The 70,277-nt window shown below is 42.8% G+C and overlaps 5 protein-coding genes across 6 annotated transcripts; 3 read left to right on the forward strand and 2 right to left on the reverse strand.

Moving 5' to 3' along the window:
- Positions 1-14,607: 14,607 nt before the first annotated feature.
- On the reverse strand, positions 14,608-23,140 carry LOC148838713 (F-box only protein 44-like). Its single transcript, XM_088911100.1, has 7 exons — positions 23,044-23,140; positions 20,265-20,604; positions 18,909-19,017; positions 16,298-16,393; positions 15,796-15,934; positions 15,263-15,433; positions 14,608-14,934 (listed from the first exon to the last, which is right to left on the reverse strand). Exons 1-6 carry the CDS (start codon positions 23,065-23,067, stop codon positions 15,284-15,286), a joined length of 858 nt encoding a protein of 285 aa, XP_088767226.1. The 5' UTR covers positions 23,068-23,140; the 3' UTR covers positions 14,608-14,934; positions 15,263-15,283.
- A 1,520-nt stretch (positions 23,141-24,660) lies between these two features.
- Positions 24,661-34,179, forward strand: nkpd1 (NTPase, KAP family P-loop domain containing 1). 2 transcript variants are annotated; one of them, XM_088910065.1, is made up of 5 exons: positions 24,661-24,679; positions 25,257-25,358; positions 26,116-26,244; positions 26,984-28,767; positions 29,688-34,179. In XM_088910065.1, the coding sequence occupies exons 2-5, from the start codon at positions 25,346-25,348 to the stop codon at positions 29,991-29,993; spliced, it is 2,232 nt and encodes a 743-aa protein (XP_088766191.1). In that variant the 5' UTR covers positions 24,661-24,679; positions 25,257-25,345; the 3' UTR covers positions 29,994-34,179. The 2 variants fall into 2 exon arrangements, with proteins under 2 accessions (XP_088766191.1, XP_088766192.1); XM_088910066.1 differs by lacking the exon at positions 26,116-26,244.
- Positions 32,412-34,162, reverse strand: bloc1s3 (biogenesis of lysosomal organelles complex 1 subunit 3). Its single transcript, XM_088910069.1, has one exon. The coding sequence runs from the start codon at positions 34,160-34,162 to the stop codon at positions 33,569-33,571; it is 594 nt and encodes a 197-aa protein (XP_088766195.1). The 3' UTR covers positions 32,412-33,568.
- Positions 34,180-34,960: 781 nt separating the features above from the next.
- On the forward strand, positions 34,961-41,061 carry LOC148838716 (uncharacterized). Its single transcript, XM_088910067.1, has 4 exons — positions 34,961-35,074; positions 36,618-37,137; positions 38,163-38,420; positions 39,137-41,061. The coding sequence occupies exons 2-4, from the start codon at positions 36,729-36,731 to the stop codon at positions 39,655-39,657; spliced, it is 1,188 nt and encodes a 395-aa protein (XP_088766193.1). The 5' UTR covers positions 34,961-35,074; positions 36,618-36,728; the 3' UTR covers positions 39,658-41,061.
- Positions 41,062-41,996: 935 nt separating this feature from the next.
- Positions 41,997-50,764, forward strand: trappc6bl (trafficking protein particle complex subunit 6B, like). The gene is made up of 8 exons (XM_088910070.1): positions 41,997-42,565; positions 43,262-43,300; positions 43,677-43,774; positions 44,166-44,233; positions 45,293-45,410; positions 45,938-46,021; positions 46,682-46,775; positions 47,642-50,764. Exons 3-8 carry the CDS (start codon positions 43,685-43,687, stop codon positions 47,671-47,673), a joined length of 486 nt encoding a protein of 161 aa, XP_088766196.1. The 5' UTR covers positions 41,997-42,565; positions 43,262-43,300; positions 43,677-43,684; the 3' UTR covers positions 47,674-50,764.
- Positions 50,765-70,277: the final 19,513 nt, after the last annotated feature.

Here is a 70,277-nt window from a genome sequence, read left to right on the forward strand (position 1 = left end):
TATTGATTCTTTCCCCCCACCCTCGTCCTTCTCCGTTAGAAAAAAGACACCCCTGGCAATCTTTCAAACAGTCATGTTTCTGGAGCTCCAGCACGCCGCTGGAGAGAAGACTGGGTGAGGCCACTCACCCTTAAAACTCGATTTCACTCGATTTCTCCATTGAGGAAAGAGAAGATCCTCACCAGGATGTGCTCACGTGGCTGTTCACTTTTCTCAGCTCGATGTGTTTGAAAATCATTAGAACTGTCTGACTGTCTGAAACTGAGCATTACTGAAGACTAAATCCAGAGCTAAAGCAAAGCATGCAGGTTAATGCTCATTAAGGTTTCATTCAATAAGAGAGCAGTGAAGCACAATTCCAAATGGCAGAACAGTGCTGAAACACAAGTAGACAGCGAGACACCATAGCAAAGAGAAAGAAGAGCATGATACTGCAGCATGCAAGCTCACCGGACTGATCTTCCCTCGAGGAAATCACTGTACTGTAGTGCTGTGTTTCACTACAACACAGCATGGCTGGGTATCACTCACTCAGTCAGGGAAAGCGATTTCATAATGAGAGAAACAGTGTTCTGACAAACTAAAGATCTCAAACAGAATGATTCAGAAACTGGAAATGATTTATTTGCCTCAGTCATGGTGAAAAACACCTTTCCTATTTATGTCCTGAACTACTGGACCAAACACAACACCAAACACAAAATGGAGTGGGCTGAAACACTTGTTTATCTGGTACCCTGGCTTTAAGTACCACACAAAAGAATGATTTTTATTAAGTAATGTTAGAAAGGTGGACAATGGTGTTGTTTCAGAGGCTGCTAATGTCAAGGCAGCATGGGTCTGTAAAGTAGATTCACTCGGTATTCTGTGCAAACTGTGCAAGACGTTGTTGGCTTTGTGTTCATCAATGATAATCTGTAGAATTTACTCAAAACGCAACATACTAATATACAGGTACCAAAGAACTGTTTGTGTAAACGTACTCAGAGCCATACTTTGATTGTTCGAGATGGGAAATTTGCTTTGCAGGCAAGTAAAAGGTAAGGTAAACCCATTAACAAATAAGAAACATACATGTAAGGTTATAAACAAAAAAGAAAATATCTAAATGAAGTAAAATATTGTTGCAGACTATGGTACTGTAAGTGACTCTTAGTGTGTCTCGAAGAATCTAGAGACAAAGGGTACCAACACTTCTTAGAGGTTCAGACCAAGGGATGTTTTCTTAGTTGTGCTGGGTACGAGGCACACTGATCAAAAGAATCTTATGGCTTAGTTTAGTTAATTAAGTTCTGGGAAAGTAATTAAGTGTGTCAAAAGTGTAGGATAAAAGACAGAAGGGACTGAAGAGGAGAAGACAAAGAGAGAGGGGAGACAAAAGGACAGAACATAAAGCATGTGCTGGATAAGAGGACCTTGTCCAGATCATCCATAAAGACCAGATTGGAGCTAAGCATTTCAACCTTGCTAAAAGAGTTTGCTATTCTGTGTTTTTAGGAACTCGGATTTCCTGAGTAAAGAATCCCTCGGTTAAAAACGACATCTCCCTATTAGGGCTGCATTTTAGAACAGAGAGATAGATTCCTGTTTATTGTGCAGAGAGGAAGTTTACTGTAGGTTGTATTCTATTTAGTTTAGAAGGCAGCTTGTTTCTTATTCTGGCCTTTGTAGGCGTTAAGAGTTGAATACTTGGTCTGAGATTTTTCTGTGTGGTCTAGACACAGGCCTCTGTGACACCTTGTCTGTAAACTTGTACTGTACATAGGGAAACTTGTGTGTTATATGTTTGTTTTGTGTAATGTAGTGTGTGTATGGTCATTGTTAATAAATATTTGTTTAACCAAGGGTGCCTGAATTAATGCTCTTTTCACCATAACTGTGCCAGAGAACAAAGAATTCATGTGCCTCTAACTATACCAACTGCTCAGGTATATTCTTGGAAAAATCATCTCGGCCAGTAACTGATATTTGTCATTTTTCTAACCCACCATTTGTGACGATATACAATTGTCCATATTACACAGGTTAATAGCCATGGGAATAAAAGATAATTCAGCTCTGTTGCATTTGGCTTACATCCATTATTGTCCATTCCATTAGAACACGCACATATTTAATGAAAACCCCTCTGAATAAATGTCAAAAAGTCATTTTGATTGCATAATTTGGGATACTTTTTTATACTTAAACACAAACCTAGCTCAGAAAATGTTTCTTCCTGATTTGCAGTAAGGAATGTGATCTTTGTCTTTTTTTTTATCCCAGGATTCTTCAGTCCTGGTCCAGGAGGCCTATCTGTAAGCCTCCTAAATCTCTTCAAACCAGCAGGACCTGCTGGGCTCAGAGAATGTGTTCAATTACTCCAATTAAGTCAATAATGAGCTAATTTAAATCATTAACCGAGGCGCTGAGCTGAAAACCAGCCAACACCCAGCCTCTCCAGAACCAGCATTAGACACCCCAGTGTGAAAGGATTTATCCAGCAGTACTTACAGACATGAAACACTACATCATGCTCTTTGGAAAGACTAAAAAACTACATAAAAACAGAGCTGGCGGTGTGTTCAGCTCTGATGATGTTCAGTGGGATAGCTGAGAAAAATGGGAGTTCCGTGCTAACTGCCTTAGCGGAGAGCGACACCAACTAACACACTCAGAATGAATGAGACCATACGTTTTGCTCGCCTTGCACAGATCAATCCTGTGGAAAATCTTGGGAGCTATCTATTTAACCAAAACATGACATCTTATGGAGATAGTTGGAGAGGCTATTAATATCTGAAACGAAAATGCATCCCGATCGAGTGTCAAGCATACTACATAGATCATTCGTTCCTATCTGCCAAGGCTTGGGTAGCTGGAGAGTGAGCAGTGCCATCGCCTTTTCTCCGCTGATGGATGTCTGTCTGGTGTTAAGGGTCTTGTAAGGAGTAAGTGGCAGCACATCCATCGTATCTGAGCACCATCAGACAAGAGAGGGATTGCCTCTAGACTGTTTCTGTTGGAAAAGAAATGAAAACACCAGTTATCCTTTCTGTTTCCAGCCCCTACCAAGTGGATTTGCCAATCAGATCAGCTCATCACTGCGACCAGCAAATTCTAGGCAAACTCCATGTGCCTTCCTGCAAAACATGCTGTGCCCATGGCAGATTGGTCACCGGCTGAAGCAGTGCCAATGTCAAGCTACAGGGGTGGCAGCTACACGGTAGGCCAAGTGCTCCCAGGGTCCCACTTGTGCTCAGCTAATGGTATGCTGTTGCTTGAGGAATCCGGCAGCAATTAGGAATTAGGAATTGGCAGTCTGGTAATTGCTAATAAAACTTCAGGACTGGAACTAGCAACATCCAGACTCCAGTGCAGGGCTCCAGTGCATATAGTAGACAAGTCCTGTTTTCAGCTGCACTGCTGCCTTCTACAGCTACAAGCCAAAGACTAGACTTTGACATTGCTAATTGCTAATGACATTGCTAATTACATCTGCTTCTGATCGCTGCCAAAAGCTTTGTTTTTTAATATAAATTTCTATGCGTAATTAATGCCATTCTTGTAATTTTCCCATGAATATTTTTGTCCTGCAAAAGCCAGTACAGAAAACCTTTTATGCTGTTTCCACTTCCGTTGGTAACCTGGGTAAGAAAAAGGGTGAAAGAGTTCAGCATCATCAATATATCATGATGGATAGCGATTGTGGAAGATCCACAGTAGAACATTTTGAGGGATTTTGCATCTATATTTCTAAGTGTAAACCCAATTGTAATGTGTGAACCCCAGCTATTTGCGTTCTGGTGAACAGACAGGGATACAGTAGATAGTATACACGATACACAGACAGTGACTTCCCAATGGAATAACAGTGGAATTGCTCTCTGTCTCTTAATGGGAGAAATACTGTTGTGCTTCTTAAGAATTGCTTATGCAAGAGCAAGGGGTTTACAGTCTTTACATTTCTTCTGTAGTTTGTTAAAATACACTATTCATGAAGGTCAATTCCAGACTTCTGCTTTCTCGTTTCTTCTTTCTACTCTTCAGCATGGAATTAGTCTTTACATATTCCTTCAGAGCTCACACCGACGCTGCTTACCACACATGCCTTGTTATTAAACTACACCGAGAGCCTTTATAAAGGCTGGAAATGCTGTTGGTTCCAGAACTCATTGATTTTATACCTCTTGCTGTATCTGGGAGTAGTTTTTGTGTTAATGAAGTCTAGCCAGAAGTCTCTTATAGACACGCACATGTCCAGATCTCAATTCTGCAAGGCAGCTTGGCTCTTCAGTTGTTCTTTTTTCTGTCTTTGCAAATAACTACAGTTCGTCCTGCTCCTTTTCCAGCTTGTCTGCAATTTCAAAGACTTCCAGTAACAAATTAAACCTACACGGGATAACAGAAACAGGATTTGTTGGAGATCGTGCAAGGTTGCATCTTTTAACAAGACCCCGAGCGCTTCCTGATACATTACAGATGGGTCCATGGAAACACAGCTTCCTTTTTGTCTGACTTCAAGATCCAGACTTGTTTCAGCTAATGACCTCACATAACCCCCCCCCTTCCCTTGGCTAAGTTTACAGTGTCAGCTTTCTTTTGCTGGAGTGGGTGTTAGTCGTGCATGTCAATGAACACATGATCAGTATTGTGATGACTTTTGATACACTTGATGCAACTATGCAGAGCAGTTGCTTAGGTAAAACATGAGTGAATGCCTACCTTGAAGTCTTTAGTATTACAGTCCCTGAGAAAAGAGAGCACCTCACAGTGCTATACGTGGTCACAGTGCTATACTGTTGCTTGTCTAAACAGTACCTTTATGAAACTTCACCACAGTTGGTTTTGCATGGTATTTTCACATTGCTTTCCAGAGTTGGTCCTGGTCTGCACCACATGCTTGCTTCATATATTTATCATATTTTTCTTTCTACCATTTCCCTCTGCAAGCCTTACCATGGTTTTACTGAGCTTCACTACAGTTTTCTCTCCTTCTACATTTTTTACAGCAACATTTAGCTGTTTTAAGCACTAAAAATGCCTGTTCTCTAAATACCACGGTAGCATTTTTTCAACAATGAATAAAACTGAAGTCATTCTGATTTTAAGCCAAGGCTGCAGCAAATTCTGTTTTACACAGAAAATTTTTACAAAATTTTCCTCTTTGTGTTTCTTCTATCGCTTTGCTCCCAGGGTGCTTTGTGGATCATGGTCTCAAACCATCTTCCATTATTTATTCTTCCTCAGATTTTCATTGGCCCAGCAAGTAATTCTTTACTCCAAGGACGTTTTATATTAAAAAAAAAGAAAATCATAATATTATGTAAGCCTCTTGGATTACCACAATGGATGGGGTCTCTGTGTTATGCTATTAATATGTTATTAATTGAAACCACAGACAGACGTTAGGGGTTCCATTAACTAGGCAGGGCAACAGAATCTCAATGATTAAAGGGGATATACAATGCTGTTGCCCCTTAGAGATGTTTAATCCCTCAGCTGATACATTTGTTTTTGTTTTGTTTCTTAACGGCCTTGAAAATAAAGAAGAGAATTTTGTCGCCTCGCCTCTCCCTTTCAGAATTAATTTACAGCTTTTTGAAGAGGTTAGCAACTCCTTGTTAACAAACAGATTAAGAGAATTGTCTTGATCTAACAGAGTTAGAGGGCGGCCTGGCTTTGCGAAGCTGAGCCCTTCTCTGCGAGTCAACGCTCAGAAATCACACATGACACAATTCGATTCGGAGAAACAATGTATGGCACAGTCTGCCTCTAACCCCGCATCGCCTCCAAGGGCCTGCAGCAAACACACACCTCATCACAGGACGCCACGAGAAAGACGTCTCGACACGTCAACCAAAAGAAGAATAAAGAAAAAAAGAAAAAACGTCCCTTTATTGGTTAAGTACAAAACGCAGTGAAAATTTTAGCTTCTCTGAAAAACCCTTATGAGATAGATGGAGAGAGCCAGCTGACATGGGAATATGATGAACATACAGGACAGGCCTAGCAGAACCTTGCAGCCCTTTGTTTTGCGATAATGTTATGTTATTGTTTTATTTATTCTTCCTTGTCTTACCAGCCAAGCAGGGGACCTGGAGAGCACCCTGGGGTGGTATTTCAGCTTCATGCTACACATACAGCCGTCTCCTTTTCCACGCTGTCCTTCGGCCTTCCCTGGTTTGCTGAACTGTTATGCGAGTCTGCCTAAGGATAATGTAAGGCAGTGTTTGGTTAATAAGATGTCATTGCGTGCATGCAGGAGAAAACTCATTTCACAGCTAACAGGTTTCTCAGTCTGAAAGTTCTCCCCTCCCCTCAGCAGCAATCTAGTACAAATGAGAGAAAGGGAAGCAATAAAAAATGTTTCATAGCCAGTCCCATTTTTTTAGACCACTTTGAGGGTTTTGGTGCCCTGCCTTTAATGAGCATTTTAATTTAATACACACTTTGGCTATGATTGGAAATATTATGTTTCTTGTTCAATGTCAGGACGTTTAAAATGAATTTGCATGCAAGAGATGCAATACCAAGTTAAGGGAGGACTAAATTGCGACTGAAGTCTGGAGTGTGAGAATTGGAAATGAATGAGAAAGAATAGCTACAGTAATTGTAGTAACTTCTCTCTTCTTCAACTATGTTTCTTTCTAATGACAGCACAATTCCGAAGAGGCAAGAAGACAGTTTTAAAACCCTGGACAAAAACGGAGAACACATTTCTGTCCCCATCAGTTGTCACGTGTGAAGCACCTAGTTAATCTTATCCTTTAAAAAATAGTTTAATCGGGTCAATCTATGCTTTCTGATTGATGAATCCGACAATCCTCTGTAATTGACTGCAGTAAAGAGCTCTCAATCTTGGAAGGGGGACTGAAGGGCAAGATTGATTGCTTGTGACCCCTGTATTAACAAGGGCATAATTCATTTTAAAAGATCCTGTCTGCAGCACCGGAAGACGGATTCACTGCCACTGTAGTTTATTGTATTTTCTTTACCTGTAATCATTTCCCACTTGAAGTATTTTTGTTTAAACAATTCAGCTTTGCAGGTACAGAAACGCTGGAAGTATAAAAAAGGATGTTTTGTATCAGCGCTGTCAAAAAATAGGTCAGTGTAACTGGGGGACAATCTCGCTCAGTGTGTCTTTTCATTGTGCTAAAATGGTGCCGTGGTGAGGCCACATTCGTCCCCGTGTCACGGCAGAATGCTTTTGCTGTTGTTTCTTTCTGAGATGGTACACACCCTGCAGCTGCAAGTTGCACTGCAGAACAGCAAGGGATAGAAAATAAAATACTGTACAATGGCAAGAATGCTTTAAACAAATCTCAGAAATTAGTTTCAAAATAAGATGAGAATTTCAGTTACTATCGGTCTCATTTTTTATTATAACTGACCTCTCCACAAACAAAGAACGATTGCCTTTTTTTTTCCCCCTCCATGCACATTATTTTCTGGTCCCTTTTTTTGTTTTCGTTAGCGGGCAGCATGAACAGGGAAGCAGAGCTCACACCTCGCCCAGCTGCCTTGTGCTCTTCATCAGCAGATGTCACCCAAGCCCCGGAGCCCAGGCGGCCTGAGGTCAGTGAGGGTGATTCTGTCAGGCCCCAGCAGGGGCTGGGAGCTGGCACAGAGCAGCAGACCAGCTCGCTCTTCCCAGGGCAATTTGTTTCTGCAGCAGCTATAGTTGTGCTTGATTAATAACACCAGATTAGTATATTAATGAGCACACAGCAGTGCTGGCTGTAGTCACAAGGTGAGAATCTCAGATCAGCAGAGCATTGGTATAGCTTTGTCGTTTACATGTGGTGTAGTTGTTGTGGTACAAATTATAGCACCTTTACTATACCATGTTCTTTTCACCAGCTGTGGTCTTGTTCCTAATTGATTTGTTTCAACAGAAATAGTGAATGTTTACCGTTTCTGATTACTGAGTCGTTAAAACCCTGTTGTGTTTTCAGGTGGTTTCCTGGACTTTTGGAGAGGGTGCTGCATGAAAGCTCATCAGAGACATGACGGCGTCTAGCATGCCGCACAGCAGGCAGTGCCCTAGGTGATCTGGGTGCGTCCCGGAGAGCCCTGTCCTCAGGGCAGCATCGGGTCGCCTGCCTGATTTTTATCAGGCTCCCTGCTTGTCACAGCGTGCTGGTCTGTAGACAAAAATCCCCGTGCCATTGTCCAGAGAGGTGCCAGGATCCACGAGTCACACAAAGGGCAGGTGAAACGTCTCTCCCTTCCCTTCGCCAGCTGGCCAGGAACCTAGCAGCCTGACTGATCACTTTCCCTTCTCTCAGGCTGGTCAGAGCTGCTAAAAGGAATACTTTGTTCACCCCCCCCAAAGAAAAACAAACAAAAAAGACATCCTTAATTGGCTACAAAAGAAGAACCTCTTCTGAACATATCAGCATTTATCTCATATGCTTTTCACCGAGGCTGTTTAAAAAAATCTTTAGTGCTAATGGGAATAGCATTGATTTACATCAGTCAGTGACCTTTAGGGGTACCAATAAAAGTATGTGCTGACACTGATATTGTAAAGGATGCAACTTTGTATTCCCACCCTGCATTTCAAGGAAGCTACTGTTGCAGGTCAGTGAGATGGCTGGCACAGTGTTCAGCAGGCAGGGGCTGCATGTCTGGAGTGCCCTCTGCTGGAAGACAATAGGAGTTACAGGTCGAGATCAAATCTGGCCACTGGGTCTGGTCAGCGTGTGAAGTGGAAGCGTGCTCGTGTGAACTTGTTGTTGGCAGAATACCCAAGTTCCCCTATGCCAGGAAGTGTCGACTTTACTCCTCGTGGTCGGGATTCATGCTGGTTTTTCAATAAGCAGTGGTTTAGAACCCATAAAGTCAGATGTTTTTCTTCTAATGATTAGTTCAATTAGTTAAGATCCAGTCCACTGAAGGACTTGAGTTGGCCCATTCCTGGTCTCCGCACATTTATTCCATAACACTGGAAACAGCGCTCAAATCCCAGCTCTTCGAGCTCCTTATAGCCATGCCATTGTCTGCAGATTCTCAGGGAACCATACCTAACCTTTAAAGCTCCGTGCAAAATTCCACAATTCGCTTCACTCCTGAATTTGGCTGCAAGGATACAATAAAAGTGAAAAAGATAAACTCTTGACAGCTGTGAATGCCCTCGATCTTCGCCACCAGGATAGCTATGGCCTACATAAACTGACATGTTTGCAAAACAGCTTCATTTCCAATTATTTATTATCATGTGTCTGGGTTGCAAAAGAAAAAAAATAGATGGGGATTTTAAATTAATTTTCTGCTGTGTAGGGGAATGTGTGCTGTATCACCATTAATAAAAATGCATTCTTATCTGTATACCTGACTGTTTGTCAGTATCACCAGAAGAGACCAACAAATTTAAATTCAAAGCATATTTAAAATACAGAACTTGAGTGTTCTGTCTTCTTAGCTGAACTGGGAGTCTATATTACTTTACCTGGGCTGGTGCTGTAAATATGCTAGTTACCCAGAAGACTATGCTCTGAGTGAACGACCAAATTCATCATTTTACTAAATCAAGGTGTTTTTTCCCCCTTCTGCATCCGGGAGGGATAAGGAAAATACAGGAAGCTGTGTGACTATGTAGAGCAACAGCTCCCCCTGCTGGAGTGGGGTTGAAACGTCCTGTGTATTCTCTGGAAATGAGTCCCCAGAGCTAGAGCTTGACCCAGCTGGTCAGTGGTTTTCAGGTGAGAGTTGCACAGACCACACAGGGAACATCTAATGGGTTTACAATGTACGATGCACTGCTGCAATCCCTGGTAGCCCGGGCAGAATTAATTTTTATCACTTTTACATGTTCTCCTCCGGGAAAGACAAGCCAGATACCCGTTATTAAAAGAGCGATAATGATCATAAAAAAAGGGCCGGCTTTTTAAGCAGAAGGTGTGATTTCTCGCTGTCAAGACGAGTCAATAATTCATACAGAACACTCACTTTATCTGCTACCTACCACTCTGCCACGTCCACTTCACATCAGAGTGGGGCAGTGATGTTTGAAAAGGGCAAGGTCGAATTTTCTTTTTTCCAGATGTATCCAAGCCAGTTTTTTTTTTCCTGTGGAACAGCAAAATGCCTGTTCGGATTTAATTCAATACCACACGAAACAGACCTTTCAGGATTACTCTTGCGGAAGACGTGCACGTGTACAGATCAAGTAGTGTACTCAGAGGACAAACCGAATCCTTTGGTTTTCAGCTGTTTTTTTGTTGTTCTTTTCAATTAAGGAGGAAACAAGTACTACATTCTTCAGTATGCAAAGAAAAAACAGCCCTGACCTTAATATAAAGATGCTGGCAACGCAACACCAAGCATAAATCAGAGCAGCCACAAACACTGCAGGGGGCCTGTGCATCTCACATGGGTGGTGATTGCAGAAGGCTGGGGTTCACGTCACGGGCTCTACATTAATACCAAGGGCTGAAAGAATCACAAAAAAGTGTTAGACGCTGGTAATTGCATTTCTTTCTCTCAGGTGGTTTATGGTTCAGTCACAATGCAAAATGGAAGGTGATTTCCGTGGGCAGTAACCAGCTGTTTAGTGGTACTAATTGGGTCGAGGCTCAGCGCTACACAGAAACATTGATCAGGAAACAGCAAGATGAGTGACAGGTTTTAGAATTGGGAACTTGCAAGATCAAACTAGATCAGAACTCGAGATACGGTGCCTTTCACAGCAATATAATTTTTGCCGTGGTTGGCAGGCTAAGATGAAATCCATAAATTTAATCTTGGGAATGTGTTTTATCACTACTACATACCTAATTTAAGAAACCCTCACTTTCATCTTTATCAAGGATAGTAAAAAAAAGTTTTGAAAAAAAAATCTAGGGCCTTTTTTAGTATGTGTTGATGCAGGGATGCGCTGTGTGGCAGCGGTGCACTTAGTTGCATTTTGTTACAAGTAATTTAGCAGAATTAAGTGTCACTGTAGTTCTGCCACAGAATATCTGTACTGCTGTGCCTGTAGGTAGGTGCCTTTATACACTTAAACATATAAAACACTTTCTTAGATTTGTTATCATTTCATAATTTTTACAAACAAGATTTTACAAATCCATCACATATTAGGATGTTTTGTTTTCTGAATAGGAGTTGCTATGATTGACACCAGTATAATTAAAATTAGTCCAGTATAACTGCAAATGATGTTGCACCGTGGTTTAACAAAATCTTACCGCAATTCTAGTTATGATTTCAATTACGAGAGTTTCTGTCATTTTAGCCGTCATTGTAATTAGAACTGACCCCCGGGTCATCATCATTTTCAACTAAACAAGAGTATGAATTTGCAGGCTTTGAGGCTCCCTAGCTTGAAATGAACGACATCTCATTATGTTGACTAGTGAAGTATCATTTGTGACCTTGTCCTCGGATTCTGTCCTTGGAGTACCTGGAAAGGAATTGGAGTTGACGTAAGTCTGCAAGGTATTAATTGGTTCCCTACTGGGGGCTTCATATGCCACGCAGGAGTTTTAATTGTGCTTAACCAGATCAGAGAGCTTTTTATCTCGAGTTCCCGACACAGTTACATGTCTTGCACATAATTGAAGTTTCTTATGAGCTATCTAGAGCCATTGTCCTTACTATCTGTGCGAAACCACTTGAGTGTGTTTCATTAAATTCATTTGAACACAGGATGGCTAAAATGATCAAAACTGAGAAGAGATCATTCGGTCTCTCTTGTTCATTTGGTATCTGTAAGCTTATCAACCTGAAGATCTCATTCAGGGTATCGGCTTCAAAATCACAACTGGGCAAGTATTGAGGATAAGAGGTGGCCAGCCATGATCCAGTCTAGCAAGCTTAATGAATCACCCTTGAAGGGGGACTGCAGTCCCAATTTCACAGACTGGTTATTAACTCTCGGTAACAAAATCAATTAATTGACGGGGTATTGACAGCGAAACTTGACAAATTCCGAAGTAAGTGCAAAATCGCAAACTTTGTGAAAGTAATTTTGTCAGCATTTTGTCGCAAAGCACAGGTCTCGCTATGGGCAGGTGTGAGTTTGCACACATTGCAATATGCTAAATAGCGGTCTTTCCTGCTCACGAATGTGATATACGAACAAATGAGTATAGGTTGTGCATCAGACATTTCACCACAGAAATGTTCCAACGTGATCTGCATGCAGAGTTAACAAGTTTGTATTTGTCGGCAAAACCATCATGAAATCGAGAATAGTATTTATAATGCATTCAAAGAGATGTATTCACAAGCCTGCTTGTTTGCAATATGATAAGGCTGCTTCACATCACCGGAAGTTTTGTTGCCTTGTTCTGAAATGCATAATATGGCGCTGCGCATAACTGGAAATGTCGGCTATTTTGTGATGTGAATTGGAGGTTTTACAGGTTACTGTGTACATTTTGCTTGCATTGTGGTTTGGAATGCACTCATCAATGCTGATTCTTTCCAACCCTGAAATATAAAAATACCATTGCAGTGTATTATTATTAAATAATCATATTCTATGCACTTGGACCAACTTGATTTTGACCACTGATTTTTCCCTATTATGCAGAGTAAGAGGGCAGTAGGTAGAGACGATATGTGTCCCAGAAAGCTGTGGGGCACGACCTGCCATCTTCACTCACCTGACCACCTGCTGGAAGGCCATTGGTCAGGTGACATTTACAAAAACAGAAAGCAGAGCCACCCAGTTGCCTGTCAACCTCTGTTCTCCTGGGAGGGAAAGAGGGAGCAAGGAAGTGACTGAAGAACATGACCTTTAGGATTTTTTTGGAAAAGTGTGGAGATTTCTGCTTCGAAACCTGGTGAGTATCTTAGCTGTCCTTCTATCTATCTTTCTAGGGAGGGTGTGAAGACATTGAGCTAGAGACCGTCTTACAGAAGGCCGTCTTAAGAGTAGTGGGCCATGGAGATGAGTCAAGTGTTGGTGCCGATTTCTCACCCTGAAAATGGTGCCATGAACAAGGCCGTGCCCTGTTCTGATTGGGCAGGGTATGGCATGAAGTTAGAGAAGCTCTGGTCTAGTGAGAAGCAAGGAACATGAGTGTTTTTTGCAGTGTGATATCCCCTGCGTCAAGGGGATTCTATTTCTTATTCTCCTGCAAAGACCATGTCATGAAATTTCAATGAGATTCCTGGGTAGTAAACTGTAATTTAACTGCAATGAATGCACCCCTGGAACGTAGCGCTTCCAGACTAAGAGAGCATGGAGCGCAATGCATGGATTGAAAAAGACAGTGCTACTACTATGTGGCACCCGGGACCTACTGGTGCCTAAATTTAATTGATCAGCAAAGACATTGGTCAGTGATACCAGGGCTCTGGCATGTTTGTTTTGAAATGTTAACGACAAGCCCAATTGCTTTTTTTGTTGCATGTATTGGTTTTTAAAATTCGAATTAAGTCGCTCCCAAAAACAGTTGCAGATTTCTTTGGCAGAACCTTATACAGACTCTTGCTCTTGCCGTGAAGCCTATTCCCTGTGTCTTGTGATTGCGAGGGTGAGGAGAGGTGAGGGCTCTCTTGGCTGTGAGTCCACACCTGCGCAGCTTGGTTAACGCCTCTCTCCGCACGGGGGTCTGGAACACCCCATCCAGTGGCCGGTGGTCTGCTCTTTACACAAGCTAGCTAAGCCAACACTTAAATGACTCAAGAAGCATCCTCAAATATCTTCAAAACATAGGTGTTGTACACCTTGTGAATATCTAAATGAGTAAGTCTTGGACTACGTCAGATTGGATAGAATAGGATCACACAAGCTGATGGGAACAGCAAAGTGAAGAAAAAAACAAAAGTAGAACATATTTTAAGAATTCTTGGTTTTTAAAGTAGAAGTTATTTGTTGTTTTTGTTGGATCTCTCCCAATTAGGGTTTATGAAAGTCCAACTGATTTCTGTTCAGAAAGAAATGTCTCCTCTTTTGTTTCGTTGTCAGTTGGGAGATTTCTCAACAACCGCGTTTCATGATTTTCACAGTCAGGTCAGTCCATATCTGCATCACCCCCTCTGCAGTCTTCATTTGAAAGTGTTTTCTAAACAAAATAAGGTTTTACCTCTATTTCCTCAGTGGTTGTTTCCAATCTATTAAATATACTTCTGTCATGTAGCATGACATGAAAAGCCTCCACTCTAAGTGACCTGACTTTTTGGCTCTTATCCTCAGAGATGTATCACTTCTCTGGGCTTTTTTAGCCTGATGGTGACCAAGCTTTTCATGACCCATGCTCCACAATGAGCCTACCAGTACAAGACCTCTACTCCCATGTGCACGAACCGCATGCACTGGCATATAGATGCAGAAAACGTGTGTGATAGGAGGGGAAGAAGCAATTAGCCAGTACAGTGACATTCAACTCACTCGACAGGGAACCGCTTCATGTGATAGATACAGAGATCAGTGCACCCTCATGCATTAGAAGAGTGTTGATGATAAAGTGGAAATATTATAACCTCTTATAATATATTAGTCTGCCCTTTACTTGTGAAAAGAACAGAACCAATCTTGTCATCTGGAAGATGTTTGCTTTCCCCCATGGCAGTTTGTAAGTATTCAGCTTTTTTCCACTGTAAATAAGTGCCTTGCTTAGTTTTATCAACGTACTGCAGATGTAAGGCATTTATTTTGCTGTCTTGTTCAATAAAAAAATGTAAAGTATTTTTTTATTTTAGAGGCACTCAAATTTAAATACACGTATATTGCACAGATATGTTTTTAGATGCAATAAAAACAAAACCCTTACTGGTTGACAAAATGAAGGAATCCTACAGCTGACACTGTCGAAAGAAAATCAAGTATCCCTTCCAATGTCCTGGAATGAGAACAAGTTACTGTATTGTCCAGCTGCACTGGAAGGACAGGAATGAAGTCAAGCCAAGGATGCTGGGATAGCGGTGTCCTGGCCTGCTGGCCTGCTCTGGAGCACAAAGGAGCAGCCGATGAATGATGGGAGGACTGGATTTCTGTGTCGAAAGGGAAACATGCAGAAATGGACTATTAGAACAAATGTCACTCTCCTGAAGTCAGGAATATCTCCTGTGTGTTGTAAAAGTTTCTATTTATTGCTTATATCTACAGAGTTTCTGTTGTAATTATTGCAGTTTCAGAGGTCTACGAAACAGCAGTTCATAGCACAGCTGCATTCAGGATTTAAAGTACAACATACAGTGAACTGACTGGCATCTAAGAAGAGTTACCTTGCTGCTGATGCTGAAACATTTAAAAAGTGTACCCAGTATACTGCAAATGTGTAAGACTGTGGGCTCCGAAACTGGCAGCAGAGAAACTTACTTGAAAGTGGCTGTTGAAGAGTCACTTCTCTGGACTTTCTAGCCTGATGGTGACCGAAGTGTTCGTGACCCAAGCTCCATAGTGACCTTTCCAAAACAAGATATCTTTCCCAATATGTTTGAACTTCACATATCGCACTCCGGGTCCGTAGTTTCGGAAAACGTAGGTGATCTGCCAAAACAACAGCGGGCATAAAACGACGGATTACTCTGAGTGCTGATGATAAAATAGAAGTATAATAATTCCCTTAATTTATGGGTCTGCCCTTTACTTTCTGCAAGAGTAGAACCAAACCCATCAGTCATGTGGAAGGTGTTCTACAGATATGGTATAGCTCAATATATTTTAAACATGACTGATGTGATGGTAAGTGTACTATATTGTGATCTGCACTTCCTTTAACACTGCTTTAGAAACTATTAAATGTTCTGCTCACTGACAATCTGTTTGAACCAGAGGTGCAGAAAAATCAGGGTGATCCTTATCTGCCTACTAGTGTTTCCAACATAAAAATAAGACTCTTGTCAGCGCACCTGGTCCCACTGTTGAAAAGGCAGAACAGGTATAGTTCTGAGGTCTGTAGTGTATTCCTTGATGATCTTGTGCTTGTTGGCTCCCAGGAGTTGAACAAACATCTGGTACTCCCCTCCACAGTCTCTGTGTGCTGAAAACCTTTTAACAGACAAAGGAAAGCAGGATGTGAACTCAGCTCAGTTCTTTATAAAAAGACTGGCAGCCCAGAGTGCAAAGCAGCACAAAGAGGCTCTTTGATTCAGTACAAGATGCAAATCATGAGCCCTTCAGGTCAAAGCGATGGATCTGTTAAAAAAAAGATACATCATCTCCCACAGACAATGACGGGGAAACTTGTTTTAATTAAAAGAAAAGGCAGCATCCTGCTGACACTACTGCGGTCTCCAACACTCCTTAAAGGTCAAGAAATTAACAAATTGCAGTTCTCGAACTGGTAACACCCATGACTACTACCAAAGTCCAGAGCACTACTTCCAAGTGTCATTATCATTAAGAACTCACCAGTCATTCACTGTAATCTCGGGCTGGTATTCATCCAGAATCTTCTCCCAAAACCCTTCTTTTAGCAGGTCAATGGTCTGGGATTTTTCACACCAGCTGCAATGAGACATGTCATTTTTAAATTCACAGGTCTGCAGGGTCTTCATGAGAGAACTAAACACACTTGGACGCTCATAATGATCCACCATAATTGCACTGTGTTAACCACAATAAAGGTTTTGGAGGTCTATTTATAGTCCCAATCACATTCCAGCTTCCCCTAGATTACTGTGTGCTGCCAATCAAATGTAAGCTTTTAGGGAGACAAGGTGTGGATTCCACAGATATTTACTAACTACACTGGTCAAATGCTTGATATTTCTCTTTTAGATCACCTTTTATCATAACTGGGTGATAAGCCTGCGAAAGCTAAAATACAGATTCCACGGATTAATACAGTACCACAGAGAAGAAATGGAGGGAGAGCTTTATAGTGATTTGAAAAATCATTGGGATTATTGGGTTTCTGATCCAATAGGGCCACGAATGTGGAATGAAAAAGGCTTTTACATCTTGCCAAATGATATCAAGCAGTTCATGTTACAGACACAACCAGACTAACTGTAATGAATGAGATTTTCATTTTGGAAAGTTATTTTAGTGCCCTCATTGGGTGATGAGGAGGTGGCGCACCTGGGTAGTGCTCGCACCGCAGGGCAGGCTGGGAGTTATAGCCAGGAGATGGGGCGTGAGAGTGCATCCCCTGGCTTTATAGGTAAATAATCCCAATCACATCTGTGTAAACAGCAGTTTAGTGTTTACCTGTTATTGTCTGTTATTATCCCTTAATATGCAACCACCCTGAGTCTGTGTACGTGTCCCGATTACCTCCCTAGTGTACTGTATGTGTCAACCCTGAGTACGAGTTTGTCTGTGTTGCTCATAGCTGGCTGACAGAAGCTTAATAAAAAGTGCTTGTGTGCCAAACAAGAGCGTTGTCTGGTTTCTTTTTCCGCGCAAACCCAAATTTGCTACAATTGGTGTCAGCAGTGGGATGGGACTGCCCTTTGCCGAGGACGGCGAATTAAGCGAGGGAGAGTGTAACGAATATGCCCCCGCACATAACAGGGATCTTGGCCGCCAGGGCTGAGGAAGGTCTTCTTTAGCTCAGCCGGCAAGACCTCTGTTGAGTGACGCCGGGAACCTGGGCTCACACCCATGCGGTGAGGGACGAACTGGGGTGGGGAGCAGCAAGGGCACAAGCCCGAGAACCTGAATCTGATACATTATATTTAGCCAGCAGCTATTTCACCCCACAACTCACAGCTGGCAGCCCACTGAAGCTCAGCAGGTGTGACCCTGGCCAGTACCTGCATCGGTAAAGCTCAGGTTGCTGCTGGTAGAGGTGTTAGTGTGGCCAGTAGGGGGTGCTCTCCCTGCAGTCTGTGTGGGTCCTAATGTTCCAGTATAGTGACACCATACTGGAAAAAGGCGCCGTCCTTTGAATGAGAACTAAAACCAAGGTTCTCACTCATTAAAAATCCAACGGCATTTCTTTAAAAGAGTAGGGGTGTAGGCCAAATTTCCCCCAGACTCTTCACCCATCATGGCCTCCTAATAATCCCCCTCTCTGAACTGGCTTCAGCACTCTGTTCTCCTCCCCACTGAGAGCTGGTGTGTGGGGAGCGTACTGGCGCATCGTGCAGATGGGGCTACACATTGGTGGTGGTGGAGGGGAGTCCCCATTACCTGTAAAACACTTTGAGTGAAATGTCCAGAAAAGCACTATATGAGCTTTTATTATTATTATTACTACATGGAAAATTGACTTCTAATAATCACTTTACAATTCTTGTGTAACTACACAAGCTCTGTAGATGTTGGGTTGCTCAGATGGATCCTGTTTGATTTCTTCTGCTGTGAGATGGGCTCAGCTTTGATAGAGCAGTAAGTAAAAAGATTGTAACTCTGCGGAACCTTGCCTCTCTCAATACACCTACAGTATGGAGTCAACATAGGATCTATTTCTCAGGCGTCCTGGTGTTCAATGTATTTTACTGTCCAAGTTGAAAAGCTACCCAGTTACCCAAATTACTTACTAGATGCAGTATCCAGAGCACTGGAACCTGACAGTGACAGATTCCTTCTTCACTGCTGGATTTGGCCATCATTCGTGTTTTCTAGAACCGCTAAACAGAATTCATGCCAGCGGCTGCAGAGAGCTGGTGATGAATGTCTGTTTAATCAATAGTGCTTAGAATGGACCTCACGTGGGTGCATAATTCCTCACAGCTAACTGTATGTCTATTATTAAAATCAGATGGAATTTATAAAAAAAAATAGATCTATTAATATTCTATAAATCCCACGTTGCGTGTGCAGCTCCGGAGATGTTAGCTGCCGTTTTAATTAATTTCCACCTTGCAAGGCGATTGTATTTGCCGTGGAAATACAGCCTCCTGAGACGCAAACTCAGTCCCTGGCCGATTCCCCTGCAGTGTAACGGAATAAACAGAGGAATGCCTAGGGATAGTTGGTTTTGGGTTTTTGTTGTTGTTGTTTTTTTGGGGGGGTTTGGGTGGGGGTTGTTTTTTTAGTGGGTCATAAAAAGGAAGAATGCAGAGACGCTCACTAGTACGAAGACACGAATGTGGACTTGATTCCCGTCAGGTCCTCGTGGTCGAAGGTTCTCACGATCCAGCCGTCTCCCCCGTTATGAATGTTCCAGTGCTGCAGGCGCTCTGCGCGGAGATCGAAAGAGTCAGGGTTAGTGGAGCACAGCCAAGCGGCCAAGGAAACCAACCAGTTCGGGACATAACGTGGACGCAACCCTGAACGTCGGGGCAGGAGGAATTGCGAGGAGGGTGCTATACAAAGAGAAACCCATTTAAAAGCCCTTTACTAACCGCCCTTTTCTCCCTGTGCGAATAAACACTTAAGAGTTTACAACCCGGGAGAACTCCGGGACCTGTCCGGCCTGCAGCCTCTGTCGCGGCGATCTTTGAAGTGTAAATCACACCGTCTGAAATTCAATTCTGCGAGCGACTTCAGTCTTGTCCCGCACTGCCCTCCCGCGAGCGTCGTCTGGAATAATTTCTGCTGCGACTTTGCGGCCTCACTCGTTTTCCCTGCTGTCTGAAAAGCTTTCAAAGCCAAGTGAAACATTATGCCAAGGCCTGGAATTAAGGTACGCGTACTTCTGTGCTACATGAATGCTTCTTGATTTAAAGTTGTATTAATCATGTTTAATTGTAATAATATTGTGTTACTGCATGGAATCTTAATACTTTTATTAACATACTTCAATCAATCATCTGTCCCTTTCATGCCCCACTGAATCCCTATGAAAGACAGTAATGGTTTTACAGAGCTAGGGATGACTGTTAGGAATAATTTCAACACTGCTTCTTCTACCTTATGAGTTATTGATGAATGAAACAGGGTTGCAGGCTTGTAAAATTCACTGTGGAAACATTACTTACACAGCAGCAGCCATTGTGGACAAACGACTTTTGAGCTTAAAGTTTAAAGTGCCATAATAATAATTCTTTACACCATAAGTGCAACATTAACAAACAGAGAGATCATAAGGCTGTTATTATCATTAATAATACAGGGCTGAAGGGATTTATTTAGTGCACCCTGCCCCAGTCCACCCAGCGGTAAATTAGCGGGGGGGGGGGGGGGGGTAACTGGTGGTGAACCGCTGTAGCTTCCCATCAAGAGGGAGTCATGTGCACTCTGTCCACCTGCTGCTACAGAAGCATGGGAGCAGCAATGGATTTCTGAAGCAGTTTGACTTTTTAATACACAAAACAAGACCAGGGCTGCAGGGTCAGCCCAAGCATGCCTCTCACCGAGATTAAATTCATGAGTGAGCGCTGGTTGGCTCACCCTGGTTTTAAGCTCAGTATGTTGTGTACGGGGATGCCCTAGTTTGAGGACCCTCCAAGCTCTCAGCCTGTTTCTTTTCCCCCCCGAAACTCACCTGTGCCGCAGGGGTTGCGGATGAGGTTCCTGTTGAACGGCTGTTTCAGGTAGAAACGCCTCCAGTCGAAGTTGGGCGGGAGGTATCTGCTGTAGTAGATGATGGTGCTCCTTTCCCCCTGGCACTTGAACCTCCAGAAGGCCTGGCTCTGAACGATGGCCCGCCACCGCCTGCACACGTGCTGGCAGTTGCTCAGCAGGGTCTTTGCCGGCAGGTGGCTGAGAATCAGCACCAGGATTTCTTCCGGGGCCACGGACAAGTCCATTCCTGTCTCGGGGTCAAAGGTGTCCAGTCCTTCATGCCGCTTGTGCTGAATTTGACCCATTCGCCTTTTTTCCCCCTGAAAGGAGCAGTGTGGGAAAACAAATTCCATTTTTTTTTTTAAGAAACAAGCACAATACTGATGGCTGTTATTTATAAAGCGCTTTTCCAGAACCCAAGGATGTTGTACATAGAGAATAAAGAAAAAAAAGACAATAAAAAGTTTTAAAAAATAAAGAAAACAAATCCGGGGCGCAGACCAGGGTCCAGGTACCGGGAGAACCATCCAAGACAGACAAAGGCTAAAATCCGGAACAGGATCCGGAACAGGAACAAGGAGTAAAAACAGGGTAACGAGGCCAGGCGCTCTGAGCCCCGGACTCAGACAGTCAGGACGCCGTGAGGAAGCCTATGCCGAGGGTCTCTCCTGGACCCGCTGGTAGGTGAGTTTCCAATGCTGAGCCAGGAATAGCGGGAGCTCCAGGCTTAAATAATAAACGACAAAGCAAGGGACAGGTGCACGTAATCGACTAAAATCCGAAAGGGTCGGAGCGCCTTTAAGAGGAGGGATGACGATCGTGACAGCTTCCAAGTCAATGATTTTTATCTGAACATTCTGCAATATATATTTTTTCTTGATACCTAATGACACAGGATTAAACAGTCCATACTCTAGCTTCATGAACTGCCGATACCTTACCATCAAACAATGATATTCACACCATCCGCTGTTGCGATAAAGCCCAATCCATCACTCAGGATACCTCAGTACGTACTGTGCTGCCCCATGTGCTCTGGCAAGAGGTAGCACACTATTAAAGCAGGGACCACTAGGCTTAAGAACAGCTTCTACCCTACGGCACCCTTCTACCCTTAAGAACAGCTACCTGTGCAATGCCTCAGAATTCAATGCACCTCTGCACGTCTGACTTAGCTACCACGTATTGATTGTTCTGTTTCTTTACTGTCTGTACATACTGTCACTGTTTATTATTTACTGTTCTGTAATGTACTCTCAACATTGTGTGGTGTTGTCCTGAGAGAACGGCGCGAATAAGATTCCCACTGTACTGTATACTGTATGTACATACAGTATGGCTAATGAACTCCTCTATCTCGATCTCTTGCAGCAGACCCCAAATATTTCCTTTATATGAACTTGAACTTGAACTTGAACTTTATTGCCATATGTAACCGGTACTGGTACAATGGAATTCTTACTTACAGAAAGTTTCTCGATTGTAAAACAAGTGTAAAAAACAAGACAAAGTGCAAACAGTGCATCAAGACAATGTACAAACAAACAATAGACAATGTGCAAGTAAACATGTAGACAGTTTGAATGTAAACAATACAGACGTGTAAACAATGACTGGAGAATATACAGTCCATATACAGACTGTACAGTATATGGGGACATATATATACTTATATACAGAAGGGGACCCACTTCAGGCACCTTAATGTGCAGCACCCAACCTAAGCTGTATGCATTTCATTACTGAAGCCATCGAGTCGGGCTCTGGAGAAATGAAAAAGGTTAAGTCTGTGATCTAATTCATCACTTCGCGTGATGCTTGGAGAGGCAAGACTGTCTCCTCCCTCAAAAGATATCGAGAGTTCAAGCACATATGCTGCTGTTTATTACACTCCAGGAACTAAATTCACAACCTGATTTTAATGAGCTTTTGTAATTTTTTGTTGCTATTTTTAGAATTGTACTACTTTGTTAAAACCGGTTGAGCAACGATCTCTGGACTACTGTAATTTACAGTGAAGCGGTAAAAGTTTCCATATAGCCTTTAAGCAGCTGGCTTGCTTCAGACCCCGGTTTTCTGTGTTTTTAATCCAAGATTTTAGTTGTACCTGTGTTTTAAAGAGCACGTTAATAGTTATGGCTGGCCTTAACTGCGTCATGACATTTTTGGATGGAAGTTACTATCTTGGGAATTTTTACACAGTCCCTTCAGATTGTCAGCTACACATTCACTGTTTATAGTACAGTTTATAGTCTATTTTCCGTTCAGATTCCTCCTAGCTATAGTGGCCCCAACTGTTTTGTATATGTTGTAATTTCTGCTTTTGACAAAAACCTACTTTAACACTGTGCTGTGTTCGACGTTATCACCGCGAACTATTTCTGTGTTGTCTTTTTTAAAATTAAAAATACTTTTTTAGGGAGTGTGAAAATGCACTTAAAGTGTTTTAAAAATGAAACTACAGCTGCTATGCCGAACTGCGCGTAGCGCGTCATTTAAAGGAAAAGACTTAATAATTATCGAGTTTATTCCACTCCATCCGTTATTACATACTTTTAAACTATATATCTATATGTTAGAAAACGTTATTCATTTGTTCGCAACCGATAAGCTCCTTAAATATAAAACATGTTGGGGGTTTTTATCAAACCAATTTGAAAGTAAGAACTGCGATATACGGGCTACTTATTTTTTTTAAAAAAGTGACGTAAATAGGCGGTGTTTTCCTTCGTTTATGCCCTCTCTGGGCTACGTCTTACCTGGCTTTTTTTAGACTTTTTCATTAGTATGGCGAGATGAGGGAGTCCATGATCAGAATCACCAGAGACCACCTTCGAATGCCGAGACCAGCTGACTTCCTGGATTCTGAGGAAAGAGCGCAGCTGTTAGGGACCGAGTCGAAATCGTTAGCGAGCTTTCAGAAACCTGACCTTGTTTTTTTATTTAAGAAGCTTGTGTGTCGAGGTGGACATATACTTCAGTGTTCTGTCTCTCTCTCCCCTCTAGACGTAAAACACCCATTTCCTTTTCACAGATCCCTGAAATCCCAGCATATGATGGGGCGATGCATGGTGTCTGTAAGCTGGATATGTTGACTCCATCTGAATGGTCAAGTCAGCCACCCACTGCACAATGTCCCACCACCCCTTAGCCCCCAAATAAAAATATATTACCACTAACCCATGCTCCTTAACCCCTCTGTGTGATCCCAGTTATAATATTGTAACACTTCGGGGTTCACATGGGCGCCCTCACCACTACCACATCAGGTCAGCCCCCCACCATCAGGGACTCAAACCTGGGCCTCTAGCATCACTCAGCAGGGACCCAGCCTCTTGAGCCAAAGGGAAATCTCCCTTCAGCCTGGCGGCTGCAGTCCCTACTATCCACAGGGAAGGGCTGTGACGTCACCACTCTGGTAAGCCGGCTCTCACAAGCAATGGAGGCCGTATGCGTTACAATATGCATCAGTGACAATGTATACTGGGAAGCACAGTGGGGCAGCGAACAGTGCAGCCTCACATGACACTGTGCCCGGATTTCCTCCCGCACTCCAAAGACATGCTAGAAGGTTAAATGGGAAAATTGTCCCATGTATGAGTGTGTGTGTGTCAGTGTGTGCCCTGCAATGGACTGGCGACCTGTCCAGGGTGAACTTCACTTTGTGCCCACTGCTTGACGAGATAGGCTACGGCTGCCCCGCGACCCCGATGACGAGGCTGGGAAAACGGATGGATGGACAATGTATTCCATATTTGGATCCGCTGTCACTCGGATTGGGTAAGTGGTCATACTTAAGCAGGATCTGTAGCTGAGAGATACAATTAGAAAGCGCTAGTAAATGGTCTAGCGCAGCTGGCAAGTTCACCATACTGTACAAAAAGCCATGTCATTTGGACACTGACCAGGTGGCAACCCTCCATGCACTGGAACTGGGGTTTCTGTACATTTGTAAGCTCTTGTGAGAGGCTGCACTCTTAGTAAATGGATATAATCCAGCCTAAAAGCTTGTTTCCTTTATCCCAGGACAAGGATGCCCCAGACTGTGCCAGCTTTTTAATTCACCCATCGCCATCTTGCATGTTGTATTATTTCTGATTCAACTAGAATATTCCCAATGTTGTTCAAATGCGGTGGCAGCACTTAAATGTGGGTGCATCTATCATAAAAGGGTCATAAAAGAAGTATATTAGATTATTCAGTAGTCATTTCCCGGTTTGCCATTATTGGTGGGATACAGAAAGTTTATGACTGTTTGGTCTCTTTATTGCAGCGCCACACCTGCTTGTCCAAAGTTCTGTGAATAAAGCCTGTTGAGCTCAGGGTTGTTTCAGATCACTCGGGCCTTGGTTTTCCTCCACTGAAACGTGGCTCCTGTTTCCTGCGGTACTTCAGGTAATTCTGAACTCAGAGCAGCCCGAAAAACGTAAGAGATTTTTGGGTGCATGTCATAGTCTTTAGGAAGGGAGCACTTTAGAAGGGAATTCCATCATCGTCTACATGTTTTTCTTCCAGAAAACAAAATGATCTGCCTAGACTTCATTCCTTTCTTTCGCCTCATGTTGCTGAATCCCAGCAGATCTTGAGGAGAGAATCAATTCAAAATTGATCCCGGATATAAAAATGAATTTGTTTGAGTAGGGAGCTGCGTCAGCATGCGTAGGCTACAGATAAACATTTATTCTCTCCGGAAAGGAAAAGAAAAGAGACACAGTGTTTCAGCTATGGAGTCTTCTTCAGGTGTAAGTAAGACTCATACCTGAAGAGGCTATACAGCCGATTTGTAGTGTTTCTTTTATTTTCTTTACCTTTCGATATGGAATGAAACTTTAGATGGTGCATAAAAGTACGTTAGTACATTTTTACCTTTACCATAGGTTGTCTTGCAGGGTGTGGCATATATTCCTTTGTTTCATTCAATATAATGTGATAATTTTTCTATGTGCATTCTTGTAAGTGTCAGTACTTCTAGCTGTAACAGGGGTGTGAAGTGTACGTGCTTCGCAGGACTTCGACGGAGAAACTGGGACACTGTAAACCAGTCGCACGACTGCCCTGAGAATGAATACTAAAGGTATCATCTTGCATTATTCCATCTTGTAACACTTTGCGAGCACACACTAGGCACAGATGGTGAATACCTATTGCTACTGTACTTAGGTCATAAAAAGAGTGTATTAGCTATTGTGTTAATTAGTTTTCCTAGCTACAAGCCTGGAAATGAAATTTTGCCTACCTTTCTTACAAGTCTCTTGCAAGTCAGAAAATTGTGCTTCTTTCACTTTCCTTTTTCTGAAACATTTCTTGATACCTCTGAAGAGGCTGAAGTGTTGTAGTAACTGCATCTACCTGCAGTGTTTGAATACTGGCACACCTGTCCCCGATTGGATCGCTGTGATGTTATGTTGTGTGTGTGTTTTTTTTTAAATAACTAGTTTTCAACAACCAGTAGTAGTTTTCTGGTTAACAATCTGTGGGACAATCCCAGGTATTAAGAAGGTGCTCTTCTCTGTGATTATTATAGACATGGAATGCACGTTTTTTGTATTTAGTTTGTGTGCGTAAGGCGGTTATTCCCCTAATACATTTGTGAACAAAAAGAATCTAAGATTTAAAGTGGAGTTATTCTGTGTGTAACTGGCCATAATCTTTGTCTGTAGCTGGTGATGGATCAAATTAATCTTTAAAAAGCGCCCATTCTGGCACTGCACGATCTGGATTTGACCCCCTGTTTTAAATGTTGCACTCATCGTCGGCGCAGTGCAGCAGATGGTTATATTCTCCATACAGTTTCAGGAGGCTGTGTTCTCATTGCTGTCTTGTACCCGCAGGTCAGCTTTCAGACGCCGTCTATGCCTACAGTCTCTCCCAGGCCCTGACAAAGGTGGCACCCCCTGCAACTATAGGCCTGTACTCGTCCTGTCGAACCCGCCTCCGCCTGCTCAGGAGAAGTATTGAAAGTGCGTCCCCTCGTTAACCAGGCCCTTCCTGTTCCATCAGGCTTCTCAGTTAAGGATGTGCGGGACCACTCCAGACTCCTAACTGGCACTTTCTGACTCAGCTCTCGGTTACTTTTATAATTTAATTGCTAATGCTCTAATGCTCAGCTATGTTCAATTAAAAAGGTCTAATTAAATTATTTCGATTTAGAGCTAAAAACCTAACAGGAATGATTTGGTTACTGTTTTACATTTTTAAGCACAAAGACCCAGACCTGTTACAGTCACTACAAGCCAAAACATGTTAACCTGGATCATCCTTGTTTGCATTGTCAAGTTCCTTGTAAAATTGTAAATGAATTTTCTTTAAAATCTCAAAATGAGTGGCAGACAATAAGTCGTCAAAACTTCCACCTCATGTCCTTCTGCATGCTTGTGCATCACCTGCTTTCTTAATAGAAACTCTGCTTTTGTCTTCTGCTTAAAAAAATATTTCTCTGATACTGGAAAGTACTGTATCCCTGAAGACCTCAAGTTATAATTAATCAATCTTAGGCAGTGGAAGAGCTCTAGTTACTGTTGCCTGCTGCATTGTCAGAGCTGTGCAGATTCATGCTGCCAATAAACTGAATTGCTGCTGTTCTGGAGTTGGCATGGCAAGTCATAAATGGGACTGGTGTCCAATGAGATAGAACAAAGCCTTTGCTTGATGTCTGCTAATGCACCTCAAATAATGATATGGCTTTTATCTTCCGCGTAGCTCACATGAACAAAGAAGCCAAGGAGAGAGAGCAGGACTATAGGGGACAACCCCCACCGAGATCGCATCAGCCCTCCATCCAAAGTCTGCTGAACGTTTTGGCGAAGATGATTTTCTATTGGCCTGTGTGGACGACGGCGCACCAGCAGAGGAAGAATGTCCGTTATATCTTTGTGGAGTTCAGCGCCTGGCACTTTGCAGGGAGTGACCTGCTGTGGGCAGGGCTGGCAATCAGACTCTGTGAAGCATTCCAGGAGAGCTTTGGGAGGCTGTTCCTCAGCGTGTATCGTGTAGCTCAACACACAGAAAATGTAAGAAGGAAGGTCATTCAGGAGAGTGTGGGAGAGTGGAGAGCTAAAAGGGTCTGCTGCGTTCCTCTCTGGTTGGTTTGCCTTGCTGTGCTCTCTGGGGTCATCGCGTTTCTTTGTCTCATGTTAGTGGTCGGGTTGCCAGCTGGGAAACCAGGGGGAGACGGTATAGCCGCGGTAGAGTCCCTCGCCATCGCCACACTGGGGCTCCCAGCCGCGGGCGCCATCCGCTTCACCATTCTGCTGGGGAAGAACCTCATGTTTAACCAGGACATCAACATCAAGAAGGCGATGGACAGCTCCAAAATGAGCAGCCAGCTGGGCTTCATGAACAAAGTGAAGAAGGAGATGGAGGTCCTCTCCTGCTTCATCCGTTTCATGGAAGTCTATGAGAGGAGGAAGATCCGCGTGGTCCTGCAGATCACCAACCTGGAGCGGTGCACTCCGGAGAAAATCGTGGGGGTCTTAGACGCCCTAAACATCTTGCTTTCCGATGAGGAAAGCCCATTCGTTTCCCTGCTGGCTGTCAATCCTCGGATCATTGTGAAGTGTGTGGAAAGTGCCGGCTGCTATCACAGTTCAGAGGAGAATGGCTACGCGTTCCTAAATCGAATTGTGACTTTGCCCTTCACCGTGCCTGAACTGTGCGACACTTCCAAACTGAAAGTTTTTAAAAATCTCGTCAGGGGCCAGTCGGACAACCCGGAAGATTGCATTCCGGACGAGAATGAAAGAATGGAAATTAGTATAGCAGAAACTTCATGGCCCAAGGATGACTCGTCTGTAGAAAGTGGCTCGCAAAATGAACTCCAGAATCTTTTGAACAGTAGCGTTTCGCAACGTGACAACTACCAAATGGATGCTGACAGGTTGGAGATGGTGGAAAGTGTCTTTGAGAAAGCTATGAATGCCATCTGCAATAAGAGAAGCCTTTGTGAATGCATTGGGGATAACAGCATAAGCATGAGGAGAATAATCAACTCAATTAGGGTGTCAGCCACCATTATGGTGGCAGTAGAATCCGAGCTGTCTTCTCCAGACACCATTGCAGCCTGGGTGGTCCTGGCTAACCAGTGGCCGTGTCGCCTGAGCTGGATCTTGCAGTGCGTGGAGGATGACGAGCAGAGAGCAGAGATCGACCAGGGCGGGGGCATCGACGACGGTAAGACGCTGTGGGAGGTCTTCAGCGAGTCACGGATCGAGCTTCACATGATCCGAAAGGAGATTGCCAGCCTCCTGGAGCAGGACGGAGACCCCGAGCTGTTTGAGAGGTTTCTCAAGGTCGACTTCCCCCTCACCGTCAGGGTCGCTAACAAGTTTAGGCGTTTCACCGTCAACCTCGACCATTCCATCAGGAAGGAGCTGGCCATCTATCGAGGGAGCGCCAGCCTGAAGGATACCATGAAGAAGACGGGCCATGCCCCTCTGCCGCTGCGATCGGTGCTGAAGATGGACGTGGACGACGTGTGCAAAGAGGTAAATAGCAAAACGTCTCACAGACACAGCCAACATAGAGGGGACAAACTATGGACGTATAACACCATTCGCTTTTTATCCAAACAGTAATTTGTGAATCCTTAGTTCTGATAACAGTGTTCATTCTAAAACTCCTTCGAGTCTTATTAGTTGATCCGAATGATTAAGGTTGGGATTCCGATATTCATGCACAGAAACTATGAATAAGGCATTTCACATTTAGCCTGTGTAAAGGGGTGATTAAATGCAGAATTTATTGCTGTAGATGACAACCCTACATGTGTAACAGGTCCAATAAGACATGAAGATTCTGTAACAGTGACATCACCCTGTGTGATTTTCAAGAACATCTGAGACCCCTGTGGCAGGAGTCTGGCCTTTTGACGGAGTGTGTACCACCCTAGTCCGGGCTATGCAGGTTGGATGGTGGAAGGTGCCTGGTACAGTAATTTCAAACAGGAGTCTGACTGTACATACTGCACATATCATTTAAACCAAATGCAGACCTGTGTCAGAATATAATCATGACACTTTGTACAAAGATAAGGCGAATACAACATTGTATTGTGGCCTGATGCAGGCTTGAGTCAATCATAAGTGAGGTTTTGCTTTTACATTTGGGGCCCAATGTGAGTATGTGACATAAAGGGTCATTCCTTATTTATCAGCTGTCCGTGTAACTTAAATTTACAGATGACGTGAAATCAAATAGTTATTTACCTGGTATTTTTTGCTGCTGTTAATTATGTATTTAAACAGTTAATAACAAAAAAGCATTTAGGAAGGGTAGACCGAATGGATTAATTTAATCTAACTACACAGTTTGAATTTTTCAGATCCATGCACTGATACTCCATTCGAAGGTGGCAGAAACTGCATATTAGGGTCATGATGAATGTATTTCTGCTTTTTTTTTCCAGATAATTAAACTAAACCTCCCTGCTTCCTATGCTGAGACCATCAAGCAGAATAAGTTGGACGGCGAGGCGCTGATCTACAGCAACAATAGCGAGATCAAGGAAGTGTTGCATATGTCTCTGGGAGACTGGACTGTTTTCAGTATTCACTTCTTGGGTGTAAAACCACCGCCTGTTTCCGCAGCTACCGACAGTGTCACACCGCTGGGCCATCAACCTAAATTCCTGGTTCGTTCCAAGGAGAATCTGCTTGGGAAATACAGCGCAAGCACACTGAAACTGCATTCGTCCACCGGCAGCATCTGTTAATAAACCGCTCCGTGTACCAGCAGGTCTCAGCAGTAAAAGCCCAGGACTGAGTGTGAGGTGACATTGTTATAGGAGAGATATTGCAGTATAAGAGGTAAACGACACCAAAATGAAATAATGAATGTGCAAGCAAATGAGATTGAAATTGTGCAAAGCAACAGATGTTATACACAGGTGGTAAATACGGACAAACACAATTTAATAAATACAAGCATTGTCTCTTAGATTTATATTTTAAATCCAAGCACGCCCAAAATTGAAATGTGGTTTTTTTTGAGGGGGGACAGGGTTGACATACAAATGGTCAATCTGAGGCCTCCCAATTTAATACGCAGGAGTTTAAACTGTATAGTTTCGGTCCTTCCCCCTGACCTCGCCTGCCAGTGTCTTGGAGATTGGCACTCATCCATTTGATTGATTTCATGAGAATCAGCCATAAAATTATCGATCGCTGTGTCTCACCACAGATGAAATTTGATTAATGGTTTGAACTGCCATTTTTTTTTATTTAAAGAGAGAAAAAAAGCTCAGTGCTTGTGTGCTCACACAAACTGCAGTCCACATCACACTCAGTTGGGTCTCTTGAAAATTGTTTTTCTGTCAAAATCACATGAAACATTGCGACGGTGCAAAGCATTTACAGGCTGTATTACTTGGTGTTGTCCTGGGCAAATTGTTGAGCTGCAATATGCTTATATTGAATGCAACATTTCACTCCATAAAATTTTGAACCTGAACTTAACTAAGCTTTTTTTAATAAAAAATTGTTGTTTTCAGTCTTCCAGTATACTCACAAGCTCCAGTTTACATTTTTTCATGCTCCCTTGTTATTCTGACCATATGCCTCTCCATTAATCATTTCTGTAGTTTCTCGGTTTTGCACCTGGGCTTCAGTCTTATGTGGCAGTACTTATATATACATACTCCTAAAAATTACTAATAAACAAATTTACTAGTAATTGCAGATGAGTCTACCTTCAGTGGCAATTACATTTGTATGTCAAGGTGTCGATTCCAATAAGTGTTTGCAGGTGTCTGCAGAGATATGGTACCTCTCTGCCACAGGAGGATGGTACTGTACCTCTCTGCCCACAGTAGCTGCCAAAATCCTGCATGTGATCTGATTGATAGCGAGCTGCATCCAATACAGTTCTGGAATGTCTCACATGTGCCCAGCGGTGGCGGAGCTCCAGCGGTGTCTGCAGTAACACAGTCTGTATTAGCCAGGTCTGCTGTTGCCTTCAGCAATGCACCGGAGGTCTTCTTTCCCATCTCACAGCACACTGAGGAAAAGGCCTGGTCTGCTATACCTTTACAGTTTACAGTCCTCTGGAAACATGAGTCATGCCCACTGCAAAAGTGGCAGCAGCTTGCAGGAACAGATGGCAACTCAATCACTGCCAGATTTCGAAGCCTCATCTGAGCACGGTAACAAAGCAGTCTGTTCACAAGCTTCACCTGTGCGCATTACACTCTCAAGGATTACTTAGCAATTCAATGTCATCTATGAGTTCAGACAGTATTAGGTACTCTCAAAAATGTTACACTGCCTGATTTAGTCAATCTGGGGGTTTGGGGTACTTTGGGTACAATTCGGGGTACTGTTTTGGAAAAAAAAAACTTTGGTGCACTCTGAAAAATATTCACAGACTGAAACTGATTTCATGCTCTGGGAGACAATAGAACTGAAGAGAAAAATAAAGATGAGTATTTCTTAAAACATGCATACAAAACAAGACCAAACTAAAATTTTTAAAGATGAAATGATTTCATTTCTGCTTGCTGGGACAGGCTCCAGCTCCCCCCTGACCCTGAACTGGATGAAGCCGTTAGAAAATGGCTGGATGGACGCTGTATTTCCAATGATCCCCAGCACAAACACATCCTGTTCCTCGGAACTGTACGCTGCCACTGCCGAGGAAAGCCCCTCCCCCCGTCCTGTGCTCTTCTCCGCACGACGAAGCCTCAGGAAGCTGGACTTGAATAAAACCTGTTTACTGCAAACAGAAGGAGGTGAAGCTTGAAGGCTGACTAACTGAGGTCATTTTGTTGGCATGTCCCAGAGTGCTGGTGAAAACATTTGAGAAAATCAATTATGAATAAGCCTTCCCTTCCTCTGACTCCATTCAGAATGGGCTTTAGTCTTCCAATCTCCTTTTATCCAGCTATTCTGGGGAAAGGCTACGCCTGTCATCACGAATGTGTTCCTCTGGCTGCTGGCGACTGCTGTGGGCACATACAGCACAGCACATATGGCCGACCTGACTGGTTTGTCCCGTCAGCCAGTTGCATGATGTGTGGAAAACCTGTCGTCTTCACACTGGGTCCATCTGGCTGGTAGTGTGCTGGGGACAGGAGTGAAAAGAATTCCCCAAATGCACTCTTTAGAACGGGAGTGGGGGTATTTATTTCAAGTTCTAACCAGTAGTGAGTCTTTTATTGCCAAATACTCATTTACTCACAAAAACATCTCGACAGCAGAAGCACAGTTTGCAATCATGAAAACAACAGCAACCGAAATCCACTGCAGACCTCACAGCTTCCTACACCACCTGGCAGTCAGAGCAGCGTCGGCCCCGTCAGAACACGATCAGAGCACACCCATCTTTTCTGACCAGGTAGGAACATGGCTTTTTTATAGGAAAATATTCATCGTATAACATAAAGCTCTTAGGCCTCAGCTTAACTGTCATTCTGTTTAGCTCCTCTTGGAAAAGACTGCCACCACCTTCACAAAAAACACACCTCCTTATACCACCCTCCTGGTCTTTCACTTAACTGCCTCTTTGCGTCTTCTACTGTTCTCAAGACCCTTGTTTCTAATAACTGTTATCTCCTATCATTGTTTTTCTTACTGTAAAGCACTTCGAGATGCTACTTTAAAAGGCGCTATATAAAAGTTTTTTACTATTATTATATTATAAGCAGGGCTCCCTGTGATCCTTGGGAAGAACAGTGTGAAGGTGATGTCCTTGCACACTTTGCCATGGAAATCATTGGAAAGGTGTGTTCGTGTGTCATTTTACTCTGTCACTACTGTTGAGCTAACTGGTTGACAGCCCAAATCACAGTAACATCACAATCCAAAGCAGAGGAAGGTGTGATCTAATATGACTTATCCCTCTTTCTCCCTGCATAAGGGTGGGATTTAAGTAGTTGTGTGACAAAGAGAAAAACACTATCTTAACTCTTTGTGGTTTTCTGAGGCATTGACACAGGGCTTCCAGCACAGACATACCAAAGTGACTGCAGACTGGGTCATACAAAGACACGTCTGGAACAAGGTAGCCTTTCTCCCACTATCCTGGATAATTTATACTGGAATTTAGATCATTGTAAATTGTGCAGAGGAAAGTACAACTAAGCCCGCAGAGCTGAAGTGCTTTTACTAATACAAACTCTAGATGACTGTGCAATATCTTTTAGTCACTTTCTCATTTCAAGTTCTATTCACAGCATGATCCTGCAAAGCACGACAATGCTGTCCGTTCTGCAATACCGTCACGGGAAGAGGGAGCCGGGGACCGGTGTGCGGCGTGTGCGTGTGGCTCGCTGCAGCGTTAATGGCACTGAAGTCAGCACTCCTTAAGTCCGATCTGGGGAGTGCTTATTCTGATGTCGGGTAGCAGGTTACAGCTCGTGATGATGTCGATCTTTTCGGACACGGACTTCAGGTCCTCCAGGAGCAGGCGGATGCTGTGCGAGGCGCCGATAATGCCGCTCTGGGAATTGTTCAGGTGAGCGGTGGCCAGACGAATCTCCTTGGTGGCGTTCTGGTACACCTGCCTCACCGTCTGGGTCACGTCGCCGCACAGGCGGGCGTTGCTCTCCTGCAGTTTCTGCTGCAGTAACGTGCTGTAGCGCCCGCCCTGCCGCAGCCTGAGCACCGGTTTCTCCTCCGCGACCGAAACCGGACTGTCGGGGGGGTCTCTGATCACTATCAGCGGGGGCAGGTCCTTCTGCACGTCCTCGGTGGCCGCCCGCTCCTCGATGGGTCTCGTCGCGCCCCCGGCCTCGTCCTCGCTGTCCGTTTCCGAAGCCTCGCCGAGCACTTTAACCCCGGCCGCGACGGGGTAGGAGGAAGACAGGGAGGTAATGTAAGCCTCTTCGTCCGAGTCCGTCTCAGACGCCTCGCCCTGCACGACAGTCTGGTATTTGTTACTGGCCATTACCTCTGCCGGCACCTGGTAGTATGCAAACATACAGGATATAAACAGCGTCGAGAGGTTCACACAGAACTGTCACCAGAGCAGAAAGAAGCTGCAATGCCACAGCGCGCGGTGTTCCAGCCGAGTGGCCCGTTACTGTATCATTCTGTCTGTTTTAACTAGCAGCCAGTGGTGATGGCCGTGTTCCCTCACCAAAATAATGTATTTGCATAGAAACACTAGTGACAAGCAAGAGGAGGTAGCGGAATCCGAGCTCTGTTGTCTGATGCATAATACAAAAAGACAATGTCGGTTTACGTTTTATGCACCGGCCCTTCCTCTGGAAATAAACAGAATGCCTTCAATCAATATCCTAAAACAGCTACATGCTAGCTGTGGGCGCCAATTAAAAGAGACTTTCAAAGATGCAATTCTTCTGGAGATTCGCATTTGCAAACGCTACGTTTGTGTTTCCAGTATGTGCGCTTAGTGCAAATGCGAAGCACCTTTTAAAAGTTTGATTTCAGCTGCAAGCCTGCTGTATAGTCACCAACCGCTAACTTTAAAAATGCTTTATTTCAGATCTAGCGGTAGGGGCTATTTAAGAAGGCTGAGAGAATCCAAGCTTACAAAATATCGAATACATAACTAAAGCAAGCTTAAAATATAAAAAAATGTATCTGTAGGTACTATACCTTTTGCTTCAGATCTACAGCTGAGCGGAATCACATGAAATGGGAGCCACCCACGTGACGTCACATGGTCACAGCGGCGCCTCAGTGGCCAATCAAAGGGCGTAGGGGGGAGCACGTGAGGGAGGTGTAAACAAACTCCTGTCATATGATCAGAGCGTGAACATGAAGCTACCTTGACGCAGACGAAACCTAGACGCTGCGTAAGTTCCAGTGAAGGGATGAAGTATTATTTATAACTGTAAGCGTTTTCACTTTCTTAACCACTAAAAAGCAAAACGGAGAGAGGAGGCCCTTTAATGCTGTGTTTTGTGCATGTATTTTTTTTTCCATGGCTACGTTATAAACACCTATTCTATATTTATCTAATACGGTCACTGGAGCGTTTTACGTCTTGACAGTTCAGTTAAATATAACATTAGGAAAAAATGATCATGTATCGAGAGTTTGTATTTGTATGGAAACCAAAACTGTAATGTGTTTTATGATGAAGAATGCCCACATCTAGCGAAGAGATAATCTTAGGAAGGTTGTGTGCGGGGTCAGTTTTTTTCTATGCGTGATTTTATCGCCATAACTGGAATATGGGAAATATTTAATTGGCCTGACATTATTAGTGTATTGCCATCTGAATGATTGAGGTCTAACTTTCCGGAAGGGTAACCAAGCACTAAATTAGGCAGCATAAGGAACAGAGTGTTTTTGTAATTGCACGGTCGTGCCTGCCTGTACACTATGCAGGTGAGCGTATTTCTAAAATTTGATATTAATTCTAAATCCTTAAACATAACGATAGGGTAAGTATGGACATTTCTGAATCAACGTACAGGTCATAAGCATTACCTTTAATTGAGCTGACTAGATATGTATCTGGATAAACTGTAGAAATGTTGCTTCAAGCTCATAATTATTCTTTGTTCACTGCATACACGTAATTCAGCAGTGCTGCAATTAACATAGCCTGCTCTGCTGTGTGGTATCTATGTAGTATTGCTGATGTGTGCACAAGGACTCAGCCTGCAACTCTGTGTGACTTTACTCCTGCACAGTCTCCTTTACCGAATCTTGTTGTTCTCTACACTAGAAACGGCTTTAGGTTCTAGAGCTGTTTTGCTGCTTATTTCTGTTTTGAGAAGGCTTATTGTGTGTAAAAACTGTGGCGTGTGAGATGTCTCTTTTGATGTCGGCAACGCATGCAGTAACTCAGACAAACTGTGCTGTTAAATGATCTGACGAAACCCCTAGAGTTCGGACGCCTTGTGCCGATAACGCTATAAATAATGAAAGCGCCTTCACGTCCTGTAACTCTGCCTGCCTTCTGTCTTACCTCTCAAATTGCACAGAAGCGTCAGAAGCCTCTTGTTCGTTACTCGCAGGACAGTGGGCTTAGCCTTTCGTTTGGAAGAGACTTGGGGAAATCCACTTGCCCCGCAGTAGTTCCCCTGCGCTTTTGGGGAAGCGCTACCACTCGGCCTTGTCTGTTTGTCTGCCTTGTGAAAATAAAAGCAGCAGGCGTTAAACGCATTGCACTGCAGTTGCAGGTTAATTAAAAAAAAGGGCAGGATTGGTCCTCCGCCTGTTCACACGATCACTTCAGCCAGCATCACATCAGGAGAAGGTGAAAGTAGCCCAGTGTTCTCTGCTGTTGTGAACGTGGTGGGAAGAGGTGTGAGGTCTGCTCTGCAGATGTAGTGGAGTGCAGGTAGTTGACCCTGGAGCTCAGTGCAGATGGCAGGCAGAGAGCAAGGCGCACCTCACCAGGCCTGTTTCTGTTTGCGTTGAAGCCCACCCGGCCCCCGCTGCCCAGAGGGCTTGCTTGCGGAGGCAACGACCGGAGGAGGAGGAGGAGGAGGAGAAGGAGGGTGGGCAGGCTGGCGGGCGGGAGAGTGGAGACCATGGACCTGAGCGAGAGGAGGCCCAACAAGTGGTGGACCGAGACGGACACCTTCACCATGCTGGCCCTCATCGAGGAGCTGGACCTCGTGCGCGAGCTGGACAAGAAGCGCCAGCGCAACGACTCGCACTTCCGCCGCCTGCGCCACAGCCTGGCCAAGCGCAACATCCACTTCACCGTCAACCAGATCCGCAACCGCTGGAAGAGCCTCAAGCACAAGTACCGCAAGATCAAGACGGCCGGCTACCGCAGCGCCGCCGCCAGGCTCTCGGCCATCGAGTCCTTCCGCTACTTCAAGAAGCTGGACCGCATGCTGGCCAGGAGGCCCAAGGGGCCCGGCCAGCTGGACGGAGTGGGGGACGGAAATCTGGTGGTGCTGTCTACGTCCGAGCTGGAGGATCACACCGACAGTACTGCCGCCTCTTCCTCTTCTGACCAACCCCACCCCCCTCTGGCCGTCCAAAATTCGCAACACCGGTCCCCGCCTTCCACTGTGAGCTAACTGCTCCCCCACTCAGAAAGGGGCAGTTCGTTCAGACTGGACAGAGTGTCCCATAATTCCGTGCCAGGGGCGTCCACATGTGGTCTTTAAGAGCGGGGGTCCTCCAGATTTAAGCAGGCTGGGGTAAACCCTCCATGATTTAAGACCTGGAAAAGGTGTTGCGATTTTGGCAGATCAAATAAATGGCTAATTAAAATATTGCAATTCTGGACTACTCTTTCATCCTTAAAATAGAATTTTTAACATCACAATTCAATATTACCATGTTCAATTCTCCTTTTCCTTCTAAATGATGTATTAAAGATTGGGAAGATCTTTCCCTCTTCTGTGTTCTTTGCTGCTGCTGCATCATCTGGGATTCCCCTTTTGCTCCCAGGTTTACTGCGCTGTACTAAAGTTACTCATAAGATACTCATGAGTCAGAAATAGAGAGACTCAAAACAATATCTCAGAACCTCGACTCAGAAGCTGTGGAGTCAGGCAGTGTTGTTCTGACCCCTGCACTTCGTCCAAGTGTGTGGGCCTAAATAACGTACAGTACCTACCTCATTACCATGCAACTGGAATCTGAGAAGCACTTTTTGTTGAGTACTCCTTTAGCATTGATTACCTGCTTACTTTTTCCAGCAAAACGTTCATCCACCTGCTTCTCCTTTTGCCCATCCAAAACTAAGCCTTGCAAAATGAAGATTTTAATATATTGACCAACTTTGAAAGCAACCTTTGTAGTTTTTGAGAATTAGTCTAGAAAGACCTTATTTTGGGAAAGCAGGTCACATTGATCTTTAATTCTACAGTTGAAAGGATAGAGTTGAAATCCATGCATCCCTCTAAATGTTGCAGAACTGTATTCTTGAAGTCTCTAATCCCGTGCCATGCTCAGGGCAGGGTTTCCCGATGAAGCTGTGTCTTTGGTTATCTCTGTTCTCCCAGGTGATGTTCCTCACCCCTGCTCTGCAGTCGCCTGGGAAAACTTTACCAGCAGGATGGAGGGGGACAGCGAGGATAGCAAGGAGCATCGGGGAGAGCCCGCGGACTTTGCCCCTGCCCCCTGGGACACGGGAGAGGAGGTGGTGACCTTGGGGCTGTCGGGGGAGTACCTGTATCCAGTGAAAACCGAACCGCACCCACTGCCTTCTGTGCATAGCCGAGATCCCACCGGAGACCCTGCCTGTCCCAGAGCCTCTCCGGGTGAGTTCCAGGCCGGCTTCATGGAGATGCGCCGCCAGCCCTTGGACATTTTGTGTGCTGTGTGATTCAGTGTGGTGAATTTCGGAGAAGCATCTAAAAAAATACAGGTTCAATTGTAAGTGTCGGGTCACCTGCATTGCTCCCATGTGGACGTGCTGATGGGGAATTTGCAGTCTTGAGGCAAACAGACTTCCAAGATGCCCATATGCTCCTGCCTGTGTTTTTGTGGAAGAATGAGATTGAATTTGTAGATAGTCTAAGTCACAAATACAAAAGTTTGAACAAATGCCAGGTGTCTGTATCGTGTAAAGCTGGACAGTTTAATGAATGGAGCTGTTTGTTTCTGATTCAGTAGTCACAGCAGGAGGGACTTCCATATTTGCTATGAAACGCCACAGGAAATTCAGTGTGCTTTGTATCATGGGTACTTGAACTGGATTGCTCCTACCTTGTTGATCTGAAAATCTCCCCTAACTGTTCCTTTAATATGTTTTTCATGCTCTAGAGTGTATTTCAGAAAGATCTTTATGATGAAATAAGTAGAAGGGTACTACAAAGACAGTAGGTTTCACCACACGTTCCTCTAGGCTTCACAGCATTCTGCATTACTTCCTAAGCAAAACTGAAAGCTGAGTACTTAGGCTGCTCTTCTAAAGTAACACTAAGACTGAGGGCTTCACTGCTCCCTGCTCCTGTCTCTGTCGGTATCCCTGCAGGGACCTGTGAGGACATCAGCACTCTGATTCTGCAGCAGCTCACCATTCTCAACCACCGGCTGGGGGAGCAGCTGGCTGAGCAGAGGGCCTTTCACTGCAGCATGCTGGGGCTGATGGACCGCCAGATCGAGGTCCTGCAGCAGCTCTCCAACGCCACCCGGCCCTCCGCCAAGGAGGGAGAGAGGGAGAGGGACTCCTCCACCAGCCAGCAGGTCCACGACGCCCTGGTGCACATCCTGCGGGGCGTGGAGCAGGCCCGGGCCCAGGGCCTGGTGCCCAGCCCCTCCAAAACCCCAGAGCCCGAGTCCGCCCTCCCCTCCTGGACGGTCTCCCTCCTCGAGGTGCACCAGGGCTTGCCCCCTGCCAGCGAGAACTCGGCCGGTGCTGCGGCTCCGGCGCCGCAGCCCCAGCATGAGGGCCGGCCAGACCCGCCTGGGGCCCCCCTCCCTGAGCAGCCGCCACCTTCCCCCCGCCGCGGGGTGCTGCTTAAGGGACTCTCCATCAGCTGCCAGAACAAGTGAGCCGGCGGTCAGAGCCGGCCAGCCAGCCAGCCAGCCACACTGGGAATTCCCAGAAGCAACGCGGAGAAGAAGAAAAGCTTTCAATTGGGAAAGGGGAGGAAATTGATGCTTTTTTTGATTGTTGGGGAAAATAACGTTAGTATCCAGAAATTCCTGGCCAACCTCTGTTCATTAGTCATTCAAAAGGCTTCTCCTACTGTGGCTGCTGCCAGGCTTGGCTCGTAGGGCACTCCGAGTTTGACCTTTCCCATTCACCACCAGCACACCACAGCACGCTATGCTGACTTCAGTATCCACCTCTGCAGGATGTGATCTTCACTGGTGCTCCTGAGAGCTGGCAGACCTAGGGGGGGGGGGGGGTGTCACAGTTCTTGGCCTTTCGCCACTGAACAGCCTGTAAGGAAGGACCACATTTAACATGTTTTTTGTACGCTTCATCATCAGAACCGCAGATTCAGATAGTTCCTTCCTAGTTTTTGCTTTTGAAAATGGAGAAGAAGGGGTCTGAGACGTCAAAGAACTAAATCACTATGGCACAGGGGGACCCGAACTCTTCAGAAAGATATACAGATATATCTCTTAAACTGAGAGAGTGTTGTTTTGGGCAAGAAAGAATCTGCAGACTCCTACTGAGCACCAGCACACAGACTCCCTCAGAGCCTAATGGATTGTGCACACTGTAAGTAACTCTACAGTGAAGTAACTGTCTTTCCAATCAACCCAAGCCAACAGCAAGCTGAGAGGAGGCTGTTTGTGTTAATGATGGAAACACACACTCCTCTACCAACCAGGGAACACTGAACTCGAGTCGGCTGCTTCGCAGGTCAAGTCTGTCGTTCTGTTAAAGCCGGATTGGATCTCTTCAGGACATATATAGCATGGCTCAACGGCGCTGCCTTGCGGAACAGAGTTGAATTTTGCTCGCAGCACAAGACCCGGGCTCATTGTACTCGGCCCAGCCCAGTGGAATTCTCCGTCTGGCCGTGCGACTTCTAAGCTTGAATCCCAGAGCAAGCCGAGCTAATTCACCATGTCGGGAAACCTGTTTGACCACCTTTACAGCTAATAGTTTTTCCACTTGTTTGTGTTTTTTGCGCAACAAAGATGTTCAAGTGTTTCTTGCTCATTTTCAGTCATTATGCTGATATTTAGTTATGTTTTCTGCTGTAGGGGTACCGTGGACACTACTCTGCTTTCAGCCACAGGACTGAGTTTTCTATAGTCATGAAAGGAAGTAACATCCTTAGATCCTTCCAGTGAGTGTCTTTGGCATTTCAAGAATTTCAGCACATAGTATCAAAAGCAAAAAACATGGATATTCTGTGAGCAAAGGAGAATGGAATATTAATTTAATTTGTGATGCGTTGCACCTTCCAAGTTTTTTTAATTAAAAGCATAAGTAGCTTTCGCGTTTCCTTGTTTTTATTATTTCTTTTTTTTTTCTTTGTGTAGCGTTGAGGATAACAGGAATTCTAGTGTGGCAAACCGATGGTTTTCAGAGCCTTTCAGGTTAATTGTGAAATGCATCTCTTTCTCAGAGAGATCCGCTTTTGTTTCAAAACAAATGTGTGTGTGTGTTCGCTTCCCATCAGTGTGGTTCTGGGTACAGCTGTTCAGCTCCTTTAAGAAATACAGTTTGAGTTAGTTGGGTTTTATTTGGCATTGAAATTCAGTGGCTTTCCACGGTTTAATATACATGCGTGAAATTACCCAGGTTGTGTTGCTTCAGTGACATCAGAATAATGAGATGCAGCACCAGCTTATGCCTCTGTTTACAGCACAAACACCGGACACCCTTAATTTTTTTCCTTTTGTTCAGTGACAGAATAAAGCAGTCAGAGGACGCTTAAATAATCCTTGTGTGGCCATATTCCAAAACTTGTAGCTCAGCAGGGTTTGTAGGTATGTTTTAGTTACCACTCGCTTTAAAACCTGGAAATGGCATTTAATTTGTTCACCTTGATCATTAACTGATACAGTGCAGTGAGGTATAGTAAGTTAACCCCTCTTGCTTCTCTTCCTGTCTTCGAGAGAGAAGTGTGCTGTGCTGTGTGAGAACATGTAGCCATAAATCAAATTATTTTTCTGTTGCTGACAGTGTCTCTTGATCTGAACTTCAGGATCTGTCTGCTGGGAGGTGCAGGAATGGGCAAACACCTTGGCCTGGTTAATTATTAATTATTAGACCTGGTTAATTACTGTAGGAAGCAACAGTATACCAAGAGAATTGCAATTTGGTCTGTTACACCTTTACTGCTGCTTAACTTTAACTGTTTCTGTCAAGTATATTTTTAAATCAACAGAAACTGCAATATGACAATTTTGAAATGAAGAGTATTGAATTGCTAAGAATATAGTAAGCGTGATATTTGTCTGACGTAACTGGTGCTATGGTAAGTTAGAAACACTACTGTGCCCTCAGAAAACGTAAAACCTTAGTTCTGGAACCAAGTTCTGTCTGCCTCATCTACACCCTTTTCTGATAATATAGGTCTTGTAGCAGGAGTTTCGGACAGAAGATTATAAAGATAGACTAGTGGCCTACTGTATGTTGACCGGATTCAGTGATCCTGAAGCTGTACACGTCGCAATCATACGATTAAAAAATGACGTAACGACACAACGTCAAGAAACAAACCCTTGTAATGTTGGGAAATAGCTGGGCTTTCGTTTTTATCTTCATTTTATTTCTTTTAGAAATGGAGTGGACATGGGCAAATTTGTTTTTTTACGTTTTGTGATTATAGAATACTGATGCCGAATTTGCGGCGAGCGCATTGCAGCCGTCGGTGGTCGCTACGTGAGGTTTGGCCCTCTGCGGTGTCCGTAAACGGGAAGTTAGCGTTGTGGTCGACTGAGGAGGTGACGGTTTGTTTTTGTTTTTCGGAAGTTACTTGTTTCGATACAGGTAAAAAAAAAAGATAAAACATATTTTTAAACAAAACAACTTTGACTTCCTCTTTTGATTTTAATTTGATATCCAGTGTTATTAAATCGATCTAAGGTTTTACGAAAGATTTGTGAATTTAACGTGTTGCGCGGTTAAGTTTTGCTGCTTCTTTCGAGTTTTTATTAAGTTACTTTAAAGAGTATTCTAGTTTGGACGTTTACTAAGCTCATATATGGCGTTTAGAAAAAAATCTCTAAACTTCAAAAATTCTGAAAATTGTATGTAGTATCTACGGAAGCTTATTAGCGCCACACAGAGAAAAATATATATTTTTTGGCGTTTAAACGATATACGCGATACGTATTGCGTTTATACGAGATAATCTTGTTCGTGGCGCTAATAAGCTTCCTAAGTATTAGTATGTTTAATAGTCATTTTCATTTAATTTCTGAAACTAGAGATCGTGAGATAAATATGAATACGCTTCGGTTGTTTTCGTATTGTGTGTTTTAATCACTTGTCCATTTTTTGTATCTTTTTTAAATCTACATATGTATAAAGCGTTACGAAGTGAAAATAAATCTCTGAAAGTGTCATTTTAGTTTTTCGTAATTCCGACATGAATTGTGCTTTTTAACCATTACACACAGGAAGGCTTTCAATAATTCTGCTGCGAGTAAAAATGACAGTAGTGCAAATAATTATGTCTTCCAGTATTCCGAGGGAAGTGTTGCTAGAAACGTAGAAAGACAGGTTTGTAATAATTTATTTTCCTTGATGCTGCCCCATCACTGAAGTTGAATTAATTAGTTGCATGTTTTCTGTACATCAGTTTCGATTTCAAGGAATGTCAAAGTGCTTCCCATATAGGAGACTCCACTTTACCCACTTCTGAAGTGTAGCCCCACAACACAGCCTAGCAGGTCATGGAGGTGCAATTACACTGACTTCCCCAACTTCTGAATAATTACAGATGGCTAACTTTAGTGGGGTGATACAGATGTACCGTACATTTGCATTTTTTATGTTATTACAGCTTTGTAAGGTACTCCTGCACTGTCTGTAGATTGTTTTAAAGAAGTGATGTTACAGTAATAATGTTCACAATGCCAATGAAAATGTTTTGCAGTTTCAACTATGGAGGATGAAGCCCTTTTTGAATTCCTCCATATGGAGATGGTGGCCCATGTGTACAAAAAACACACATCCAGGGAGGAGACAGAGCAGGTACTGTAATCAAAGCACAGGACCGTTCAAGTCCTTAGTAGTGATGTGATCGGACTGACCCTTGTAAACGTTGTGCTGAAAATTAGTCTACAATTGAACTGTTTCGTGCCTAGTTTCTGTAACAGTAAAGGGGTGAGATTGAATTTCCCCCTGGATGTGACACTTGTCCATCACAGTTTTACCCTTGACCGTGCAGGTTATGTAGATGGGTGGACTGGACAATACAGTTAAGTACCTAGCTGCAGAGTACGACAGCACCATACAGAGCAAATCTGAAACCTCACCTACTAATTAGAAGTCTGGAAACCATATTCCTACTCTCTTCAGAGAGATGTTGTAATTCATGAGCTCATTGCTTTATGCTGTTTTTGTTGTTGTCATTTTTCTGCAGGAAAGGGGAAAGTGCATCTCCGTTTTGGAAAGGATGGGATTCAGGGTCGGACAGGGACTTATTGAAAGGTATTAGTGACTTTGGTGAAAAAGCGCAGGCCTTAAGTACACAGGTGATGTTTGATGATTTTTAGGCAGAAGGAAAAGTGATTTTGTCCTGATACAATTTGATGTTGCTTCAAGACGGCCAACTTGCAGAATACTGGCCTCATTATACACTAGTCACTTTAGAAAAATTTACTCAGATTCCATTTGATTTTTTTGATAACCGATAAAAAATGTCAGGATGTCACAGTATCATACTGATTGGAATGATACTCTTTGATTGGAATTGTAGATCAATTTCTCTTGCTTGTGGTATGAGAGAGAGAAGGCTGAGTGAGACCACACATGAGCTGTGTTCACTCCTGCCATTCATCACTGGACATTAGCTTGAGAGATGTTGTCCAGTTCTGTAATTAGTTTGACACTGTTCCTGTTGCATAGACATTACACATTGGTGAAAGAAGCACATTACCATCATAGGACTTGCATTAGGCTGTAGTTTTAGCCTCAAAGTATATACATAGGGTACTGTGTTGTTTTTCAGTTTTATCGATTTTGTCTGTTTAAGGCATGATGGTGATGTAAATGTACAGATGGTCTAGCTAAAGGGCACTCATGTGCCATGTGAATTGCCTGAATGGACTCTAGAAAGTCCCCAATACAGGTCCTTCTGAGTCCAGAGAGTCAGAGGGAAATTAGGTGTAACATTCCAGCAGCAATACTGAAGCCATATGAAAGAGAATTAAACATAGAGGCAAGAAAAAGCACATCATAGCACTATGAAATATTAATCAAAATGTTTGACATCTTCTGTCATATGTGCAGTTATCTTTCAAATGTTTTGCTGTTTTATGAAAAACAACAATGCTATAATAAGGTAAACAGGTTGGTTTCATTTACAAAATTCTGCACTGGATATACTTTTCTAAAAACATTTCAACTATACTGTATATAGATTTTACTTAGCCAGTCCTCTCTGGAATATGCTTTTATGAAAAAGTGAGAACATTTTATTTAAGAAAGATAATTGAGGACCTTTCCTCTTGGCTCTTTAATGTTTGATGTTATTTTACTGTCTTTAAGGTTTACCAAGGATACCCCTTCTTTCAAAGATGACCTGGACCTTATGAAGTTTCTCTGCAAAGATTTCTGGATATATGTTTTCCGGAAACAGATTGATAATCTGAGGACTAACCATCAGGTACAGTAATGGGGATTTTGTGACAATTTTTATATTGGGATCTCAATTAACTATTTCTTGGAAATTAAACTATTGTGGTAGTTGCACTGATAGTTTAGTGCTTACCAGATTAACAGTAGATTAGGTGACATCAGTGTGACTCCTGTGTGCTAACACCTGGACCTCTGTAGCTTTTATTGACAGGGTGTTTTCTAGATCAGGTTGCATCTGTGTTCTTTTGCCTTGAAAGAAGCTGCGATTTGAGCAACCTAAGTCTTTTCCATATAGTTTTAACAGAAAATAAATGTGATGTGTCAGTTGCCAGTGGAATATAGACATATAGTCAGTGTTTGTTATAGAAGTGCTGGGGGAGCTTGTAACTACTGAAATGAATTAGAGTGGATATATGCTGTTGCTGGTAATCCTACATGGGAACAGCAATTACTGGAGCAGAGCTCCCCCCATCCATCCCTGCTGTCTCACAGGAGCACAGAGCAGCCGCTTTGCTGAATCTCATGGTATAAGCTGTGCTTTTATTGCTCTAACAGGGGACATATGTCCTACAAGACAACAAATTTCGCCTTCTGACACAGCTCTCCAATGGCAAGCAGTATTTGGAGGAGGCCCCTAAGGTAGGTGTTTGATTGATTTCACACACAGACACTTACGAAACAGAATTAAAACTATTTCTAATCTAAAACCTGCAGCCTTATAACAGTGCCATTTAGGGAGACAGGAACTAGAAACACACAGACATCAAAATGTTTTATTTGCATACAATCAAATGTTAAGATTAGTAATTTGGTCAAATTGTTTGCTGTGTAATCATTTTCAATAATTGGGATATTAATCAGCCACCTAATGTTTCTGCATTACCTTCAGTTTACTGGATTTTCAAATTTAATATACTCATCTCATTTCTGTATTTGTTCCTTTGATATATATCATTTATGTAATAGCTCCTGTCTAAACCTCTGATTTTCAGGAGCACCTCCATCATACATCCTTAGCTCCGCCATGGATTCTGAAAATAAGCAAAGTGCACATTCTGAAAGATCCGTGTGTTGTCTTGTTTTTCGCTCTGCACCACACTGATAGTAATGTGCGGTATGCTTCAGAAATTGTGTAGTTCGTATTTTCAAATAAAGCAGTAAAAATGAAATTTGTAATAGAGGAGATAGGATTGTTTTGCTGTTCGAAAACCAGCAAGTACCTTAATGCCTGTGTCTTAGTGCAGTGGGTCCAACAGGGCCTAGTTGTTCTGTGTGGTTATTTGTTGTTTCTCTGTACAGTACCTGGCCTACACCTGCGGAATGGTGAGGGGAGCCCTGTCCAACCTTGGGGTCGAGAGCGTGGTGACAGCAGAGGTCTCCTCTCTGCCATCCTGTGAGTTTCCCCTGATCTAACATTTTACGTTAAAAACTCCATATATGCCACAGTGAGGCCATTCATGGTTTATTATTGCTCACACTGTTTTATGCTGTCACCAGTCTCCAGATAAAATGAAGATGATGTAAACAGGTTTTAAAGTAATGCATGTATAACAGGCAAGGTAGAAAGCGAGGGAAGGGCATTCAGTTCATGTAGCTTGTGTGGCTGCTATTAGCTAATCGATCTGAGATATCATCTAGCTGACCAGGTGCAAAACGCAGGTAGCAGTGGAAAAGAACTTTCAAATTGAATCCACTGGGGAGCCTACTGGTAACTGTGTATTGAACATTGCACTCTTCAAGGATATTTGTATGTTTTTCTATTAAAATCAGAACCACCTGTATTCTTCCTTGTATTACTACTCAATTTGGAATTAGCACTATTTGGCTATAGTTCCTGTCCCCACACAGGGAGAAAGCAATCCTGCAGGTATACTTGTGACATGACTTGCAATCAGAGCTATTCTTTGACACTTTGCAAGCTCCAATGTATCTTAAAAGGGAGTTGGCACCAACTGGATGACCAGGGTGTCTTTAACTGCAAGCATTCAGACATCCACTAAGTTTCAGGAGACACAGTTGTGCCAAACGTTAAGAGGCCTCAGGCTGATTAATGCCCAGCCTAGCCAGGTGTCCCTTCAGCAGTTGCAAAAAAGCCACTTGAGAAATCCTATCCACAGCTGGCTAGAAACAGTGATTCTGATTATCGGAATATGTTGAGACCAAACCTTTACTTTGAGCAACCGCCTTTACTTGCTGAGCCAACCAGAAGGCTGGAAGATCTAATCTTTTTAAAACCATTTTCTGCTTGTTTTCTGGCAGGTAAATTTCAGGTTGTGATCCAGAAGACTTAGAGAAGACATGCTGTTCGAGTGGCACTGGAGTTGTCTTAACGAAGCAGAATGTGTGGGAAGTCTTTTGCAACCCAAAAGCAGAAACACAAATCATGGAAGAATGTCTGAGAGAAGGGCTTTCTGAATAAGAGGTACATGCAAGTAACCACTGTAGGTGTATGCAGATTTGTGTCTTGAGCAGACACAGACACAGTTAAACCCATTTGACAATGAACCTGCATGCAGATGCCTGGACAGAGATCTGAGCTAAGGACAGTACCAGTTGTTATTTTTGTCCTCCATATCAAATACACATCTGCTGCTGTTTTTTAGGTTTTTGTATGTCAAAATTAAAATCTAGGAAGAGGTGTATTATTTATTTTACATATTCACATTTTTTTTTCAGGACTTTGATAAAAAGTGGGACTTTGGGAATTGTAGGTTTTTGAAAAGCTCTGTGTTAGATCTTAATAGACTAGGTCTGTGTTCCAGGGGGATGTGCTGTTTTTATTTTATAGGGGAATTTCTTTCTTTTGGTTATAAGACTTTGCTTTTCATCCTGTCACTTTGTGCTTTCTATGCATTGTGTAATTTTTGGATTTCTTTCTAGAAAGTTTGTGAAATCAAGGCCTCCATTGATTGGTTGGCTCCAGTACCTGTTTTATAGTCATTTGTTGGGATATAAAATCATTACAGTATACAGCAGGTTTCATTTATGGTCTGACCAGTCCAGTTTTATAAACAACAAAAAACAGTTCTGTATTTGATATCACTGGTGTAAAGGATAGAAGCAAACTTGATAAGTTCATTTTGTCATTTATTGCACACAGAAGGGTGGCTTGTGGAAATTTAGAACTGTATCTCGTAGTCACTCAACGAAGATTTGTTTCTGTGTTCAGTAAAAGCCATTTGTGCTGGGGCTTGAGTAACTCATCTTTTCTTAGTAGCAAGGATTGTAACTGTTTCTCATTGAACATCTTTATAATGTAGAGTGGCATAACAAGTTATATCCTTTGTCTCTGCATTGATTATTTGTGATAAATACTTTTACAGAAATTACGGACTAAATGTTACTGCTGGTTTGCATTGAATACCCCCCTTGCATTTGCAAGCTTTCCTTTGTCATGTTTTTTTCTGGTATTGAACTTCTCTAACATACTTTGAGAGTTAATAGACAGATCCCAGTTATTCTTAAATGGATACCATTTTTTAAAATTGCATCTTTCCTTATTGTACTCTGTTATAAAAAAAAACAAATTTGAAGGATGCAGAGGAACTGGTTTATTTGGAGTAATGATCTTCTTTGGTCACAAGGTGGCAGGATTGTGTAAAGGTGAAAGTATGTGCAAGCATTAATTGAATACATGGAGTTCTTACAGAGCCTTGTTTATGCTGAGCATTAGTAGCATTGACAGCATTATTTATGCTGTTCTCGCTTGTGAAAGACATGTTATTGCTGAAAATCTGACTGTTCACAACAAAATGTATTATTGTGTTCAGTAGGAATACAAAAAAAAAACAATTGGTTGCATGTTGAGATGATCAAAAGAAATGGCTATCAATCACTGTTTCATCAGTCCCATATGTGTATGACTATATGTGAGACAACACCAAGCTCTAAAAGGAGAAAACATAAGCACAGTGGTATCTGTCGTTGCCTGGCCTTGTGTGTTACATATGGCCTACTGCAGGTTGTGTTGTAGAAGGTTTATGTCTTTGCCACAGGTCCTGGAGTGCTGTGTGGATAATTGGGAAGACATTTCACTTCTTGGGATGCTGATTTTAAAGGGGCAGTTTCAATTACACCGTGCAGCCCTATAAAAAGTAATACCTGATTACTCTCTTTCCAGTGTTTTTGAACAAAGCACAAAGAAAGCAGTCACATTAAATTGACCTCTGTGCTACTGTAGTTGGTCGTTGTGCCCTGTGTTTCTGATTTGAAAACTGCTGCTTAAGTTTCAAGGAAAAAGGAAGATAATTGGTTTAGTGGCTATCAATTGTGTTTTTAATACTTGAAGTCTAACCATCAATATATTTAATTTACAAAAAGCGAATATCTTAATATCAGACTAACTCTCAAATCATTTGTTATTACAGATTAAAATGATCAGTTTAGGACCCTTGTGAACACAAGAGCTTATGTTTCTAAAGCTGCAAAGTAAGAATCTATGCTGTTTAGCTAAAATCATTAAGAAATTCTGGAAATATTTAGTATTGGAGCACAACAGATACTTGAGAATATATCTACACTATTTTCCAAGTAACAGTGCTGCTGTTTTATGGCAAAGAACAAACCACGGGGAGCCCTTTTGACTTAGTGATTAAACTCAGACCTCCAGCTGTTTCACTCTTGCTTTCTTTTCAGCAGGGGGGTCATAAACATTACCCTGTTGAGTACAGCTGGTGACTTACATTACAGTTATTATTAGTTGTAGCAATAGTAGCACGTTAACTTAACGTTAGTGGAAATAATAATAAACTCCCAAGGCAGCCTTGTGGGAGAATACGTTTTTTATTTAAAAAAAATACAAAACTTCTCTCTTTGTGTTAGCAGCCAACTCAGCAGCGGCTCTTTGAAAGTGAAAACTACACAGGTTCTGGGAAAAGCTTCGCTAGCCTGTTGTGTAAAAAAGTGAGCTTCTTGTCTCTTCAGGCAGCCTATCTCTCTTACTAGCCTCGTTTTCATATTCATCCCCTTCGTTATGAGCACATCTGCCTCATTAAGTGAGCTAATATGAACCATATGTGACCTGCAGTGCATTATGGGTTACTCAGCCAGACAGCAGTTAGCTATGTTATTGAGAAACCTGAAGTCTCAGAAAACTTTGTTGTTGTCCCTCTCCATACATTTGTCCTTTAAAATAAAAATAAATGGGGGGGAGTTGATGCTTTAGAGAAGACTATCTGAGAATACATTCTTTTGAGTGTTGTGACTTGTTTCTGTAGGAAGAACCATGTGATTTCTTTTTTCCCTTCTGTTGCCTGTGGTGGCTTAGATAGGCAATGACAAACAACCATTTTATAACCCCTTTAAACTCCTGCAGGTTCTGGAAATACAGAGGGCTTTTTATGTTTTTGTAAAAAAAATAAATAAATTTCATTTTATGTGAAATGTGTGGCCTTTATCTTCTTGTGTGCTGGTGTGTTGTGATTGTTGAAGCATGGATTTGTGAATTTCCCAAGTGCTGAAAATATTTTTTTCTACATTTATAAGAATCTCCTCAAATTGGGACAGCCAGTGACTGAAGGGTAGATTTCACTTCTCTAAAATGCAGCTGTGCTTGCGAGTAAATGAGAGAATGAATGTGTGTTACTGGATGAGCTGACAGAGTTGTTTGGTCTTGAAATGCAGACCTCTCTCAGACCCCCTCATTCACAGCAGTGGCAAGAGGATGCTAAGCAGAGGCTGGAAATCCTGTGGATGGCACGTTGTCTCTCAGCAGAACGTAGCCTTGGCTTTTTTTCTGTCTTCTTTCTGTTTTGTTATTGCTTGACAAGGGCTGCATGCAGTGTTACCTTCAACCGACACGGAGGAAAAAAAAAGGGGAACTTGATGCTGCTATAGAAGGTGCAGAGAATTGTTCTCTGGGTGAAAGGGGTAAATGTGGGGCAGAGTTTACAGAGTGGCCACTGACATTGTCCGTGTCTGCCATTTGCACAACAAAGCCTTGGATGAGGGAATCTCACAGTGCCGAAGGAGGGGAGAGTACAGCAGCTTCACCACTTCGTGCTCTCCTTTTTGCTTTGTGCCTGAGAAGGTACCCCCCCCCCCCCTTCCGCCCCCTCCCCCAAACTCTGACGGCCAGAGTGCTGGAGGGACAGCTGTGGAGCAGCAGGGCAATGGGACTGCATTCCCATGCCTGTCCGGCCGCCTGCTTCTTCCACAATGTGATCAATAAACTTGGGGGTTTATTTGGAGTTGGCCATTATTGGCCCCTATACCAAAGCCAGTCATTGGTCCAGTTAATAGAATGGAGACCCTGTGCATTTCCCCTGTGCCCTGGAGTCTAATCTGTGGTTAATCATGGGAACTCATGCCATGGGAATCGGGGAACCACAACCTATTTAAAATGCCATTTCACATTGTGGGGGGAATGAATACAACACTGGCTGTGTTAAAAGCCCTTTGTTTCCCTTGTTTGTTATTAATCGTGTATTATTTTTAATTCCAGAGGAGATCTCTTCTCATGCTACTTTCCATGCATGAAGATTGTGTGATGGGAGTCCCCGCTGGCTGGACTGCTGCTAGCCCCTGTTACAATGCACATACTGTATGATGTGCTGCTTTCCTCCACAGATTTCATAATGAATACATTAAATTGTCAAAACGTAATGCAAGAAGCGAGGAGGCTGGGTATGGTTCAAACAGCAGATGAGGTGAAGAACTGATATTCTCTTCTTTAGTGGTAGAAGAAATGTTCTGCAAGCCCAAGTCTTGTTCTTTTCAGTCTCCCTGGTTTCACAAGTTTTTTTTCCTTTCTCTGATACGCAGAAAACCAGCTTTTCTTAAAACATTGCTTATTCACTAGTGGCCCTTAGGTTTTGAAAAGCCCATGTTTTGTTTCCTCTTTTCCGAACGAGAATGAAAGAGAAATCTGTGTCTCAGATGTTTTGCAAGTACGAGCCGCGTCGTTTTCATGACCTGGGTTACGTTTCGGGTTTTGCACCCCGGTGGACCCGTACAGTTCACCCTGGGAAAACACAAGCCAGATACAATCGCAGCACGGCTTTTGCAAAAGAACTTTTGATGTGAAAGAATTTTAAAAAATGAACTGCACCTAATCACTTCCCCTGGATAAATGAGATTCATGGTACAGGAAAGGAGGAGGTCTGGAGAAACTGAGGTGGGGGTTGGGAAGTCAGTCTTGGGGTAGGGTCTAGTGCCCAACAGCTGGGCTAGTTTTCCTGTTGGTTGTTGGGAGAAACGGAACCATTCTTGCTCTCAGCAGCACCTAGCATGCAATAAAAGGTGTGTGTTTTGTCAGTCTGTCTCCTGAATGCCATTATCAAGAGGATGCTTCAGATTTACGGACTCTTTTTCTTTTTAAGATGTCTTATCTTAGAAGCAACTTCTAGTTTTAAGTACAGTTGCAGACCAAAGTTTTGACACCCTGAATTTGACATTTGCTTTGTGAAATGTTGACAATCCATGTTAATTCATACTATACTTATCTATCAATGATGCATTCTCTTACAGCAGAGAACATTCTAGAAAACGAGCTGATTAAGTAACTTTATTGTCATTAGATGGAGCGTGGCTGACTAGTAAATCTTTCCTATAAAAAAAGTTTATGTAACAAATAACCTTGTTTCAGGTCAAGGGTGCTAAACATGTCTTTAACTGTGTATGTACATTGTGAGCATGTCCTTGCGTTTTCTAGTTAAAGCTAGGAAGAGTACCAGTGCTTTGGATGGTGTCGGTTTTGTTCTGCCTTTAAAATAACTGGCTGCTGTTTTCCCACCTTTCTGAAACTCCTGCCCTCCCCCTTCATCCCTGCAGTCTTTCACCATCAGCTTTCTCTGTTTTCCAAAAACCATTGCAAAGCAGGAGCAAGGAATGTAGGATATATTGAACCCAGCTTGATTACGCTGTGTACGAAATTCCGTGTTGTTCAGATATGTTGTAATAACTGTACTGAAGGAAATGTTCTGCCAAAGCTTTTTTTGAATACGTTTGTTTCAAGATGGTTCTTGCTTGGAGGGTTTTTTTTCTCGGCGACTGTTGATGTCAGTGCTGTTTGTGTCTTAAAACGAGCCTGTTGTCTGAATTTGTGGAAAACATAACAAAGGTTGCAAAAGAGAAGAGACCGTTCAGGCCATCTAGCTTGTTCGGGAGTCAGTAGTTAATTGATCTAGGGATCTCATCCAGTCAGTTCTTGAAAGAAGCCAGAGTATCAGCAACATAGTTGGGTAGATTTTTTTTTTTTTTTGCTGTGGTGGTGAAGTCTTACCGCAGCATTTTCAAAACCCAGTTTTATCAGGAGCAAGAAAAAAACCTGGCTGTGCAGAACTGCTTTGATTTTTTCCAGAGAGCAAATTTCTCAAGTGACCTTATGATTTAGGCCCCAGCATGACGTCTGCAAAACTTTCAGAGGCCTGAAAAAAGTTTCACAGTGAACATTAACCCAAACAGAGAACACTGTGTACCTTTTACTTTGTACACGTGATTGACTCATACTATCTGCATCTATTTTTACAGCAAAAGAAAATGCTTCCTGTTGTTACGTGATGTACAGAAGGTCTAAACTTGTCATGCATGTCATCATTTTCATACTTTTGCTTACATGTTGCTAAGCATAAACCCTTTGTGGAATGGGGTTCATATTTTGTTCTCACTCAGGACTGTGTTTGGGGAAAAAAAACTGAATTTGCTACATACTATTGCACAAATTACCTGGGACACTGGTTAAATTATTTCACTTGTAACATTGGTGATTGCATGGAGGTTAATGAGAGGACACAAGCGGTAATCACAGGATATTAACCTCTGAAATGCACCTCTGAACTCGAACTCGCTTTAAAAAGCTGCAAAGATGCTCCCTATCCCATTTTGGAAATGCTAATTCTCTATGTTCTCTGCACTTATTTTAGAACTTGTTCATGTGCATTTAATATCTCATCAGGCTCATTTGTCCTTTGTGAGGCAGTTTGTTAGGAAGGAGGTTCCTGGCAAAGAGAGCGTGGCCTGTTTCTGTGTAGTGTGTGTTATGTTTCTGCGTGCTGCAACAGTTGCGCTCCTGTCTGGTCCCTTGAGCCAGGCTTCATTTGACTTTATTTAAAAGCTGTGGCTTTCCATCAACAGTGCCACTGAATAACAGACAGACACCTGTTAGCTGGGCCCGGTCAGCTCTGTACGCTTCTGTCAGCAGGAGGAGCAGAACAGGCTGTTAAAGATCCGCCACTGGTCACTTCCAAACACAAGCCAACGTGCAGCCACCATCTAGATTTCTGGAGCTGGCTGTCAGAGATGGGACCTGGCTTTACTCCTTTTTAATGCTGGCCATTAAATAAACAGCAACATCTTTGATCTTTCTAAAGCCCCCACCCCCCCTCCCCACCAGTATGGTGTATCCTGGTTTGCCTTGATTATTTTTGGGCTGGGGAGAGGGGGGTTAATTAAACACTCTCCCTGTTACCTTTTTTAAGCAGTCAGATCTGGCAGCCAAAATGTGCACATTTGTCTTCATCTGTGTTCAGATGTTGGTGTTAAATGAAAGAAGTCACAGCAGTTAAAACAGAAGGTTATTTTCTTGTTACAATAAATGTGCTTCGCCTCTGCACTGGTTGAGATAGCAGTGTGCCAACAGTGCTGAACTAACTATATTGTGGGAGAGTGTTACGATGACAGTGCTAACTGACGGATCCAATCATAGTTTTATAACTGAATTGCCGAAAAGCATTGTAAAAAGTAAGAACTAAGTGTTTTTATAAACACGTACTTTTTAAAAGAGTAATGGTTGGATCCAAAACTAAAACTGAATTTCTGCTTTCACTTTCCTTCTTCTTCAAATTATGGTGTTTCGCTTGAGTCATCTTCTGATGTGGAAAGGTCTTAATAGAGTTAATAGAGCTCATAGATTTTGTTACCTCCATCACTCCAGATCTGGAAACCAGAAAGAGAAAGACCTTGCGCTAAACATTTTTTAAAAACCAAACAGAAGATAGGTTACACATTGGCCGATAATACCTCTAGGGTCAGTGTCCCAAAGATCACATTCATACTCAAAATAAAACATGTGACAACAAAAGTGTTCTTTTGATTTTCATTCTTTTTTATTTTTGAAAATGTTGACCATTTCAACAAAGAGTCCCCCAGCAACATCTTTAACCTGTTTTAGAGTACGGTATTGTGCAGTTCTGTGTGTGTCTTTATTTTAGAAAAAACACTGCTTAAATAAAACACTTCTGTTTTACTTAGTATCACAGCAAACTAGGTTGACGGCTTTTCTTCTTTCAGGACTAGGCAGGTAAACTGTAATGTATGTCTGTATGTAACCGTAGGACATTTTTGCCTGCCAAAATATTTTTTTTCTTGAATCTGAGCATTAAATTTATATCTGATCCCCACATCAGTAGAAAAAAAGCTGCATACCGACTTGAGCATTGATCTTTTGTAAAGCTGCTCACTGATAATGTCAAAACAAGGACACTAAAAGAGTTTCGATCTCTTAACTCAAAGCAGATTTCATTTTCTCAATTTGCTGATAGATATGAAAGGGATTCACTCCCGGGTTTACGGCTTTTCCCATCACTACGCTTTATTCCAGAAACCCTTGAAGACCTTACACACACAGCTCTTTTAGAGCTCTCCAGCCCAGCTGATTTCCTCAGTCAGCTGCTGAGATCTACTGAGATGTGCTTGTCTGCAAGAATGCCCCCATTGTATCTCCTCCACAGCAACTGCAATTTTTCTTTCTCTTTTTCTGTCTTTGTGCCTTGCCCTGTACTGTGATCCCTTTCCCCCTGACCCCCACCGCCCCCTGTCTCCCCCTTTCAGCTTCGCTCTATTGTGCTTGATCATTGCCGTTTATTTTTCTGTTTAATTGAATCAACAGGATCCCTGTTTTTGTAGAGGGTTTGGGGGGGGCAGGTAGGGGGTCAAGCTAAAGGTCATCACCCCTGACCCTTTGCCAATACCTGCTGGGCATGCTCTGTAGGTGATAGCTCCAGTACGCTTTGGGTTGTTAAGATTATGTGTATTTTGTTAGCTGTAATGAGAGACAGCTGGAAAAGAGGATTGCAATTTTCATTAAAGGCGACATGGACAATAACAATAACAGCTTCTCTTTTAATCAGAATCAGTGTTGCATGAATCCAAAGCTTTGTTTTCCATTTTAAAGTCTAACTTACAGTCAAAAGAAGACAAATGAGGACAAATAATTGGTGGACTGCTATTTCAGTTATAATCGGTTGTGGCTATTGGCTGTTTTTGTTTGAGTGAGAAGCATTGTTTATACATTCCTAAAAAGGTATGTCTTATTTCCTTAGCTTGTAGGTTGATGTGGATTACTGTTGCTAAGTGTGCTGCAGTACAAGGAACGTCATCTACTGTCAGCAAAAGATCTGTGTCCTGTGCTGGTCCTTTATCCTTGTGATTCAGCTAATCAGAATGTTACCTTATATGTAAGCATGAATAATGGGTTTGACTTTATCCAGCAGTCTACATTAGCAGCAGCACATACATCATGGCGTTATGGCACTGCAGTTTGTGCATTGCTCTGAAACTGACAGGAAGCGTTGAGCTTCAGAAGCAAAATGAGTGACGCTATATGAACCAGAGCACAAACAGGAAAATATGAAAGCGTTTGTTGTAAAAAGTCAGTGGAAATTACCGAGTGCTGCAAAATATAAAAACAATCTTGACATACCTAACCAATGTGAATACTGCACTAGTTAAGAAAATGACTTTATCCTCACTTTCTAATTAACATTTTTTATGTACTGTAGTGCCACTGTTTTAGGAATGACTATAAAACAAATGGCATGGTCATGATGCGTGTCTTTTTTTAAATGAGAAGTGGAGGATGTGTTATTATTCTACAATAACTTCCCCATTGTGTTTTGAAACAATATTGAACACCTTACTCTGTCCTGTGCGGCTGACTCTTATAATTAATTGGGATAGCCAAAGATAGTATTACCTCAGCACTAATTCTTGTCTTTCAGGTCTATCTTGCTTTATAGCTTCTTCATAAAGATGGAAGGAACTGAACAAACTTACTGTAGTGGTGGATTAATGTTAAAGGGTTTTTTTTTGTTGAAAACCATTGCGAAAATGTGGTGATTCTTATTGCGAAAACTTTAAGGTACTCTGTGTACCCTTACTGGAACAACAGAAACAACGTATCCAACTGATCGTTTTAGATTTAAGAGTCAATAGATGAATCATATCTGTCTGCTTGGGTGTCGCCTGCTAGGCCCTAAAGTTTTAGTGCAAGAATTCGGTCTGTGCCTTGAGCAGTGAGGCTAAAGAAAAAGCCGTCCAAACCAGGGTTGTGGTTTGTGTTGGGAACAATTAAAAGCAAAAAAAAAAACTACACCGAATGGCAATCAAGATTTCCTTCCATGAGCTGAAAGTGAGCCTGATAAAGTTCAAGACGGGAATGGCACGCAGGCAGTTTTTGTTGATCTGTAATTACTGCCACATGCCTGGACCTATGTCCCATCTGCCTTACCTCAGGGTTGGAGGGAATGGGGGGGGGTGCTGGGTGGAGTGTACTGCTCTGAATCCAGCAACCCCCTCCCTTCCCTCCTCCCCTCGGGGTCCACATATCAAAGTAAGAACCCGATTATCAGTGAAGTGTCTTGGGGGTGGAATAAAAATAGAGCCTGGGGATTAGAGCTGGGGCCTGGTTTGGATTTTGAAGCTGTTCAGACAGCAATTCACAGTCTAGCGGGTGGTGGCAGTGGTGGGGGTTAGCACCTTATTAAAGGCTCTGCAATAATTATGAGCAATTATGAAGATTTTTAAATAAGCCGAGTCCCCGTTTAGTAAACATCCGCAGCCTATTGTAAACAGATTGTTTAACAGCTGTAGTTGGAAACACTTTTCTAGCTTAAATTTGTGAGGCTCCTAATTGAGGTTCATTAGGGGAAGTCCAGTGAAAAGGTAAATAATTGGACGTAGCAGAAGACCACCTAATTTTTACCACTTTGCTGCTGTTGAAAGTGAAATAAAAAACAGCATTTCAACTCTTGGAAATTCACACAGATGTATGAGGAATCTTTGAATAAACTTGAGCTCTTATTTTTCAGATTTTCAGCTTTTAAAGGTCCACAAAAAGTATTCTTAAGGTGTATTACATTGTCTCCCGACATAATAGCACATAATGGCATGAAGAAAATCTACAATAAATATGTTTGGCAAAATTGACAAATGATAAATATGGTCATATCCCACACTTGAAATCTGCTCTTGTTTTTGAACACCAGCAAGGAACATCGTGATTCAACCTACCGAGAAAATGAAAAGTCAAACATTGACTGCGGAAAGTATAATATGCTTTATTTAATTGCTCTTTAAAGTTCATTTCAATTGTTTTTCTTGTGTAACTTGGTAAGAGCTTGATTTTTGTTTGAATAAAAAATCAAACTGCAGATTCCCACTCTGTGTTTCAGGTACTGAAGAATGGATTTATTTCATTCTTATTATTCTTATTGCTAAAAGAACAATCCCCAGTAGAATTGGTGTTTCCAGTGAGTCCCTTTTCCTTTTTCTTCTTCTCCAGTTCTTCTGTTAATAGGTGTGATAGTCGCAACTTTTCTAGGAAATGAGCATGGTAGATTTTGAATTCAAGAAAATCTTTTACTTAGAGATGGTTTTCTTTTCGGGCTGCAGTAATCATTAGCAGTAATTAATCATTAACCTTTTGGTTTTTTCTGTTTGAATTATTGGACAGGTTTGTAGGAAGATGAGATATCAGGATCTGCATGTTTTCCAATGTTAATGTAAACACGAACGCTTTGTGGTTTCCTGCAAACAAAACTTTTTTTTTTCTCTTTTATCCTCTCTCTCTCTCATACCATTAAAAGAAAACACAAACTTCCACAACATGACAGTTTTCTGTTTTTTGTGAACTAAACAGTCCTATAAACATTTAATACTGGTGTGTGCAGGGTAGGTGAAAATGAAAAAAACTTTGCAAATACCTGTTATCAATATTTTGGATAGGATTCTGTCCCTTTTTAATGATATTGTACTGCAGGCCTCATAGCAGCCGACTTCAGTACCGAAGAAAGGCTATAAATAAGATGGCAACTTTATACCCAATAAAGTAACTAATAATAATTGCTTACACTTATATAGCACTTTTCTGGACACTCACTCAAAGCGCTTTACAGGAAATGGAGCCTCCCCTCCACCATTATTAGGAGGCCATGATTGGGAAAGGCCAATGGGAAATTTGGCCAGGATGCCAGGATTACACCCCTACTCTTTTTGAGAAACACCCGGGGATTTTTAATGACCACAGAGAGTCAGGACCTCAGTTTTACGTCTCATCTGAAGGACGGACGGTGCCTGTATACAGTATAGTGTCCCTGTCACTATACTGGGGCATTAGGACCCACATGGACCACAGGGTGAGCACCCCCTGCTGGCCCCACTAACACCTCTTCCAGAGCAACCTTAATTTTCCCAGGAGGTCTCCCATCCAGGTACTGATCAGGCTCATACCTGCTGAGCTTCAGTAAGTTGCCAGTTGTGAATTGCAGGGTGATATGGCTGCTGGCAAATGGTAATAGATCTACGAGTCTCATCCAGGTGTTTCTTGAAAGAAGTCAGGGTATCAGCTTCAACAACATGGCTGGGTGGTTTGTTCCATCCTCCTATAACGCTTTGCTTAAGCAACAAGGCATTCTCTTTCCCTTTGCACAGGATGAGAATAGGTTCCTTCTCTTCTGGCATTGAAATCTAATTCCTTCTCCCGTACCTCACCTGAAGGCACTGCTTTCAGTGATTACAGGGTGATCCCATCTCCCATCTCCCTCTTTCTAGCTGTTCTTTTCTTGGGCTGAAGCATCAGGAGATTATTAAAGATGACAGGACCAGCCCAGGGCAGCAAGAGATCAGCCTTCTACTGACCTGCAGCCTCAAGAGAACCTCCTCCTTTCCTATCATGAAACCTCCGCTAATCAATCACCCTTCATTCTGCCCAGCTTAAAAAAACAACGCTAGCCCTGCCTTAAAACACAGCAGGCTATATGATGATCAACAGACAGCTGATCCCAGTCTTATCTGCCCTTCTCTGAAGAAAGAGCTTTTCCAGCAGGTATCTGCTTGTGCTTGCAATAAACTGAAAGCATAGGTTACTTGCAGAGGCATCTGTAAAACAAAAGAGATTTTGCTCTGAAATCTTTAAGTTTTCCAATACTTAAGTCTGTACATTGGTTGCCTATAGTCACGTATTCAGTACAAGAACTTGTTGCTGACTTTCAAGGCTGGAAATAATCTGGCACAGTCACACGTCTCTGAGCTCCTACTTGTTTACACTCCCTCCTGTTGGCTCCACTCAGTTGAGTCTGGTCCTCTGCTCACTGTACCTGGGACTAAATCTCAGATTTTTGGTGACCAGGCCTTTTCTGTCGCTGCTTCAGTGTTATGGAAAGACCTTCCTCACACTCGAGACCAATTCTTTTACTCCTTTCAATTCCAAACTCAAAACCTGCCTTTTTACCAGGACCAATATCTGATTGCCCTATATTCTATCTGTATGAACCTGTACGTTCTTTGTATTCATTGTTTATGCATTTATATTTTTTATTACTTCTTACTGTTTTTTCTTGTCTTTTTCTTTATCACTATGAACAGTGACCTTGGGTTTGGAAAGACGCTAAATAAATACATTATTATTATTATTACGATGTCAGGCTGCAGCTTCTTTTTAAATGGAGTTGTGTCATTGTAGCTGCGTTTCATGTTTTGACATACCATTTTAATCTGGAGCACCAAAAGTCAGATTATGAGGAACTATTGCACAACTCAAGGTGATGCTTTGTGAATATGGAATCTACCTGCTTTCGTGCTGAGGTTTAACTGCCATTTAAGGTGATGCTTTTACTTCAAGCAATTTTTATATACAAATGTTGGTATTTTTATACAGTTGGGCTGGCTGGAGCAATCCGGGAGGGGCCACACTGCTTGGGGGTACAGCAGGTGAGACTCCACGTGGGATATAGACTCCTGGTCTTCCTTCCTGTCCTGGTAAAGCCATGCCTTTTAAACTGGGATACCAGTTGTGCCTGTCTTCTCTTTCAGCTCTTCTTAAACCTGCTGTGTCCTCTTTGATTAGCACAGAGAACAGAATTCAGATCCTGGCAGTCGAGAGAGCTGACGTCGGCATCTTGGATTGGCAGAATCCCATTAGCAGCTCCCAGTGTTTATTATGATTGGCTAGCCATAATGAACAGGAAGAGCTGGGGGTGCCTTTGCTGCTTTTGCAGAGCAGATGTTTAGCTGGAGCCTCACAACTCAAGGCACTTAGCAAATCCTTTACTGCCGGAACTGTTCTGTGTCTTAAGCAGGTTGAATGGGGTTTTGTGTGCATGTAGTGTTTTTTTTTTCTGCACGCACATTTCCATGCTTTTGAATAGCTATTAAAGGCGAACCATGAAGGAGACAGGCAGGGTAGCCTTTGAAAACTTATCTGCCTGATGTGAAGTGAGATAGCCCTCTCCCCACGGGGAGCTTGACGCGCTGCTAAAAGAGCCTTCCTGTGAGGCAAACTAGAAAAATAAAACTGCCCTAGGAGGGCTGGAAGAGAAGCAGGCTTTTGGTTCAGTGCTGCTTAGATGAAGAGAATAGCAGAGTTTTTTTCACATTTGTTAAGAGCCAGATGGTTGCGGTAGAAACTGGAATAGCCCTGTTATTGCTCAGCTACAGCTCCGATAGTACCTGTGCTGAACTGTGGGGCTGTCATGAATGCTTTAGTTCCAATGAAAGTTTTTGAATCTGTGCCTGGCTCAGACATTCCCAAAATCACAGACAAGTTGCCAACCTTGCTGTTGTTGAGCAGATGTTTGGGCACAGAGGGCTTGACATTTCAAGCCAGTTAGTAAAGTTAGTTCCATTTTTTTTAAACAAAAAATCTTTTGTAAAAATCCATCAGTTTTACATGTACTAGAAGGAAAGTTATACTTATAGATTATTGATTATTGTGAACGGAGGTGCATCACTCCATGTGAATGTGTAAAGGATAATTCCACAGTGAAAATGAGAAAGATCAACACAACTGCACTATCTGTTGTTTTAGCTTGTCAGGATAAAAAAAACAATTTCTTATTTATTATAATTGCTGTTTAACTATGCTCTTCTCGTCTCTCCTTCAATATCTTGACAGAAGTATTCAGCAGGGACCCTTCTTGGGGTAAACTGGTTTGCGAAGTCTCCTGCCTCCCAAGCCTGCACACTTGTTCCAGGCCCAGACTTTGGGAGTGCCTGCTGGGATGTTCCAGGTAGTTCTGATCAGTGGACGTGAGAACCGCTGCCGCATCGGATAAGGTCTGGGTGCCTGGCTGTACGTGCCAGCCAACCCCAAGATGCCCCCACAAGGTACGAGGGCATACAGACCAGTGCTGCTGCTGCAGCCGGACAGATGATGCGATATTTTTATGATGGGTTGCTCTTGCGAGTTTTTTAAGCCTTTAACTGTCACCCACGGACGTAGACATGAGGGAATCATAATAAGTACCAGATTACAGCTGCTGGCGCTTCGGGGAGAAGAAATGTGCCAGAATCCAGGTTGTCATTTTTCTTCCCCTCAAATGAAATAATATCATATAACAGGGCTGTCTCTGCTGTCCATTCAAGCACGAGGACAAAGCCTACAGCCCTATAGGCTGGCAATACTATAGCAGTTATTGAACATATGTAATAACTACCACAATGGTGAAAAGCATTATTTCCTAATGTCTGATGGCCTGATGTCGCCTGGGTAATTTTCCACTGCTCTGGGGCAAGGGTATTGTTTACAGAGAGGGTAGATGGTTCACATTCTCTTTATGATTCCAGTGTTCGAATTTCTCCTCCAGTTTCAACTATTGTAATAATTTTCATTAGCTCCAAAGTCACGGTGGGTCAGGATGGAAAGGGTACGCTTCTCGAGTTAAGCATTTTTCTATTTGCAAAACTAAAAAAATATATAAATTGCGGAATTATGTCCGTATTGATTTTTTTTTTGTTTGTTTGCGGTTGTGAGCTGCTGGTGATTGTGAACGGCACGATTAAAACGGTGAGACGTAAGAAAATATGGGAAGTGGAACGGTGAGCGAGAAAGGGGATTCTTGGATAAATGCAATCTCTGTTGCAGCTTCAGCACTTTTTTTCATTGCGAACAATGCAGACTTGTCTAGGAGGAGTGCCAAATCACTTCAAAAAGAAATAAGCCAAGGCTCTTTCTGTGAATATTGGAGAGAGGAAAGGCATTAATGCTTTTGATAGTGCTTCAAAAAGATGGCACATTTTATTTGGAATTCTTGCTACTGCTTGTGAAGAATGAATCTTCTTTTGTTTTCATTTTTTATGAACTCAAACTTATTTTATCAACACTTTTTAAATTGTCTTCCTAGTGTTTTACATGTTCAAGACACCGCCATTGCCAGGAAATGTGAATCATACTCATTTTGACAGACAGACACTTCATGAGAGGTCATGTGAACAAAAGTACATTGATGTGCAGGACTGTGCCAGCGCTGTTTGTCTTACTGGCTGCTGCTCCCTGATTTCATGCTTCCATTTGCTGGGACTGTTTGTTTGGCCTCCCGGTGGCAGGTCTGTTTTAAATTCGTTTGCAGGTGAGGGACTGCACACCCCTCTGTGTTATCTCACCACAGGGGACGGTGTGCAGTGGCGTGGGGCAGGAGGTGGAGCACGTTTTTATTTCCATGCTAATGCCTATTTGTCCTCATTAGGGATAATTAATAGAGAGGCCTCATGGAGACTCTGCAGCAGAGGCCAGAAAGAAAGTAAAGCATTCCTGCAAGTTGACTAAAGTTGTCAACAATGTGGCTTTGTTCCTTGTGCCTGGAAAAAGGCTTCAGAGATCATGTTCTTACCTCTGCTTTAGTTGTATTCTTCTGTATCTCCTCTTGTTGTTGGTTTTTTTTTGCATTGCATGAACTTCTAAACAACTTTAGCTCCTTTCAGCTAAACTGAAAATGTTAATAACTTCCAAAGCAGCCCCCAAATGGGCGCTAGCTCGACGCTTGGTGAACCTGGCCATTGTGGCTTTCTGAGCTCTAATAATCCTTTTAGTTACACTTCTTTTGGAACTAAAAAAAAGAAAAACTTTAATCTAGGATTGCACCAAGAACACAGGATGAACAGGAAGGTGCACACCTTCGGCATAATTAGAAACCCTCACGTCCAGAACATTATTGGATAAAGCAGGAGAAATGTCTTCCTTTGCAATAAATTCACTGGGTTTTTATGACACATTAGTGAAAACAGGACTAAACAGAATATCTAAACCCCAGGGTTTAAAAATGTTTTATTTTTCATTTTAAGGACATTGCATTTACTCCGAAAATGGCTGCATTCACACTGAAACTTAAAAACTGCAGGAGGAAGTTACTTTAATTTATCCTGCATTTGCAGCGGTAAGTAACTAGATCTGAATTCCAAGGAGCTGAACTCTTTTGTAACAACCACAGCTGCAGTGTGAAGCAGCCTGCACTGTGGTCAAGCCGGTGGTGTTAAGGACAAGAGCAGACACGCAGTGTGTCTAACACTTTCAGTCTGAGCAGCTGCTCTGGCAGTGCTTCCGGACAGACAATCCCCTCCCCTCCTTTTTCCAATATGTTCCTGGAAGCACCCGATCACCTCCGAAGGAATTTTTGCCACGGTGCCTCCTAATGCGTCCAGGCTGTATCTGGAATTCATTTCTTTCCCAATTGCGCTCAAAAGAAAATATCACCAGTTCCCAGGTCTTAATGAAACCGTTCCTTTTCGAAGTCCAGACCATAAAGGGCGCCGTTAACTTTTTGTTCTCGATTTTTTTTTCTTTATACTTTCTGCCAACATGGATGAATTTGCCAAGTCAGGGAGGTGCACTGACGCAGCTTCTGCATGTAAGTAGATTTCCCCCAGAACCAAAGCCATTAATCGGTCAAACAAGTAAGTGCTGCCAGCATGATGCACAAGCTGCAGTGTGCAGTTGTGTTCAGTTCTGCTGACTTGTTTGCCTGGTGGTATAGCTGATAAAAAGATCATTTGATCGCTGTGATGAGGAACTTTTAAAACTAGCACAATCCCTTCCTTTGTCCCCAGTGAGTACAGAACCATGGGCAGTGTTATGAGACAGTCTATGGCCTGGTGCAGCCTTCAGTGATACTGCTTATTCTACATTTGTTCCACCCTTCTGCAGCAGTTCCCTGCAACATGCAGTGGCATCATGCTGACCTGTTTGAAAATCCAGTGCATTCGAATTTGCAGTTCTAGCTAATGAACCCTTAGCTTTTTTGGTCCTTCAGCTTTAACCCCAGAGGTCATTGCTTTCTGATTGATTTTGAGATATTCTGTCAACGGGAAGATGACTAGTGAGACACTTCAGGAAGTGAGGTATTAGCTGCTTGGTTTGGCCAGTCTGGGTTTGAGCCTTTGATCTCCCAGCTCTGTGTCATCCCACATTCCCGGCAGAGATCTTTTCACTTCCAAGACTCTAGTGTCTTTTGGTTTTGGTCTTTCAGGATGTTGTGCTTTGGCTTTGAGTTGCTGTTCGATTTTCTGGTTCATTTTTTCCAAGAAACTCCTTCTGGAGTTATTAAGTAAGTGAGCAATTCCATGAACAGCAACTGTGGATGCCCTGTTGTGTTCCACAAACAAGAGAAAACCAACTAGGAAACTGGAATGAAACCGGAAGTTGTCTCCTGGTTCTTAGCAAATAACCACCTAACATTTACTTCCCTGGGAGAACACCACTGAATACATCTGACAAACTATTGTTCCCGTTCAAGATTTTCCTGACATTTTCCAAACACATCATCTGCTGAGATTTAAGCCCTTGTCAAGTCAAGCAAATATTTGAGTGCCAGAGGCGGGCAAAACATGTGTTTCTCTTTCTTGTAGCTGGCTTCAGCAGAACTACAAGCATTTATGTTCTGCCTTTAGGCCAGATTTTTCCAACCCTGATCCTAGAGAGCACTAATCTGGATATCCTTACAGGTCACACTAAATCACCTGTTATTTAAAAATGGGGAAAATGTGTTTAAACAGTCAATTAAGCCAGTAGCCTTTCATTGAAGGAACGCTAGTCCTTGAGGGCTCAAAGATATTCTGATTTTTGTTCCAAATGATCTCTACTTTATTTAACACACCACAGGTTCAATTAAGGATCATAGTTCATTTCTTCCAGGCCTTCAGAAAATGATTTTTTTAAAGGCTGTCTATAAAAACATCTGGACTGAGGCTTCACCAGGACCAGGTTTAGAAAGACTTGTGCTTCGGACAGTAATTACAACCATGGCCATTTAGTGATGTTTTTAGAATGTGATTTTCAAGTAATTGGCTAAAAAGGAAAACCTGCCTAACCACATCAGTATTGACTAAACTTATAACAACTCCCTAGCATTTTTAACTTTTAAGTCGCTGAGTGTCTTTTTATCAGGTTTTAAAACAGTAGGCGATGCTTGGTACATCATGAACCTTTCATAAGGTGTGCTATGTTATAAAAAACATAACACCGATCAGAAATAGTGTTGTAATATTCAGGTCTTTGTCTCGTTCAGCATTTGCGAGCAGTCTTTGAAGCTCCACATGAGATGACGTTTGAAACGAATTCGCTGGCGAAATCTCACTGATGTGGTTTTTGCAGGAGTCAGAAAGAGGCTCTGAGTGCAGTTGCAGCATCCATGTTTCTGTGCGAAAGCATGTCTGTGGCCTTTTATCGGCAGAGGAGAAAATAAGATTTGCGCCTTTCGGTTTTACGTCATTGACCACAAAACTGAGTGAAAGCATCTCCCTCTTTCTGTCAAGAACGCTGCTTTCCGTTTTTTCCAGGGTGCTGTGATGCTCCATTTTACACGGGTTCTGCCTAACTGTGAGCGTAGCTGCGGTTGCCCTGCTTCTCAAGAGCTCCTGCCTTTGTTGTGATTCTGGATTTGGGAAGGGCTTCAGCCAACACTTTGTTTTCCAAACAGTCAAACAGTCCGAAACTTCCCATTTAGGATGGGGGTGGGGAGGTGGGGTGTTGGGGGAAGGGCAGAACTTTTGTTATTGTGTGTAAAACCCTTTTCCCCAGACAAAGCTAAGTAGGTAAGACAACCCAGGAAATCTTACTCCCCCACCCCTCCCCAACCGCCAACACTCACCCACAAACTCCTCTCTTCTGAAACATCACGTTAGAACAGTCTGCTGAGACCCTCTCACATTTTCCAAAACAACCTGCCAAAAGTCTGTTTACCACACTCTAATCGCCTTTAAGTAAACAGCCCCTCGGTCTCCCGAGCACTGGCACGTTTTCAGAGACTGAGGCTGGGGGAGGTCAGCATGTATTGTGAGAGATGCACCCGGAGCCTCTCCTTCTGACTGAAAGCTGTCAGTAAAAGTGTGAACATCTGGGTTATGAAAAAGTACAAGGCGCTGCCTCAAAAAGGCGATTGTCTGCGAAAGATTCAGTAATTCTCAGGGTGTTTATATTGACTTTGTTTTTTACTGTTTTCTGTTTGATATTGAAGGCATCCTAAACATTCTTGTTACTCTAATTGCATGAGGTGTAACTTTTTTTCCAACTGTCTCCGACATAATTTACAGGTCTTGAAAACAGAATCCCAACCATATTCGGGCTTTGGGCTCACGTGCTCACCTTTGACTTTGCAGCAGAAAGGTGAAATTTGAATCGTGTCCTCCAGATGCATGAGACGAGGGAGGAGAAAAGAAATTAGACTACAGTTCATTTTAAAATGAACAACGCTGCATAAATCATACCCATGTATCAAATTGTCTACCACACATATAGCAGGTCCCGTTAAGTAAGCTTTGGGTGGCCGTTCTTTTCAAAGGCTGCTCTGCTTGTTAAGATATCAGTGGTCAAATCAATGAGCCGGTATGTGTGTGCATGATATTCAGGTTCTGTATTATTGGAAAGCTTGAAAAGCAGTCTTGAACTAAGTCTTTCTGCTTCACAAGTCCTGGCTACCTTCCCAACCACAAAGTACTTTAATTATTTTCCAAGTTTTAGAGCTCTGCTCCAACAATCGGTCAAATGACAAAACCGAGGGACTTTTTTTTCCCCTCTTTTCCTTCATTCTTCTTTGTAAGTTTGTGTAGCTGCTAATTGTTGAGGTCTACAATACAAACGCTTATGTCAGCTACTCCTTGAGTGCTCTTGTGTCACGACAAGCCTCTTAGTGTGATGACATTTTGCTCCCTGGCCTCTTCTCCCTCTCTTTAGGACTTTATTTTTTTCTGCAACAAAGGAAGGTGCCTTGTTAGGGCTCAGCTCACTGTGGAATTGAAAAAAACAAACCCTCAATGCACTAACAAGCTCCTTCTGCTGCTGGTAATGAAATGACTCTATTTCGGGGAGAAGTTCAAAGTATAGCGCGGCCTTCTCTTTACCCAGAAGATCACTCTCATGTTTACTAGGTAGTATTTTTAAGTATTTTATATTTACCCTCTTTTATTTCCTGTTCAAGAATCCTTTGCTGAAAGTCATATGGTGTGTCTTTAGATCTTTTTGGATAAACATCGTTGGTTTTACTTTATTTTTTAATTTTAGACTTTGTGATTTTTCTTTGTTTCCCCAGTTTAAATGTGCACCCGACTGGGAGAGAGTGAGTCACGCAGACATGCTCCTCTGGTGTGCCTGCTTGCAGAGCCCTTTGACATTTGACATGCTGCTAACTCCCTCCACCGTGCCCTTCCAGAGAAGCAATGCCTAGGGGAGAGGCACACGTCTCGCTGAAGTCGCCCACTAGGCAAGGGAGTCTCTGATTGCTGGAAAATTAAGAAAGCCCTGGTGGACTGGTGCTGTGGTGGTGCCCAGCCAGCTGTATACCATCACGTCGAGAATCAGTTACCCAGTGTCCTGGCTGAGAGTGGAACCTCATGACTGACATCTGGCATGTAGGCTTTTACTTAGTGAGTTACCTAGGAATCCCCTGACGTATCTTCCTCTCAATTCTACTTAGAACTAGAATTATGAATTAAAGTTCATTTAGTCTGCACTTGCCTGGGTCTATTTTGCAGTAGTCTGAATATACAAACTTTGACACTCCCACAGGTCACACATTAACAACACAGCACAATAGGCTTCCATTAGCAGTAGTAACCTGGTGCTGGAGAGGATATATTTCAGGGTACTGTGGAGGCTTTTTAAAGTAAAACTTTTTTTTTGTTGTTCCGGTCACTTTTCTTTGTAAATGCCTTCCTTTCAAATAGTGAGATATTTTATAACAATGGGTGCTTTTAAAGTGTAACATAAAAAAAGGGGTCCACCATTAGCATTTTGTATTGTAGTTTGCAGGTTCTTAACATGTTGCGATATTTGGCAGAATTAAATCTCTATTCTTCTATCGTTCTCCGGCTAGTGTTGAGATGCTGGCTTGATATGAATAATATGGCACTGAAGTATTGGCACTAAGTATCGGTCACTGGTGCGACCTCGTGTTGTTTTTCCACACCTTGACATCAAAGCCTCTGCACTTCACACACTGGACAGCTCTCTCACGTCTTCTGTCTGGGCAATGTCACCAAACGGGGCCCTGCAAAAACACGGCCACAGGCGTCACATGTTCACAGTTTGCCCCTGTTGATGGCTTAATGATGTGTGTTTGTCTTCTCGCCCTTCAGCCAGCTCAAAGCAGAGCACGTCCAACTGCCCGTCAATTAAAGCCATTTGAATGTTTCATGGGTTCTGTCAGCACCTCTGCTCTCCATCAAAGGCCTCGTACCCAGGAAATCCTGGCTGTTTGCAGCTCTCGGTGCTGATCACATGTGGCCCACAGCAGAGTGTCTGGCAGAGTGGCTCTCCTGCTGGACCTGTGAGTTGTCAGACACATCTGCTCTGCTGTACTCGGGTGTCAGCACCTCTGTGATAAGAGGAAAGGCTCTTTTTGCTATTTTCTGTCCAGTGTTGTGAAGGGACACAAAACCCCATCTCTGTGCCTGTGAACAAGTTTCAAACATCTTC

The sequence above is a fragment of the Atractosteus spatula genome, chromosome 3 (assembly GCF_055471065.1).
Source record: "Atractosteus spatula isolate fAtrSpa1 chromosome 3, fAtrSpa1.hap1, whole genome shotgun sequence".
NCBI classification, from domain to species: Eukaryota; Metazoa; Chordata; class Actinopteri; order Semionotiformes; family Lepisosteidae; genus Atractosteus; species Atractosteus spatula.

Coding starts and splice junctions, on each gene's coding strand:
- LOC148838713 (XM_088911100.1), bottom strand. CDS start 23,067: ATGAAAAAGTCTAAAAAAAGCCAG. Junction 20,605..23,043: donor AAAAGTCTAAAAAAAGCCAG/GTAAGACGTAGC, acceptor TGCTCCTTTCAG/GGGGAAAAAAGGCGAATGGG. Junction 16,394..18,908: donor ACATTCGTGTCTTCGTACTA/GTGAGCGTCTCT, acceptor GTCTCATTGCAG/CTGGTGTGAAAAATCCCAGA.
- bloc1s3 (XM_088910069.1), bottom strand. CDS start 34,162: ATGGCCAGTAACAAATACCAGACTGTCGTGCAGGGCGAGGCGTCTGAG.
- nkpd1 (XM_088910065.1), top strand. Junction 26,245..26,983: donor GCTCAGGAGAAGTATTGAAA/GTGCGTCCCCTC, acceptor TCTTCCGCGTAG/CTCACATGAACAAAGAAGCC. Junction 28,768..29,687: donor TGGACGACGTGTGCAAAGAG/GTAAATAGCAAA, acceptor TTTTTTTTCCAG/ATAATTAAACTAAACCTCCC.
- LOC148838716 (XM_088910067.1), top strand. CDS start 36,729: ATGGACCTGAGCGAGAGGAGGCCCAACAAGTGGTGGACCGAGACGGAC. Junction 37,138..38,162: donor GCTGGAGGATCACACCGACA/GTACTGCCGCCT, acceptor CTGTTCTCCCAG/GTGATGTTCCTCACCCCTGC. Junction 38,421..39,136: donor CTGTCCCAGAGCCTCTCCGG/GTGAGTTCCAGG, acceptor GTATCCCTGCAG/GGACCTGTGAGGACATCAGC.
- trappc6bl (XM_088910070.1), top strand. CDS start 43,685: ATGGAGGATGAAGCCCTTTTTGAATTCCTCCATATGGAGATGGTGGCC. Junction 45,411..45,937: donor ATCTGAGGACTAACCATCAG/GTACAGTAATGG, acceptor TTGCTCTAACAG/GGGACATATGTCCTACAAGA. Junction 46,776..47,641: donor GGTCTCCTCTCTGCCATCCT/GTGAGTTTCCCC, acceptor GTTTTCTGGCAG/GTAAATTTCAGGTTGTGATC.